Source organism: Ammospiza caudacuta, chromosome 7 (genome assembly GCF_027887145.1).
Source record: "Ammospiza caudacuta isolate bAmmCau1 chromosome 7, bAmmCau1.pri, whole genome shotgun sequence".
NCBI lineage: Eukaryota > Metazoa > Chordata > Aves > Passeriformes > Passerellidae > Ammospiza > Ammospiza caudacuta.
Window position 1 is genome coordinate 30,201,163 of NC_080599.1, and position 72,089 is coordinate 30,273,251.

General features: G+C 38.2%; 1 protein-coding gene across 1 annotated transcript; it reads right to left on the reverse strand.

Annotated features, from left to right (window-relative positions):
• Positions 1–15,240: 15,240 nt before the first annotated feature.
• Positions 15,241–44,601, reverse strand: PLPPR4 (phospholipid phosphatase related 4). The gene is made up of 7 exons (XM_058808925.1): positions 44,447–44,601; positions 31,281–31,466; positions 26,909–27,038; positions 25,064–25,259; positions 21,868–21,925; positions 20,437–20,610; positions 15,241–18,455 (listed from the first exon to the last, which is right to left on the reverse strand). Exons 1-7 carry the CDS (start codon positions 44,522–44,524, stop codon positions 17,118–17,120), a joined length of 2,160 nt encoding a protein of 719 aa, XP_058664908.1. The 5' UTR covers positions 44,525–44,601; the 3' UTR covers positions 15,241–17,117.
• Positions 44,602–72,089: the final 27,488 nt, after the last annotated feature.

The following is a 72,089-nucleotide window of genomic DNA, read 5'->3' on the forward strand; positions in this document are numbered from 1 at the left end:
CCACACCCATGCACACAGAGCATTTGCTAGTATTTGCAGAAGCCTCAAATTTTATTTTTAATTATAGACTAAAATATAGTAATGGGTTTTTTTTATTCTGATCAAAATCAGCATTCTGTATTAGCTAATGGATTCTAGTATGTATTAGATGTATCTGTTAATGAAAAATAAGGGTTCAGGACTTTTAGCTGGCCTAAATGTTGTGGATTTTCATCTTTCTGATATATCTAAATTGCCCTCTCCACTTTTTACTTATATTACTTATAACATTCTTTACATATATAGCTGGTGAAACTGTTGAAAGATAGCAGTGGCAAGTGAAATCATTGAAAGATTGGTGGCTTTTTAGGGCAGTATTTTTTTCCTAGAGAACTGAGATTAAAACCTTGGCTTTTAAGTGCCCAAGTACTCTCCTCTTCAACCTTGCTCCTAAGACTGGGCTTATCTTATTCATTCTGTTAATGCTCCTACTTCTTCTAAAAAGAAATGTTATTAAAATCACAATCAGAATTTTTATTCCCTTCACAGAGAGAATTTTGGAGTTGCTGCATCCATTGTGTTAAAGAGAGTGTTATACATCCCAAACACAATTATATTTTAGAATCAGATACTTTGTGACAACTAGATTGAAGACAGCACACCTTCTTAGTTTAGAAATTTTTTTTTTATTTTATTCGGATGATCCTGTGTCCTTTGGCTCATGCTGGAGGCCTCCTCTTAGTTCTTTTATGGGCAAAGAATCAGAGCAAAACCACTGTAGCTTAATGCTGATGTTGAATAGCTTGGCTGTTAATTACATGTACCTTTTCACAGTGACTTTGATGGAAATAATCAAGGTTCTTTAGACAGGCCAACCTCATAAAATATTACTTTAGGTCTGATCACTCCTGTGGTTATGGAGAATGAAAAACACACTTCAGGTTCACAAAAGCAGAAGAGAAAATGTCTGTTTTCTTGGAGTTCTTGCTTTTCAAATGAATTTGAGAAAAGTTGTGTACTGTAAAGAATTCTGTTTTAATTGGCTCTAAACATTAACAGTTTCTTAAAATTATGTTTCCTTCTCTGTAAGACATTTTAACAACACCAAATGATTTTAAAAAATAATAATTTTAGGCTCTGTCATTATAGATGGGTGGATGGATGACTATCTGTCATTGCCTGACAGGCACCTACTCTTACCGAGCTGTCAGCCTTGTGCTTTTAGATTATTGTTTGCAGGAGAGACTGCAGTTGTAAGTGAGCTCCTACTGTGGAAGGCTGAAGAGAAGGTATTAAAGATCTCTATCAGCAAACCTCAGGTTTCATATGACAGGGTACTAAATAACTGCATGCACAATGTACTGGACACAATTTTGAATGCTAATTTTTGGAGAGGAAATCAAAGTACTGAAAGTTTTGATGTTCCCACAGACTTTGTATCTGGTTTTCTAACATGTAATTTTTGCAGTCATTTGTGAAAATTTTATACAAAATCTGTGTTAGTGATGGTGGCTTTTGTGAAAGCCACAAAAGCCAGTTAAAGGACCTGTACAAAGTGTAGGAAAAAGGAGAAACACTTTCATAGCTGCTTAGAGTCTGTGTATTGTAATTATTATTACTTCCTCATTTTGGCAATACACGGAGCATAGAAAGTTATAATTGGATTTTTTAAAAATGTAAATCACCTTACAGCTGAATGTTGGTTATCAGCACCTACATCTTGGGCACTATGGTTTCTTGTCAACTGTATAAATTCTTAATTTTAGGTGACATGCTGTAGATTAATGACCACATGTGATTAACTCTCATGCTCTGACAAAGGAGAGTGGACAACAGACTACAGCAGTTCAAAATGCTGAAATCAGACCTGCACTTTCATTTTACAAGGTAAAAATCAACAGGGAGATGTGTCTAAATGATGTGCAATATTCTTCTGGTCCTGATTTTCCAGACATGCTGCTTTAACTGAAGCTACTCAGAGTTTTACTACAGATGGAAGAAAATTCTATCTATGAATCTTTTTCTGGTTTATGCCTGACTACCTCTGTATATCATTTCACAGTATCCTGTTTATACCTATATGTGGGCCCTAGCCTGTCCTTCATGGTTGAGAATTCCGTATTATGGAATCTATGTGAGCTTCTGGAAGTGCTTAAACAGCTTTATAAATTGCATTTCATGCATAAATTAGCCGTCTGGTCTGCCAAAGAAATATCTCACCTTACTGCATGTTTTATTTAGAACTAAACAGAATACGTGTTATTCTAACTGTAAAGGAGGAACACAAGCAATTACCCCAAGAAAATGATAAAAAAATTCTTCAGTGAACCTCCCCATCTCTTCCCCACCTGCAATATATTAAAATTGTTGTCTTGGGAGTTTTTTGTAATACATAATGTAGGTGACCAGCATGAGTTAAAATTTATTAAATATTTTGCAAAAAAAAAAACCTGTTTAGAATAGTGTTTTCTGAAGTTTTGAGTGAATTGAGTGTGACATTAACTGTTGGAAAGCTAGAAGAAATGTAATATACTGAAGAGAAAGAGACAGAATTCTTTACTCTCACATTATGGTGTGGGAATATTTTGCTAGGAAGTGGGAAGTCTAAATCATGGCTGGTTCCTTGTCTTGAATGACAACCAATCTGAAAACAGTGTTCTGGAAATTATGGTTCTGGCTCTTGTAATCAGCATTTCCAGCATAAGCAAGGTGTCAGGATATGAACCTAGTGGCCATAAAGATGGAATAGATGGACAGAGAAGTAAAAGTCCAGGACAGAAACCTTTTCAGCAGTTGTATGAGACTGATGTCTTACTTTGGTTTTTCTGCTATGTGGAGGACAAAGCAAATGTGATTTCAATCAATCCATTGTGAAAACACATAAAGTATTTTTATCGTTATCTAATTACAGTTCGAAACCATTTTAATCATAACTAAGATCAGTTAAAATATTATAAATGTTGAGTTTTATAGGTATAACAGCAGAAATTAATCCTATGACAGATGTGACTTTAAGGTACAAACCTATGATGAAAATTCTAAGTGTCTCATTAAATTGTTTCCATGTGCCATCAATTCTGAAACATCTTCAAAAAATTAAAAGGAAGAAGGAGGTCATAAATAACATTGGTGCAGGACATGTTATCCCACATTAAATCAGTATTCTGCACTGACAATAGCTAATAGTGATTATGTCAGCTAGAGCAAGGTAGAAGGTTACTAGAAGGTTACTTCTGTAAGAACATTAAATCAGCATATCTTTGTATGTTCTCTTTCTAACCTTTTATATTTGTTTGTTTTGTTTGTTTCCTTTTCTTTATACAAAGATATAGGCCTACAGGGTTGCTGCAAATATATTTGGAAATTCCTGCTTTTAGCAGTCTAAGTACTGGATCTGAGCAGCAGACTGGAGGATTTTGTGTTCATTACCTTCCCTACCTTCCCTCCAATTTTAAGGATCTGTGGGTAACCCCCAAACCCCATTTTCCTTTTCTGTCCCCTCCCCTTATTTCTAGGTTTACTTCTTTAGGAATGTTCATTAGAAAGGTTAAAGCTGAATCTGTAGGTCGTCCTACATTGTAGTTGGGATAAGGCCTGTGGTGGGCATGCACCACATCCTCCTGATGGTGAATTCACATGCATTCCCCCACAGTGCAGTCTGTTATTCTCTGTTATTAAGTGTAATTTTGTTGAAACATTGTCATGAACAATGAAGTTATTAGTTGGTTTATTTTAGAAGGATGTTTGGAACAAGTGACATGTGCTATAAATTTGTGATTAGGATACTTTCTCTTTGATATTTTCAGGCACATTAATGTTTTCCTAATAGAACTGAAGGGATTCCTGTAAAATCTATCAAATTTGGAAAAAATTCCCTAATAGGAAAATACTAGACAAGATTTAGAAAGCTTTGTTTTGTTTTTGTAGCAAAACTTGCCCTGTTTCTTCAATTAGTATAAGTTTTATATGTTAGCAATTATAGAAATTGACAGATTATATTTGCTTTTAATCTAGTTTATGCTTTGATCACTCTTTGCTTTTAAACAGTAACTGGTTGAAGAAATTTTCTTATAAATCCTTAATTTTTCAGGCTTCTTTTAACATTGTGTTGCTGCTTCAAATGAGTCATAAAAGTCAGTGTTTCAGTGTTTTGTGCTTCCCAACTTGCCTTTTAGAGGCTTTCTGCAGGAGAATCTGTAAACAAGGTCTCATGTGGAAATATAAAAGGGAAGCTAACATTAATATTTTGATGCAAACCTAAAGAGTCTGCATTTTTAGCCATTGGAAAACAAGCAGAAATATAATGTCTGCTTTGCTACTTTTCCTAGTTTCTCTCTTTTGGATGCCTTGCAATGGCACTTGGAAGTGGAAGTTATTGCAAGAGTAACAAGATTCATCAGATTTATCAAAAAATGTCTGTAGGAATTTGTGAATCTGGAACTGACATGGATGTGAAGAACAAAACCAGAAATATGGCTTTATGCCATACTTGTCTATGGAGAGGTGTGATGAGACATTTAAGGACAGCTGTTTTATGAAGCCTTAATGTATTCATAGTGGCAGCTGCAGTTTTCTTAGAAGAGAATAGCAAGAATGGATGAGCAGCAGAGCTGTATGCTTTGAAGAAGAAAGGTTTTATCCATGACCAAATTCTAGATGATAATAAATTGCATAAAAATGTAAGAAATTTGCAGAGTAAATGTTTTTGTGAGAATTCAAATCAGATACTTGTTAAAGTATCTGGTTTAGGTAATGACAGTCCTTTAACATGGCTGCACTACACCCAGTTTGCCACAAAGGTGTTGTTTGAGAGCCCTCTGAACCATGAAATGTCGAGCAATTGAGATTTTTCTTACATCATTGTATTGATATTTCTTCTTGGTCTTCCATATCCTGAAATATTTTTCTCCATCAAGCCATTCTAGCACTGATTCTTGTAGCACTTTGTTATTTTCCCTTTGAAGGTCCAGTCAGTCCTAATTACAAGATACACAAGCACACAGGATTATTTAAACTAAATTATTATCAAAGAACTTGAGGGATGTCAGGGAATCTGAATATGATACATTAGATGTGTGTGGAATGTAGCAGCCATAGCTGATGGCAAAGAAAAGAGTTTCATAGGCATTGTTTTACTGAGTTACAAGACTGAGAGTGCTGAGGAGTGGTGGTGAGTCCTGGATTTACAGGAATGTTGAGTTGTGTCTGTCTCTGGTAATAGCCAGCTGGTAATCACAATCACTGGGGGTGCTTTGTTGCCAGGCTTACATTGCAATCAAAGCATCCAGAAAAAACATGTTGGTACAATTGTAGGAGGGTACATTTTATTTGCTGGTTTTGTGTTGTGCTGTTGTTTGTGACTCAGAAATCCTTGGTGATACAATTATTTCAGTTTGCAGGTGGATGTGCAGCCATCTGTCTGTCCTGCCACCAGCCAGGTTGCTGCTACAGTGCTACCTAGAAAGCATTTTTCAGTGAGAAACCAATGCCTTTCTCAAACTGTCCAGTCTGACTTAGAAATCAGCTCTTTTTCCTCAGATTTTGTGAAAATACAAGAGATATTTTCATCATCAGGTGAGCTCCTTGGCAGAGGCAAAGCTACTCCAACTCTGACTGTACTTCTGCTTTGATCTCAGCCAGAAATCTGCTTTTATCAGGTTCAGTAAGCCCTCTTTTGCCACTATACTGCACTGTAGGATTTTAAAAAACCATTTGGAGAATAAAACCTGGGTATCATGGGATTTTCTCCTTTTTCTGATAAGGCACCATTCCAGAGTGGAATCTGGACAGCTGCTACCATTTGGCTTCGTTGACATATTCAGCAGCTGCACTTGCATTTAGGGTAATAAAAGTCTGCAAGATTCTTGAACATCATTTAAACTGAGCTCAGGTTTGAAATAAGGGAGATTATATATATAAAATAATACCTAAAAATAATAATAATAAATGAGTAACAAGAAAGATAGCAAACATGTGAACTCTAAACTACAACTGGGAATGTATGTATTTTGAATCAATTCTTCTTCGCTGACCATTGTTCTTCTAAGAAGTTTTTACAGAGAAATTAACTCAGTTCCTACTGAAGCGACAAATGAGCTGTTAATGGAATCATTCGAGCCAGAGGTTTGCTATTTTAGTCCTGATGCCATTCCAAGTGAACTTTTTAAGGTAAATGTTGCTATTCTGTGCTTACATCATGATAGTAGACTGCCTACTTCAACAAAATGCTTCAGAATAACTCTCAAGATTAATTCTGTTTATGTCTTATAAATAAAACATAGAAGTGTCACTGCTATACTCATTTACATGTCAAAAACCATCAAAACCAAAGGTGTGCATTTTCTTTTTTAAAATGCCTTGAAGATGGCATATTAACTTTCCTTGTGACAATGGCAGACCTTGGTGTCTGCCATCAAGGCCACTCTTTCTTTGGCTTCAGCATATAACTAAAAGGACAGAAGTCATTTGAAAGAAAGGTAGTGTGGTGGACCTATGTTGATCAGCTGAAATCTGAACCAAGAACCAAGAATGAGTAAAATGAATAGCCATTCAAAAATCACTGATTATCACCTACTTTGTAAGATTGTCCCATTTCAGAAAAAAAAAACCCCATTAATAATAATTTAGATAAAATAATGCTCAGCTGCCAGGTAGTTGCTTTGGTGAGAATTAATCTTTTGCTCTTTGGAAGGAGGAGGTAATGATTAAGATTTTTTAGTTGAGGAGCAATAATACAAACAGGGAGCCTTCCTGCCATCACTGGGTAAGAATGGATATTGTGGCAGAGATATATTATACCAATACCACTGTGAAGTTGTGGGTGAAGTGAGGAAATACACTCAAGTTTGGTGATAAAATTAACAAATGTAGGATGGAGATGTCAAGTCTGGAGTCATTGTACTTCTCTGTAAATAATTTAGTCCTGAAGTAATGTCTTCTGTCTGAAAATAGCTATTTGGCCATTTTATAGCAGTAGGCTAACATTTTCAGAAATAGAGAAGTTTGGAGTGGTAGGTGACTCTATGCTCCTTACAAATGCATATGTCTACTGAAATAGAGTATCTAGACTCTTAATGAAATGTACCTTGAATAATTTTCCACCTTTTAACTTTCTCTTGTAAGAGTTTAAAAACATAAGTTGGAAGAGTTGCTGACGTGATAGAACAAATGAAGTTTTAGTTATGTAAAGCTGACTCAAGTTACGAGCTCTTATGCTGAGGAAGGAATCATTGCAGTGCAGGCTGCAGACTCCTTCTGGCTGCTGGTGCTCAGTTGTTGTTTTGCACACACACACACATGCAGAGCCTTGCATGAGGACAATCAGACCATTGAAAAAACCATTCTAGGAATCTTATATTGGTTTTGGTTTAACCAGAGATAATATCAGAGTAAAGCTTTTGCTGTTGAAGGACTGTTTTACTGTTGATTTATTTTCTTCAGTGTAATTCGGTTCTGTTCTCATTTTATTTCAGTGGCTTTAGATCAGGCCGTATCACTAATTTCAGCTCCATTTAGTTTCCCTGGTAACATTTTATTTTTAGCATCATTATGTTTCAGAGATCTGTCATGGAGGGTTCATTTTAATTTTATTTTATATGTTTCATTTCATGGCAAAATGGTAAAGCCCCTAAACCCTAGTCTGTTCCACAAAATGTCTATAAATATAAAAAAAATGTGACCATCTTATGTGGTTAAAATTTTTATCACTTTGCAGCTACCTCCCTCCATGGATTCCATGGAAGATTTTCAGGATGCAGGTTGTTAGACATTCATGCATTTTTAAATCTTTTGAAAATCATTACCCCTTTCTGCACTAGAGATGTGTTATTCTGATTTTTCATATCTACAACCACAGCAGGCCCCAAACTCTCAGCAGCACAGTGATTATAAAATAATTGGTCTGGCTGAAAAGGAGGAATACTTCTCTCATTCCTCTTCAGCACTAGTCACCTCCTCTCTCTGCAAATTGTCTGGACAGAAGTAAAGAAGCTGTGGAGATTGTATCTGTTTCCACTTCTAGGTTCTGTTTAATGACATGTAGTTGTATAGTCACCCAAGTGCCTTGCCTAGAAATTTCTTCAATCTCTGTTAGGAATGTGACTGGCTGACATTCTTGGTTTGGAGTCTCCAGCAATGATTGTATAATGGGATTATAGTTGCAGGTGTCAGGGTTCTTTTTTCCTTTTTCCTTCAATATTACTCGCTTGTCCTTTTGACACAAAATGACTCTGACTTAAAGAACAAATGTAGCAGTTGGTAAGAAATTTTGTATACTCATTTAAGTAACTAATGTTTATTCCTCTTAACCCTGAGACACTGGCCAACCACCTTGACATAAAGCATTGCTTGAGAACTTAGACTGAATTTAGTGGGAATGAAAATAACTCTGCTAAAAATTAATTGAGTGAAAAATTATTAAAACCACACAAACAAACTACAACACCCTCAGTGCAATATCAATATGATGCATAGAGTTCAGTGATACTACTTCACTGGAAAAGAAAAAAATGTAAAGTAGTATTTTCAAACTGTCAGTGTTTTTTGTGGTAGTTTGGATTTAGAGTGCTATTAGCCCATTAACAGATCAAGGACTTCCTGATTATGTCTTTTACTCAAGCTGCATAGGAAAGATGATCTGTGAGAATTTATCTGCAGATAAATAATTATATATCCTCTTATAGAGGCTCCCATTTATAGTATTTGTCAAGCAAGTTCTCTCCTAGGGATGGATTATAATATGAGCATTTCATGGAGTGATGAAAATCTTCCCATACCTCAGGTTTTGTAATTCTCTTTTAGCTGAAATAATTTCCATAATAAGACAAAGGGTCTAAAAAGCTTTATCTGAATGTCCTGTGCCGTTCAGAAGATGCTTTGGCTACAAGCAGATGCCTCTATTTTCTGGCAATCCTGAAATCAGGGCTGTTCTAGAAATGAAAAAGAACCCAAAATTTTCATGGTTGCTAAGGAAAAGGGGAGAGAGAAATAATCCTTCTCTTCCTTAAAAGAATGGCCAATTCATGTCATAAAGTGTGACATTCTCAGTATTTTTAGCTCTGTATCTTCATCTGTCCAAACAGCCTTGACAATCTGATCTAAAATAGTCTGACAGGACTTAGATGTTAATTGGGCCAATAAGATCTCATCACTATCTCTTGAGAGATGAGGTAAAACAATGACAAAGTTGCCAGTTATGGCCTTTGGCTCATCCCAGCTGCCATACCTAAGGGTAGTGCTAATGGCAGTTGATGGATTCCTTTCTGCCAAATTTGCTTGTTTTCTTCACACAGACACATTTTTTCACCTCTTGCAGTGAGCAGGAGTGAAAGGCTTTTTAAAGAAGGAATTACTGGAGCTTGCATAGTCCAAAGGCTCATTAAAATTGCCTGTCAGTCAATTGAATTTGATAGGCAGGAAAGACAGATTGGTGAGAAATAGGGTTAGGACATTTGTGAGGTTCCAGCTAGAACATTTCTCATTTCACAGCTTTGAATTTTTACACTAAGGGGAGAGCTGAAATGCTGCTGCTTTTGTTTGTTGGTGTGGGTTAATAATTAGCCACTGCTTGATTTGATGGCTTTGTTATTGCTGATTATTTGATCTGTTTTGGAAGACATTCCTGTTTTGAATGCTAAGTGTGATGGTGTGGGAATTGGAAGTGTACACAGTGCCATAACTCATTGTCTTCCCCTCTTGTTCATATTCTGTCCATATTCTTGTCCATGCTGGTGAATCACTGACCCTGCTGCTCCTGCTCCTCCAGCTTTATCATTTCCCAGCCTCTTACAGCTAACAATTTTCAAAATCCAAAGCCTCATACAGGCCATTATGCTGGACCAAGGACAGACAGGGCTGCACTCAGCCAATTTGAATCCACATTCTACAACAAGAATTCTACACAATCATAATACAGATAGTGCAATGGGTTTATTACTGGCAGTTATCAAGTAATTCTGGCAATTTCAAGGGAATATTTCTTTCTATTTTTAAAAATTGTTTAGAAATTAATTTAATCTGCCTATCAATGTGTCCATGTGTAAGCCATATTTTGACATTATAATTGCTTATCTGGGCAGAGTTGTAAGTTGTAGCAACAGCTAGAAGATTTCCTGCTAGTTTTGAAACATACAAGGTTATTTAATCTTGACAGTTTACATTTCTTCAAGATTGATTTGGTTCCAGTGGACTTCAGATGCTGAAAAGACTGAGTGATTATGGTAGCTAAGACACAGAGTTCCAGAAATTTTTTACATTCACTGTGACAGCTAAAGTGTGGAGGGACAGAATTTAAGAAAATATAGTGCAGAAGGGAATCGCACACCTTAGGAGCTGCAGCTGTACTAATCACCAAAGATTAGGAACAGGCCAGCCCTTAATTGGCCACAGCTGTGTCCAATAAGAAGACGAGTGCTACAAAAGAGTGGGTTAGGTGGTTAAAAGGAGAGTTGGAGTTTGTTGGTTGTGCTGAGAAGAAGGAGTCAGTGCTGTGAGGCGCTGCACATGAGAACTCACTGAGAAGATATGGAACCTTTGCAATAAGATGGCAACACTAAAGGATCTTGTTTATTGTAACTGACTCTTCACTATCCCAAGAACCACTACATTTTAATTTTTTTTAAGGTGATGTACATCCCAGTTTGAAAAGAAACAATATGCAAATCTTCTGTCCTTTTGTCTCATCTTCTTAGTAAGCACTCGTTACTCTGATATATACTAAGAACTCTCAAGGAAATAAAACAAGGCCAACCTGAATGGAAGTGTTTTTTTCTTAAGACTTCTTTCAGGCACTTGGTAGTAGAGGACATAGATTTGAACTTTGTATTTAGTAGGGACAACATAATCAACTAGATGCTCAGTGAAACTTCTAAAAATACATATTTGGAAAGTATATGCTAAAAAGACATAAAGCACTTTCAGCACTTTATTGCTTAAGTGAGAGATCTGTGACGTTCATATGCAGAAGCTTCTGCTTTCGTAGGTTTCTCTATGGTATTGGCACCAGAGACATATAAATATTGCAAATATCTGAATTTCTGGATTCACAGTACCTCAATTCAATTGAATTTCCTCTTCTGGAAAAAGGATCTTTTCATTAATGCGGGATACAATTACTGCAGTTTGCATAAGGTCAATTCATACTTTTTAGTAGAAAGCAGCATTACTGTGCAAGCTGCTGCCACAGAGCACCATTACACAGTGAAAACCATGTAGGAGTGCATTTAAATGGAGCACTTTATTTTTGTCTCATGGAAGAGAGAAAATCTGAATAAATTTCCAACATACAATTTTTTTTTCCTATTTAGATTATAACATCACAATTCAACCAGGAACTGGCAGCACTCACTAAAGATTAATACAGTTGCAGGAGATTATGGCATCTACCGAATGTCATCCTTGTGCCCTAAATGTAATACACATAACAGATATTATATCTCTGCCTGTAATTTATTATACAACTACCTTGTTTTATGTAGTCCCATTTAAGAAGTGAGAATCAGGTGGACTCAGAATTCAATTTATCAGCAGTTTATCAGTGCTAAACTCTCTTTGGATAATCCAAAGCTCCATGTTGCTATAATTTATAAACAGAAATACATTTGCACTTTTCAAGAGAATTATGAATAATGAGATACTGACTACAGAGAAACACATTTCACCTGTTGTCATTATACATTTTTCTAAAAGTAAACTTTAAAATCCTGTTTCTGCAGTGATTTAGACAGCAGCTTATTCGTTAAAAATGTTCACCGATTCCACATAAAGCAGTTGCACTGTAGGTGAAACAGGCTGGTTAAGTCTGTACAAGGCTGGAGCAAGACTGGGTGTAATAGAAGATGGAACGGGCACTCTTGTAGTGGATGGTTCTGGCAGTTGGATTCCTTATGAAAAAGAAAGTATCATGAACTGGAATAGGAGAGATGGATTAGGAATATGGACTTTCAGCTTCATTTGTTAGCAAATAGGAACAAACACTGCAAAAGTAAAGCACTCTTTAACTACTGTAGGAGCAGGTCTGGAAAAGAAATGAATGATCAGGCGCTATAGCTTTTTTCATTTTTCTGAGAATGCAAAGCACTATGAACATCACATTAAAGCTTCTGAATTATATTTATTCCTTAATTTTTCAGTTTTTCATCTCCAGTTTTCCATTAGTTATTAAGTCCTGATAGAAACTATGCTAAGCCTGTGCAGCTACATTATGTTATAAAAATAACTGATCATCATTTATCTGTTTCAGGTTTTAAATTCTGATTGAACAAAGCAAGTTAGATGCAGTCTGTGGTACACTGCTGATCCATGGTTTTTCCTCAGTGTAGCAATGATGCAGCACATCTAGCAGCTACTTCTGTTTCTATGGCAGCAGATCTCTTGCTGTGTCTCTCTACACATTTTCCTTTATAACAACAGACTGTTTATGCAGTCTAACATGGCTTTATGGCATACAGATGATGCTGCCCAACTCACCAGCCTTGCTGAAACTCCACTCAGTGAGCTTCACTGGTGATATGCTCCTTCAGAGGTTCTGAAGTATTTTGGTTGTGTTAGCTGCATGTCAAGTGCTAGATTAGCTACTCTTGCTGTAATCTTCAAAAATTTTGATCTTGAATATCATAGAGTATCCATGTAGTTTCTGTATCACTTCACAGGTTAAGATATACATACTCTCACCAGTTCCTTTGGTCCCTCACTCTTCTCAATAAGAGCTCAGGACTTTGTAAACTGGGTACATTTTGTATCTTAATATGCAGCAAATTAATTGTGTTACAGTGTCCCAGTCTTCATTTATTTGAAGAATAACTGAAGAGGAATTAAGAAAGCACTGATTGTACTAATTAGCTGCCTACACTGCTTGATAAAAATCACATGCAAATTTAAAAAATATGATTTTATTCTTTCAGTGCTGCTTACTCTTCCCTTTTGTATAGCATCTTCAACTTGCACAAAGGCCTAGGCTCACTTGGGAAAGCTTCTCAGAGTCAGTTTGCTGTGCTGCCATGCATTGCATGCTACTCCCTGTGGTCCTTAATTAGGCCATTGGCAATGTCAGTGCATGTCTCAGCTACAGCTGTGTCTTCCACCCCAGGCACCTGGACCCTGCTATTGCTGTTTCAGGGTGTCTCAAGACAGGCGTGCAGACAGTCTTTGCTGTGTGCTTACCACACTACCTTGTTTGCCTTCTAGGTAAGACTGCTTGTCAGAGTGTGCTTTCATTGTTGCCAGCTAAGGGTGTATGACACCTGCTGACTCCTGCATCCTAACTTCTTCCACTGAGGAGAGCCTGTCCTCTCAGGTTTGCCTCTGACATCTGCCCTGTTCTCATTCACAAATCCAAGGCTGGCCTCACCATGTCTGGCAGCTCAACCCAAAACTAGCAAGGTGGCTTAGGGGCATTAGGGGCTTAGCAATGCAACAGGTGCTGCAGAATGATTGAGCAGGCACATCCTCACATGGCTTGAAGATCCCAATTCACTTGGAGTTTTTTTTGTAAAATGTTTTTAAGTTAGAGAAAAGATTGTTTGGACACTGTTTCTTATAAATTCTTACCACTGTGCAAGGTCTCAAGGTTTTTCACTAATGACCACTTTTACACATCATGAGATACCTAATGAAAAGTTAATTAATTCATTTGGGGGGAGTGAGACTCTGCTTCACCACAGAGATAAACAAGCATCAATGAGGAATTTTATCTTTATTTCATGATGTTAGCACAATAAACTCACACAGTAGCATTGATCTGTACTTATTTAACAAAATACATTTATAGCAATTTACAAATTATTTTCCATTTGAAAACATGGCATAACATTTTATTAAACACAATACTTTATATAGAGAATTCTCATTTAAAAACATATTTTATTTTTAAGTATTTTCTTTTCTCAGTAAAGCACAGCCTAACAAAGAAAATCGTGCCTGTTAGCAAGTAAGAAAATCAGAACACTAAGAAGATGTCACCTGTCGATTTATTTGATTAATTTTAAATTAAGGTACCAGTGGAATGTAAACAAAGAGTAATTTTACAAAAGGCTCCTTATCAAATATACATGCAGAGGTCTGAGTTCCAATGTATATATTATTACATTTCTGCTCTCTAACGTAATATAATTTGATAAGCCATTATTAAAAACAGTAGCCTTTGGCACTTTGAGTAAAAAAGAATATATCAATATTTATGTATAGAACATAATTTCAATGATTACACAAGAGCTTTAAAATCTTTTCTTAAGAAATAGGAAACTTTAGGAAAAATATCACACTGCACTTGAAATAGTGCAGTAAGTTTTAGAGTAATAAAAGCAACATATATGCCAATATATATCTGACTAAAACCAAGGAATAAAGAACAAACACTCCCACCAGGAATCCTGCTGTTTCCAAAACAGCTAAATTGCCAGAGGGACTGTTTTCTAATCTTTGCTTTATTGCCATTATTCTCCATTTCAATTTTCCTTTATTTCCAGGTTCATCTACTTACGTTCTTTTCCCCTGCACTTACAAACTAACAAATGATTGCATCTTATTTCCCTGCACTGATAGGCCAACAGTGTTTGTGTCTCACCCTTTCCTTTAAAGCTAATCCTACCTCCTTTACCCTGTACCTAGACTAAACTAAAGCCAAAGGGTTTTGTCCATGACAGTCCAAGTGTTTTTAATTCCTAGGAATCTTGTACAAAATTTCATATTAAATACCAAGGACTAAAGATACATCCTCTTGAAAAGAAAAAAACAAATCCTGACTTGTAAATACTAGCATCTGAGAACCTATTTCTAAAAAAATTACTTTTTTTCTCTTTTTCTCCCGGTATCTATGATTATTTTTCCCAGCTGATGTGCCTTAAAGTGTGTCTTCAACATACAGTGCCTTTAACATACACAATATGCTGCAACCCTACTGGGTAGCTTCTTACATGCAACCTGCAGAATAATTTCTCCCAATCATCCTAAGTGTGATGGGATCATCTTGTATCAATAACAGAAAGAGTGTGGTGATTTCCTTAAGGACTGACACTCTTCCACAGCACTGGGTGATGGGCAGGTGAGGGAAGCATAGCTTGGCACAGTTGGCTTGACAGCAAGCATTCAGCTAAGCCTGGAGCACCTGTAAAACTGGGAAGTACACATAAAGCTTTCAATTGACTCACAAACACCATCCTCATACTTGTGATATTACTTAGGTTTGGGGTTGGGTTTGGGATTTTGTTTTGGTTTGGAGGTCTTTTTTTTTGGGTTTTTGTTTTGTTGTTTGGTTTTATGTTGTTGGGTTTTTTTTTTTTTGGTTTTTTTAGTCTATGTTTGTGTTGTGCTGTTTATCTTCTTGAACAGGATGATTCTTCCTTCTACCTCCTACTTGCCTGGGGTAGGGTGGGCTTTTCCTTAGAGTTCTGGGGGGTAGGGTCTGTAGACAGGTTCTGACTATAGAGAATGTATCTTGTTCTCTGAGGCCCTAAATGAGAAGAGGCCTTAGACCAAAACACTTCTCTCACAAAGCCAGAGAATAGACCTGATCTTCTTCAGTGAGAGGATCTTCTTCAGTGAGAGGACTGCTAAGCCATTCCCTTCCCCTGCTAGCAGGGGAGCTGCCAGGTGTCTGAGAGTAGCTCTCTTTCAGGTAGAATTAGGAGAGAATGAAGAGCTGCAGTGGGTGAGCACTGCCCCTGGCTTCCTTCAGGGTTTAAGTCAGAGCCAAATGAAATGAGGCATTTCTTCTAGCAGGCCCATTCTGGGATATGCCAAGCTTATTCCCTTCAGAGATTATCCTTTGAACAATTTTTGGCAATGGAGATTTTTAGCAGGCAAGTTTTTTCATTATATCCAAAGCTCAGTTTACTAAAATAATTTATGTTTTCTCAGGTGAAGAGACCTTTTATATTCTTAAGTGGCAGTGGTAGGAAAAATACCATGCTTAAGAAGGCTCTGGAGGGTGTCTCAAGGGACGTGAACTGTAGTAGTGGCACAATGCAACACTTGTTCAGTGATTCTGCAATACCAAGGCATTCCATTCTTTAAAGCGAAGCACAAATCCCCTGTGTGATGGTGATTGGGGTGAAACTTGTGATTGTTCTTGTAGCATACTAAGCAAGTGAGGTGGATGACTGCTTCTAAGTGTGAGCTATGATATTAATTCCTGTCTCCTCGGAAGCTGGTCAGGAAAAGTTGCCATCTATTTTTATTTACTCATGGCTCACCTTTCACATTTGCACATCTTGCAGTTATTGGTGTCCTGCATTATCTGTTTAAAAACTAATAGAAAAATGGAAGGGTTGCTGAAGGACAGAATAAGAAGTTTAAAAATGTAAAATCTGAATCACTTGTAGTACTTGATAAGACCCCTTAAAAATGTAATTTAAAACAATTCTACAAGTTAGCCCACTAAGAAGCAGCCTCTTCATTAGTAGCACCTGTTCTTAAACAAAAGTTGAGCAGTAGCAGCAAAACTATTCAAAATAGATAGTAATTCCATTCTAATGGAAAGTCACCCACACATTTTTTTGTTGCAGTAGACATCTTAAAGAACTACACAAAACCTTTGCAACCTTTGAATGTGACAGATCCACTATAACAAAGCTGTAAATATTTCCTACGCTAAATGAATGCAGCCAGCATCATCATAGTATTAGCAATATTACTTGTAAAGTAACTGCACATCAATATGTCATGTTTGCAGAGTCTAATAATTATGCAATTTTTCAAAACATGTAAAGTTATCATCAGCACCACTCTGTATTAAAGATTTGGTGCAAATTCTGCAAAGGTGAATATATACCACTGATACAGCCTTTGCTGTGAAAAAGTCAGTCAATTTTGGACACAAATATAAAATAAAAAGTTGGCACATTCAGGAAATACAGTGTCTGTGTTTAAGACCGTTCTTTTAATTGACATCATCACCCTCAGATAAATGTTTTGAATCTGAAGAAACGAGTTGCATGAAAATGTTTCACATTAGTTCTGGCATTGTGCTTTTCCCCTCACCACATGCTTTTCACAGGCTCGTGCCCATTGCACATCAGCAATGCAGGGCTGCTGGTCAATAATTTGGCACATAAAGGTAAATGTCAGCTCAAAATAAAGGGAGCAGAACCTGTGTCAAGACATGTTTACTTTGTGGAGGCATGGACCAGCTGATATGTCTCCTGTCAGTCCTTGTACGCTCGTGTGGGGGATGTGCCTTTATAGAAGATGTTTCTGGTGTTCTCTGGACTGCTCCCTCTCTCAGGGATTAAAATGATGTTACCTTTTCTTCGAAGTGTTGAGTCCCGGCTAGAAGAAATGGACAGAGTCTCTGAGCCAATCTCACTTCCCTCCACTGGAGTGACTCTTATTGTAGTGATTCCATGATGGTGATGCTCAGTGTTATCTATGTTGCTTCTTTTCCTGTCACCTGACCCATAACTGTCTTTTAAGGAGTCACAGCTCTCAGAGTCTCTGTTAAGATCATTTAGCTCATATGTTTGACGAAGAGTGACTTTTTCAGGACCTTTCCATTTCCAAGACCCACTTCCTTCACCTTCTGATGGCATCTGAATTACAGGTCTGTTATTTTCTGGATGGGCCTCAACTCTAACAATGCTACTTGGCTCATGGTCTGTCAAGGTTTTGTATCTGATGGCTCCTGTACAGGTCACTGTGCTTCCCTCTGAACTCTTTGGACTGCCCTGAAGCACTCCTTGCTGCTTAGACATGGCTATTACTTGCATGATTCTTGGCTGGCTATTGCTCCTGCATGCAACACTCTTCTCAGCAGCTTTCAGCCATTTAGCTCTAGCTGAACTAGTTTTGGGTGATGTGTTCACGTTCTCCTGAGTCTCTTCAGGAATGTGTACTAGCTGGGATGAGCCAGGACGGGACTGAATAGAGACCCTTGGCCCGCCAGTAAGACCTGAGTTGTTACAACCTGGAACATTGCCAGGTTGGATTTTCAGGTATTGGCTAGTTGGGCCATGATGATCACCATTTACACCCACTCTGGAGGGTTCTGAGCTTGACCTCATTTCGATAGCCCTTGGTGGTGACTGGCCAGATTCAGTCTCTATCACTTGCAGGGACAACTTTCGACTTTCATTCTTGTTCTTCCACTGGGACAGCAGCTGTTTGGAACGGGCAGAATCCATTGATGCGTGTATTGTTGCATTGCGTCTTGCTGGATCTTCCAAGGATGGTGTGTTGACTCTTGGCAAAGTGTTGCTGAAAGTAACCATGTTCTCCTTTCCCATTGGGCTTCGTGGTGTTATTATTTCTACATCAGCATTTGCTCTCTTGAGATTGGTCAGAGAGCCTGAATCTCTGTGGTTTCTATTCAGGATACTTTCTGTACGGTGAGAGACAATGCCATCGCTGCTGCTGCCATTTTTACCTGGCAGGATTCTGTTGGCATCTTGACTGAGGTCTGTCAATGACCTTAGAGGTTCTCTGTGAAAATTTGGGTGAAACACATTCTCGTCACTTGGTAAGAAGTTCCCCACAGCATAGATGCCCTGATATTTGGACAGAAGCATCAACAGTCGGTTAAGAAAGTTAAAAAGGACATGTTTTAAGGTACTGTAATTGCATTCTTTAGCTTTTCTACAGAATTCAGTGACATAATTACTCTGGCTAAACTGACAGGTATGCAAGTAAGCATACTAGTTTATTTCCTCACTAGTATAGCCTTAGCCCAGACTCTGTCCTCAATCTGGTACCTCTAGGTACATGTGAACTAGTCTCACTAGGGCATATTATTCATGGCAATAAATAGTTGAGGTTAGGATTTAGCCTCCACAAGCTTTCTTCTTTTTATCAAGCAACAGATACAGATACAGAAATAATGTTTTGCTAGAAAAATAGTAAAATAGATGTTTGTAGTCTCTTAGGCAAAGCTATTTTACAACTATAGTACCATTTACCCTGATTTGCTGAATCTTGTTACAGCTTGAGTTGATCTCTGCCATCTGCAGATTCTTTTTACCGCACAATAACCATGTAATACAATATCTACATAATAGAAAAATTTATCAAATTTAAATCAATTGCTTTCCGAGCTGTGCAGAACTTTAATAAGATTTACTTCTAAAACATTTTCCTAATCAGTAGACTCAATGTAAAGTGCTGTTATTTTAAAAAGACTCCACTGAGGGTATTCTGTCAGAGGGTCAAATATCTAACTCAATCACTTGAGTTACTCGTTCTTTATACTCCTTTCAGAATTATTTGTAGTTTCACATTATTTCTCCTCCCCATCCTCCTATTGGTGTGTGGTTTTGAGGGCAGATTTACTGAGCACTGGGTATCCAGGAAAACATACTCTCTGCTCTATGATCTCACAAAATAAAGTATACTTGTTTGTATATTTCAAACCTGGGGACAGCAGCTCCGTTTAGGTAGATCTACAACAGAGAATCATTTGAAATAATATTCTTGAGAGAGTGCCTTTCTGCTCACAGTGCAGTCATAGAGGCTGACTTTAGTAGCTCATGGGGTTTCTGTTATTATTCTGACTGCTGTTTCTTCTGCCACTGTGAAAGCCATTTTTCCCTGGTCACCTTTGCAGACCTGCAGACCATCTGCAGGTATGTCAGCTTATGTTATCACAGGGAAAAGGGGGTCAGGAAATGAACTTATTTTAGTATTATAGTAAAATTCATCATTGACTTGTGGGGGGTAAAACCATCCCACTGCCTGTTAAGACTCTTCTGTTCACCTGCCTACACTCAAGCAGTGGTGTCAGCAGAAGCTCTGATTGCTCCCAGGCACCTGTGTTGCTCTCTGAGCAGCCAGGGCAGCAAATTCCTGCTGGAGACATACTGAGAGCAGCAAGCAAAAGCAAATACTTGATGAGCTTCCTACTGACAGGTATGACCTACATGCTTCCTTACAGGACCCTTCCAAGGTGCTCTATCCCTTTTGACACAGTACAAAGGAAAAGCACGGGAAAAACCTGATTTGACCATCCTTTTTCCCCTGCACGGTTTCCCTGAGAACTCCAAAGAATGACAAGTGTATTATATTGCTTTTAATTTCCTGCAAATTCAGCAATTCACTCAGATGAGTTGCTCATACTAATTCAATAATTTTTTGAGATCATAAAGCAGACACTGTCAATATCAACTCAGATCAGCAACAAATACCAATTAATCAAATATTTTTCTTGTGTTATGCTTTTAAGTGTGGATTAGAAATATGAGTATTTTTAAGTATTTAATAAAGCCCATAAAGTTAGAACCATTTCTGTATACAATGCCAGATGATTATATTCCACTTTATGCACTGTTATGGAACTTTACATTGAAATACTTGTTTGATTTTTCCTGTTTGCTTTTAAAGTCTTTATCCCTAATTCATAATTTTCAACACATATTGACTTTATTTATACTTATGGCATGTGAGCATGATGGTAAGTTTTCATAAAAATAACCAGTACTCTTATTCCAGCTTTATAAGTTTAATTTTTTTAAACTTAACCATGACCATTATATTTACCAAATAGAGAGCAATTCCTCCTCCTATGAGAAAGCCACAGTAAACATCAACTGGATGATTCTTATACTGGGTGATACGAGTCAGGCCACATATAATTCCACAGATGATAAAGGCAAAGACCAAGAGTGGTTTAAGAAGTTTTGAGGAGTCCGTTAATGTAGAATTGAAGTACATCTTGAAAAAGAAAGAAATAAAGAAGCAGTTGAAGAAACTTAAATATACCTAAGAGGATTCTAATGTTCAGTGTTTCTTTTATATATAGATCACTAGTACACATCAATATTACAAGTGATCCATTTAATTTTACTTTATAGCCCTGTTAAAATTTGCTCACTTTCTGCAGAAAGATCTGAAATCACAAGGAATAGATTTTCAGAAACATAGGCAGTGTTGCTAATTTACATCAATTAGGATAAGTATTTTATGCCTCAGTACTGTTCCCAATCAGCACCTAAATGTTCTATAAATGTGACTAAGGAGCCACCACTTGTGAAATACAGAAGCCAGATGTCGTGCCAGATGAACGCAGTAACCTGTTCCAACAAAAGCTGCCACCAGATGCTTTAGAGAGCCATTTCTCAACTGAGGACCATAATATCAGGGAGGTTACAAAAATTAAGTAGAGGTGGTTCATCAGTGTTATTCCCAATTCTGGTCTTTCTCTGGGCAGAATAAATACTGACAAGCCCTCAGTACATGCAGAATACTATTATCTAATGTCATTAACTGGTCATTACTGCTCTTTTCCTCTGACTTTTACAGCACAAGGTAGGTGATGGAATTACTTTTTAAACTTCAAGTAAATTGTCTATAGTACAGACATTGTGGGTCATACTGAAGAAATGTTACTGCTCAGAAGTGCAAAATCATCTGTGATTGCTGCAGCATGACCCACAATTCTCTGCTAGTGACTGATGGGTTTTATTCACTTTCTTTGCAGTAACACCTTGAAGGCCTCTGGGAGTGATTGTGCCATTTCATCCATGCTGCAAATCTCTGGAGGTGAAATCAAACTACATCACACCAATGTATTGCCCTTAATGCCTCAAGTTTAAAAGCAGCACAACAAAGAAAAGGCAGCATACATAACAGTTAATTTGCCTGGTAAGTTAAAGTATCACTCTGTGAGACAGATTAACACTGCATTTTGTATGAGAATAATATGAGGCATCAAACATACTTTAACACAACACTTTTGTTTTCTTCTTAAAAAAGAATATGAAGCAGTTGAATCTTTTCCTTATTCTTTAATAGCTACAATAAAATCAGCTCTATTAGTAGTTTTATTTTGCTTTCAGATTAGTAGGATAAAAACATCCATCCATCCATCCATCTAAGATATCCAGGCAACACATAATTTTACAATATACAGCAAATTACTTTCTGACTTTTGTCTTGTATAAATGAAACTGAACAGAGTTGGTTACTCACCGAAATGTACACTGCTGCAAAGGCTGCCAAGGTGGCATGTTGAGAAGGGAATGACTTTCTGCCAAGGAAGGACACTCAAATTATACTTCTCAGTTCAAATGCACAGTGCTAGTGCTCATTGAAAAAAACCACTGAGCAGCACAACCATCTTATACTTCCTAAGCAATATGTGATCTATTGGTAACATTTGTCATTGGGTGACATTTTTCTTGGAGAGAGGCAAACTACATCTTTGTTTGCTATGTCTATAGGTTTATTTAAAAAAAACAAACCAGCACTTTACATCATGACAGAACCTAATGGAGAACAACAGCACAGGGAGGGTATTTTAAGAATTACTGGGCCCCTTCTTGATGACCAGAGAAAGAGAATAAATGAAAACATGTCCAAACTCTTGAGACAGCAGACAATATCAGGTCTGCTCTTGATATTGCTGAGGGCCTTCTGCTCCCAGTGAATACCTGGAGACTTGAATGATGTGGACTGGACCATTTCAATTCTCTAAAAACAGCTAAAGAAAAGTGATGTGAATGCGAAGGAGGTTTTTACATAGTAGAGAGAGAAAAAAGCTGGGTTTGAATTCAGTAATTCCTATTCTGCGGTGGACATCTAGATCACAGAAGCCCTAAAAAAGTCTATGACTTCTGAGCTCTAGGAATGAGTCAGATAAAGTGAAGATTTCTCTCTTTATAATGGTATAGATATGTAATGTAACATGCCATGTCTTGGTGAAGACGAGCATGTCTACCTTGTAGTCACAACAGAAACTTTCACCTGAGAAAGCTCAGCTTGGGATAAATACTTCAACTATAATTTGGCTTCACAGATGGGGGTCTTGCCACCCTAACTGGGCTCCAGTACAGTCAATTTCCTAGCAACTCCTGAGTGAGCTAGTTTAAAATAGCAGAGACTGAAACACAGTTCTTTAACTTTAGACAGACATTTGTTCTGCAAAGCAGCAGAGTCTGCTTTCTAAATTTCTTTCCTATGCATTTTGCCTTGTCTGTTCTACATAATTAATTGGCAGTTAAAAATGTGCATGTAGTTCAGTGTGAACGCCACTCTGCTGACCTGAATTTGAGCCTATGGCTCCAGCAGATTCATGACTCTGGCCAAGATGAAATCTGAATGGCTCCTTTTGCATTTCTAAAGACAGACATAAATTCTCTTCATTTTATTTTATTTTTAAAGTCCCTGAACAAATCTTTCACAAACAGTGCTCCTGCAGAACAAGCTCAGGTTTGAGGACTGGGGAATAAAGACATGAAAAAAAAAATAAAGTAAATGTTTATAATAGCTAATCAACTCCTTTACCTTTTCAGGCTTTAATGAAATAGAAATCTATTTAGCATCTCTGTGGAGCTAATGTGTATATTTGAGTCCTATGAACGGTTCTAGCACTTAACCTTAATTTGATGGCATTTTAATAGTATAGAAGGTGTGTCACAATGGCACAGTCAATTTTCTCTTTATTCTCTTTTCTATTCACATGCTTTCAGGGCAAACAGACTAAATGCACTCTCAGTACTCTCTAATGGTGTCACTGCTTTTGTTCCTCTATTTGTTATCTTTTAACCTCAAATTAAAATAACTCCAGCTAAAAATATGTAGCCTTTTTGTATTGAAAAGATGAACAAAGGTTTCAAAGAAAACATGTCCTGAACTTGGATGACAATGTATCACTCTAAATGCTCATGCATGGGGATGTGTAGTGGGGGAACAACAATGAGAGTCCTACTGAGAGAGAGAGAGAGTCACACTGAGTCAGAACATCAGAGATGACAGAGGACAGAGACCTCACTAGAGAGCTGAACAAAAGTGATTGAAAAGGCTCTGTGAAGATAATAGAGGAAAAGATGGACAAAAGAAACCATTTGATATTTTGGGATGTTGCAGAAAAATGATTTGATGTAATCAGTTAGATAATTATGTGCTGCTCTCTATGCTTTTCATATAGCACTCCAGAGGCAAATTTCTGGAGCCAAAGTTTTTGGGAAGTACAAATCAAAAATGAAGGCCATTAGCAAACTCAGAACAAGTTCCTTCCATACTGAAATTATTGAAGTCAAATTAACCTCCTGTATTGTAGAAGTTATACCATAGTTTCTACATAGGTGACTGAAGGAAGTAGCAAGTGCTACTGAAGAACCAGTAGCACTTGCTCTGGTAAAGTTGAGACTGGCATAAGGAAATAACAAAATAATAAAGAAAAAATGCAATAAAATTGAATTAAGGAGAAATTGTGGGTGGTGCCAGAATATTAGAGATAGCCAAATGTATCCTCTATGATGGGAATAACTTTGAGATATCAATACATATGTTGTTTTTCTAGGGAAACAGAATCACCCAAAACCGGATTGCTTAGTCTTAATATGTTTCAACTAATTTCACTGGTTTCTTAGAAGTGATGGTATTTAAACTTAGGAGTGATTGGTGATTTTGGAATGTTGTTACAGGCAGTCAATTCAAAGCAGTAGACATCATATTTGAGATAATGAAATGAATGAGATGTAATTGTGACAATTTTTCTGCCTGCTCCTATGTAATCATGTCCTGATTTCCCTGGGACACCATGCAGTTGCAAGACACTGCTTGCAAGCATCAGGCTTCACTGGCAATATCCCAGTATCAGGAAATGGTTATGGGGAAAGCGAGAAAAAAACAGTTAGAAATACCATGCAAGAAAAGATTGGTTTGGGAGCACACAGCTTTGTATTACTGTGGTATTTCCTTTAAAAAAAGATATTTTTTCAATGCTGTTTATAAAAAAAATAATTAGAGAAAGAGAAAACAAACTTATCCAACAACTCCCAAACACCCAAGCTGTAATGCATGTTATACAGAGGTCTCAGACCAAACACTAGGGAGACTTCTTCCCCTGCCTGTTACAGGGAACTTTGTTCTTATACCACTTCAAAAGCAGTAGAAGCTATACCGAGTGACCAATTTATAGGAAATTGCCTCCTCTGAGGGGGCAGAACAGCTGCTTATGAATGTGCTTTGGAACATGACAAGGTCTTCCAAAGCCCACTGCTAGGCAAATAACTTTATGGAGAAAATTGAACATCACTAAAAAGACATTTATGCATTCACCTTTAAATCAGAGACTTTAACTAGATAGAAAAAAAAATCTTGAAACTGGGACAGAAAATAAAATGAATACTTTAAAATGTATACACTGAAGAGTAGAACCAACCTTCCAGCGTTGATAATATTGAGATCAGCTCCTGAGCAAATATCTTCCACAACATATGAATTCTCTGAGCAAGATACGTTTAAGGATGTATAGTTAGGCTTGCAAACAGTCAGGAAATATGGGGCCTGATATCCTGTTGATAGCTGTATAATATCAGTAACAAGAGCAGTTGCACAAAGACCAAATACATGAACACCTAGGAAAGAAATCAACAGAGCTTGTTAATTATATTGTATGCATTAATTAGGTTAATTAATAGTATAAACTACATTCAACAGAGCTCTGATGGCTTTTGTTATTAGATTTGAGGAAATTTAAATGCAGAATAAGAGAATTTAAATGCAGAACAAAAGCTTATTGCAAAAGAATATAAAAATTAGAATTGTTTATGCTTGTTTCCTTCTTGTTGATACTAAAATTTTGTTTTAATGCCCTGATGTCCTCCAACATCTTTTCATCAAAGAGTGCTACACTGGAGCTGTTTCAGTTTGGAAAGAATTTTTCTGAATTAACGAAAGAGTAGCCAGCTATTTGGGGAGAGCATATGTGCTCCAGTCCTTGGAGTTTCCCACTGGAAGAGAGGTTTCTAGGAGTATGGACAACTGCCCATTAGATCATTGCTCTGAAGACCTGTTCTCTGTTTGCTACCACATAATCACCAGCTGATGATAACGTTGGCTACCTTCACACCTCTGATGTTTCTTGAGTATTGTGTCCTTGTCACTAATCCAAATATTCAAGTCTATTTCAGAAGGGATCAATGCTTCAGACTGATTAATAATTCACAAGAGAATTGAAGTAATGTAATTGCTTTACTGAACATTTTCAACTGCTCTTCTCCTAAAGATTTATCTATAATTCCTTACTTTTATTCATAGAGATAAATTTACTTTTCATCCTAAAATTGAAAGAATGTTAAAGCCATTAAAATCAGAGTGGGAATTTGGGATGAAATTCATGTGTCTTTGTTTCCTTGGTGGTACCAAACAGGAGAAGTGGATGTGGGGTATGTTTACAGTCCTTGCTCATGGTGTAATCCACAAAGCCTCTGCTTTCTTCCTCACTGCTGCTCTTATGAAGCTTTACTGGTCATAGATTGCACAACCTCACTTGCCACTACTTCCCTGTTTGCCAGACTACCAAAACCCAGGGAACAGTTCTACCAGGTTTTCAGTCTGCTGTCCTGCTGGTCATCTTTGCCTAGGCTGCCTTCTCTAATGAAAGATTTCTGAAACAGAGGAAACCTTTTCTTTAGCCACTCATTGGGAGAGGAAAGTAACTGTAAGAAGGGGATCAAAGTCCAGTTGACTTTCAAAGTGGAGTTTTTTATAAATGACAATTAAAGTAAAATGAAAGAATTTGACATGTTCCTCCATCATTTAAGTTGCCAGATTCTAGCCCTTTTTGAGAGGCAGATAAACACATTCCAGAAAAAGAATGTCAAACCTACTGAGAGTTTCTGACAAGTTTTCACTGTCATGCTGAATACTGTGACAGTTGGGTTGAATCCTTATGATGCACTGAAGACAGGCAGGGGAAGCTATACACTGACATAATTAAAAAGCAGCCAGCTCAAGGTGGGCAGGGAAGGAAAAAATTACTCTTTTAGAAATACTGACAATAGTACAGGAGAGGAAAGGGGAAAAGGAAAGTGTAGATGCTGCATTACTGAGTATGGGGCTGCTCTGTTGCAGTCTGAGTTTCTTCCCGTGTTTTCTAGCAGAAGATCTGTGCTAGTGACAGCTCTGCACTGTTCTGAAAGGCTGTTTCGGAGAAGCAAACCTGCATGGTGAAAACTGAATGTATGGGGAAAGTTCTTTTTTGGGAGTAACAATTGAAACCCACCAACAAATCTGACAGCTCTTCTAAGAAAAGAATTGAAGTTGCATCCTCCTGCATTAATATTGGCCTCTGTTCCAATCCCATTTCTTCTTTTGGACAGGCAACAGTAGAGAATTCCTTCTCCTATCATTATCTGCAATGACAAAGGAGCCATTAAATTGAATGTAGCACTTACTCAGAAGATCCTGATTGAATTTAAAGGGCTGTAATATAACTGTAACAAAACCAATGTCATCCACTGACATGCACTCAACCTTCAAAGATTTATATCAATATGTAAACATAAAGTAATGCAACTTAGCCTGAATGAGGGCAGACAAGAAGATGGCCCTGAAATTAAATGCAAATGGCATACAGTATATAGTGCTCAGTGGTATCCAGGCCTTGATCTACAGCTGAAACTTGATGCTTCCACAATAAAAAAGCAGTAATTATAAAATATCACCTCTAAAATAATCCAGAGCCACTGCAATATCTTAGTGCTCCTGAAGTGGTTTTAGCATTCAGTCTTGGCCACAGGCCTAGCAATCCTGAGCAGCTTCTAATTATGTGACAGCTTGTTCTTCTGTATTTGTTTAATTTGGCTTGGGTTTTAACCTGATCCACAGCAGCAGAAAAAGTTCTGTCCTTATGATCCCTTGCAACAGACCAAGCAAAACAGATTATGACCAAAACCCTAGACAAGAGTTTCTAAAAGGAAGAATATAAATAAAAAATGGTGTCACTTGCTGGAAAATCCAGACACATTTATACATTTTCAGCCTCAGATTTTATTGTTTTCCTTGTTCAGTAGTGTGACTATTTTGAATTCTGTGCAGGATTTGTACAGAGTTCAGAGTAAGGGTTGGAATGAAATATTACAATTAATGAGGCAGCTCTCACCAGCAAAAGCAGTCATTTTGCCTATCCACAGCTGCATTGAATACTAATCCATGCCAAGGCATCTGAATTATGCTGAATCTGCTGTAATTGCTGGTGGTATTTGTCTATAGTAACTCCTCCACCCTAGGAAAGGGCAGGTAAAGTGGAAAAGCTTAGTCTAACTCTTTAGTAGTTTAAGTTTTAATAAATTGAAATTTCTTGACCAGGAAGATTGAAGTTGTGAAGGTTCTCCTACAACATGGAAAAACCAGCGGTAAAGGAATTCTAATTAGCTGAGAACTATGGCCACTATTATCTGTCTATATTTGATCAAGTTATTGCTGAAGCTTCCCAGAGAAACCAGTAGTATTCCAAACTTAAAACTCAGAAAAACTGTAATAGTTTTTAGCCAAGTTCTAGGGAATGGTCTGGTATAGGGAAAACACCAGACAGATGGATTAGCTCATGTGATAGAGCAAAAAAACAGCAAGGCCCATGTCAAGGAAAATTCAGAGGCTGGCATTTCCAGAGGAAAAAACTCCCAGAGCATAATGGGCAGTAGGAGTGAAACTGCCAGCAGTGAATTTCTCTCCTTGAGAACTGATTCCCCAAATCAATGTGATCTGATGTCCTAGTGATCTCTGTTGGAAATGACATTGTTATTTCTAAACAGGTTTTTAGTCAGTGGCTGATAAGAGTATGAACCTTCACTGATATGATTAAATAACTGGTCCTAACATTTCTGAATGGGTAACTAGAGAGAAAATCTATCAGAGGATCAGATTCAGAGTTCTTTGAAGCAAATTGAAATCATGCTGCAATCCAAGTGTATCTATGGTCCAGACATAAAATATCTATCTTGGTAATTTCTTCAAGTCCAGGTCAGGTGTTCCACACTGACGTTTCCTGCAGTTTTTGAATACATACACAAAATTTCATCTCTGTCACAAGCTATAAGACATATGTCAATAATACAGGTAGTTATTTTCTGTAAGCCTTCAGGGCTACAGAACAGACCTTTTAAAATGCATTTTCTACTTCCTAATAATGAGAAAAAAAACTCAAAGAGAAAAATGCAAAAATGCAAAGCCCCAAAGCCAAACACAAGCCTTGTGTAATAGTGGCTTGGGAAAAGAAGTCATAAAATGTTAGATCTTTTTTTTTTTTTTTGTATAAAAAACTACTCTAAAGTGAATAGATTTATACATGTTCTCCAGTCTTGGGAAAAGTATTATATCAACAAAAATAACATAGAAAAAATCCTATTCTAATATTTATATAAGGTTTTAAAGAGGGATTGACACTGAAATTTGCTTGTCTTGCTCCCCATGCACACTTTTTTTCCTTTTTTTTTTCTTATATATACACTGTTTGATAATATTTAAAATGTGGCTAATCACACCCTTATTTTATTGAGTCTTGATGACCTTCTGTCTCATACTGCAGTAAATCCCGAAGTGTGGACAGAGGCCAGGATATGCAACATTACTGGAGATCCTCAATTCCTCACACAGCTCATGCTTTCTTTTCTATCTTTTACAGGTTTTATAAAGTGTGTAATCAATTTAAATACTTATGAAAACTATCTTACAAAATGCTAAACTCTACAATATGACAATGGCACAACTGTAATCTATTTACACTGAGCTTCACTGGCCTATGTTTCCAAAGAAAAGTAAAGGATTGGACAGAAATGTCTCCTAGTTCCTTCATTCCAAAATTGTATCAAACAATACGAAGTCAATGCCTTTGGTGCAACTGAAGGAGGTTGTGTATTTTGCACTGTCACTGCTCAGCCTCTAACTAACACAGGCATCACATTCATGCTTACACCAACACAAAAGAAGTACATCTTCCTAAGGCTTGCAGCTTTTAGCCAGTTGTACTTTGAAGCTTTGGGATTTACTTTATCAAACTTTCTTTTTTATAGGCATGCTCAAGTATGGGTTTGAGTTCTTCACATGGTATACTTCTGATTAATTTTCTGTACTGCTGATAGAACGATTCAAGCAAGAATAACATTTTCTGTTGCAAAATTCCATGCAATGATGAAAGAATTGAATTATAATCAAAGCCGTTAACAAATAATATATAATTAAAGAGGCATATTTTATCCTGATTTAAGGTGTTTGATATTACCTAGGCTTAGCAGAAATTCTCTCAAGTGAAAGCCAGGTTTTCCCACCTACTTGGGCCCAAGTAAGCCTAGATACATTTCTTCTATAGGTGTTTCAGAAAAGTCCAGTTTGTTCTCAGCAGAAACACTTAAGATACCCAGCCAAACCCCTGTACTAATGTTTTGCTTTTATCATAGTATTTGGTACAAAAATCATTTGCACCAGAATCACTTAGAGTCTTAGCTCCCAATTCCAAAATGTACCATTTTTAGCCAGCTGGTTGTGCAAAATCCTCCAAAAATGGTTTCTAAAGCAACGGAAATCAAATGCAGTAAGAACTGTTCAGTTAAAAAAAAAAAGAGACAAATAAAGAAAGAACATTTTGGAAAGCAAAGAGAGAACAGCACTTGATAATTTTTATACAGGCGTCACATTTTATAGATTTTGTAGCTGTAAACTGGATAGTATAATAAAAAGAATTAACTGATTGAAGTTAAGGAAATTAAGAGGAGCTAGAAGCAGAGTTATATTTGCAGCTGGCCTTCGAGAAGTGTCTAACTGAGATGCATAGTCATTGCTGTCAGGGGGAAGAAGAGATCCTTTCAAAAGGTTGATCCTGTTCTTTAGGTGCAGAGAATCACCCACTCAAGGTGAATTTGTCTCTCCATTTGCCAGACAGGAGTGGTGCGAGAAATAAGGCTCCTATCTGAACTACTAAAATCAGACAAAATGAATTTATATATATAAAGACAATTTCTACTTTTCTTTTATATAAAATACTGACCCAGCTGCTCATTCTGACAGGATATTTCGGTTCTGTTGAAATCATCTCCTCCGTTTGGGTGAATGATTAAACCAGCCCACTTTTGCCTGCTCTTAATGACTAACTTATAATTTAGAGGTGTTTCAGTGCTTTTTTGGAAAATGTAATTGAGTTCACTGACAAGACTGATATACCTTCTCTCTGAATAAAGCTAGTTCTAACAAAAGTGGCAAGTTCAGGGCTGTGGAAGGCTTGCATTAAAAAAAAAAAAAGTCTTGCATTTTTGATGATTTTTGCTATATCTGAGATTATGGAGATGTCCTGTCTGTAAAAGTTCAAATATTTGTACAGCATAACAGAATGATTCAAGCAATTTTCATCCAACTGTAGATGCTGTTTCTTAACATTAAAGCCCACCATCAAGACAGTGAGAGTAGATGAAGTGCTACAGGCAATGTTATAAGGAATGTATCTCCTTTTGTTACAGAAGAATGAAACATGAATTTAAAATCCTAAGGAGACTAACCTGCATGACACTCTACAGCCTAACTGAAACCAAAGGAGTTATTTTCTTTATGCCAACTGAAACTCTGTTCAAAATCTTTATTAAGTGACATTAGCACTTCAAACTTACCGTAATTGATGGTCCAGCAAAAACCAGACTAAGCAACATCAAGAAGGGAACAGATTCTTGCGTAGGTTCAATGTATGGCATACTCAGACTCTTGTCATAGCAATTAAATCCAGAGTGAACTGGCTTGAAGACATCAGTAAGTTCAAGAAAATAGAGGCTAACAACAGAAGATGCCAGTATGGGCAACTAGAAGAGAAGAAAGCAACAAATTACTGTTTGGAAATGGAATAGCAATGCTTTTGCAAAGACAACATAGTCTGTTAATAAATCTCTTTGATGTTTGTTGTTTATAGCTCACTGCTCCTTGTCATGCCTCTTTTACTATCTCTAAATAATTAATTCTCTGGAGATATGGTACTGTTCAGTTGATATCAATAACCCTGCTGTCTACCAAGCTAGTCAAAACACCCAGCCCAATCTTTGGCACATATAATTTAGCCTTTTCATCTATGAATCATTAATAGAAAAACTTTGATTTAATTTTTTTTTAGGAAAGTATCAGGACTGCAGTCTCCCATATGGGGGCCTCAGTACTCTGCTGTTCATCAATCACCCTTTTTGGTCCTTTAGCAACTCTCTGTCATGTATGACAGTCTTCACATCAAAGTCATTTTGCATTAAGTTTCAAAGTAATAGTTAATGAAAACCAGTATCCAGTCCTTCCCTAGAATCTAAATATGTGATAATGCACATCTATTTCACAATTCTACCAAAAAAGCAATTAACTTTGGCAAGATTCAGTCTGTTTAGAACCTTGATGACTATAGTTTACAATTCTTTTATCCTCTAGCTATTTAGTTATCCAACCCGTTGCAATTACTTCCACTAATTTTTTAAGAGCAGAGTTGGCCCTTCTAGGAGCCCAAATTCACCACTGCTCACCATGAGCTCCTTAAAGCACAGGATCAACCACTAAATGTCTGTGGAAGGAAGTAATTTAACGGAAGATATAGCAAAAAGGCATTTTAAAGCTGTTGGTTTGTAAGTGAACAAAGAGAACAGCCTTGCTGCCCTGGCAGATGGGCATTCAGAGGTGACCAGCAGGATGTGATTATTCTCTGCATCCTCCTTAGTAAACACTCAGAAACACTTTTTGTTTATTGTTTTACAGAGTCCTTCACGAACAAGGCAATATTAGAACAACTTCCTGCTCTGCCACTGGGATGCAAGGAGTCTTTTTGGTGTCTGTACTGCAATGAAGGTACCTGTGGTTAACAGCACCTGAGATTAGGAGAAAAAGCAATTATCCTAAAAGAATTTTGAGCATACTTAAATTATATTATTTTTGCAATGCCCAGTTCAAATTTACAAATACAACTGATTGTTTAAAATCATTGTCATTCATCCCATTCTACAATGCAATATGAAAGCAGAGGTAAAATGGGACCCATATGCATTTGGAGAAAATTATGAATAAAATCTGCTCTACATGGCAGAGGGACAATGGTTTCTTGCATTAACATGCAATTTTCAGTTTTTAAAGCATTGCGCTTATAAAATCAGGCTCTTTGTGCATAAAATGTAATTCTGGGTGATTAAAGAAGGAGAGTTCCAGCTAAATTTAATCGAAACATCTTTTAATATGTTTTTTTTTTTTTTAAAAAGAACAGCTTATCTTTGATTTGCTGATTTGAAAAGGGTGAGTTTTGTCTTCAAAGTTTACAAGCAAAATCTGAAGAGGGTGGTGAATGGAAGAATGTTGCTTGTCTGATTATATCTGTGTTCACCTTGATTGCCTTGTAATATCACATAGTATAGAGGCTGTGATTGTGTACAAAGGGAAGAAATATGGATTGGCATTCTTAAGTACTGTGAGCATTACAGGAATAAGATCAGGCATCTAGGAAGTTTGCTTCAGTAAATAGTGTGCATATGTATGTATGTATGTATGTATGTGTATATATATATATGTAGAACCCAACCACATCCATATTTGCACTTACATACTATACCATACATACATATTATGTGCAGCATATAACATACATAATATGTAATACATATGATGTGAATACATAATGTATAACTATTGTATAATCTGACAGAAATATGTATATATGTATGGAGTAATTACATACAATGTCACTAAATTAAGTTCTGCTTCTTGCCTATCACAGGAAGAAGTCCAGTTCTTTAGCAGGATGTATTATACAATACATATATATATATATATATATATAAAATACATATAATCCTCACTTTGTTCTGAATGCAGCCTTATTGACCATAATGCAAACATTCATGATCTGTCAGCATGGGCTACCCTGCTTCCAGTCATTACACAGATGTGCAGGATGAAATAGGCCATCCCTGATATCTTCACACTCTGGGAATAATTTAGATTGTTGTGGAACTGGGTGCCCTTCTCTCAACACTTGCCTGCACAGAGACTCTGCTGATTGGCATAAGAGGCCTCTGGACCCAAAGGCTGCCACAGTGTACCCTGTCCTGGTGTGCAGAGTGCTTGCACTAACTCTGTGCTGTTCTTGCTAGGACATTGAAATTCTGCACAGCATTTGATCTCTCAACTTCCCTTTTGCACTACATTTAACTCTTGAAACATTTGCAACGTCCTTTATTAATAACTATTTGAAACTCATACTTAATGACTTAGTAAGGGTCCAGGTCCCATTGGGCAAAGCACCCTAAAACAGGACACAAACTTATTCCAGTGGGCTAAACCAAGCAGATTCCTATTGTCCCTTCTTTTGAGAAATTATGCCCTTTTATCAAGATGTCCCCAAATATTAATTTCCCCGAACAAAAACACAGAGCAGGCCCACTCATGGAACACCTTACATTCAGAGTTTCATCTTCAGTATTTTTCCATTTCTCCAATATCAGGAAGGGAAAGTCTCTCCTTGAACAATACTTTATGCATTAGCCACAAGGCAAACTCTACTTGGATCACAGTATTTTTAGACAGGCAACTGTTTTAAATGGCAGTATTCAACTATCAAAAATAGGCAATATTTGAAGTGGTATTTTATTGTGGAACACTAAAATAAAAGGTAGTGAATAACTTTTTCTTTAAACTACTGTATGTAAGCTGTGACTCTATTATTAATTTAAAAATCAAGGAATTTAGGGAATTGCATTTTACTGTCTTATGACTTCAGTACAGGACTCCTGTATTATTTCTGACTGTAATTATCTGTTCTGCTAAAGAAAATATATACTTCAAAAGGATTATGAACCTCTGACATAACTGCTTACAGTACTAATGATTAAGTCTGTAGTCAATTTGCTATATACAGTATGTCATATCCCAAAGAACATTTTTCTTCCCATCTCTTTAAAAATACAGATATAAAATATGTCTTCTACAAGTCTCACATTTATAAAAAGGAAAAGGCAAATGTTTCTAAAGTCTTCTAAACAGTATAACTGACTATTTAATATATGAATATTTATGGAGTGTTCTGCTTAAGGCAGCAGCATTTCTGTAATTATAGACTTCGGCGCCCAACACCTTGAAAATGTCAAATATAATTAGGTGGTAGAATGTGTATTGTTTTAATTACAAAATGGAATAGGAATTTTCCTGTGCCTAATTAGAATAATAAAACCCCCAACGTCAATTCTTGACTAATCCTGACTAATAAGTCTTTATACTCTTACTTCCTTGGATGGATAATGGAGAAAGATCCCTGTTTAGCTTTTAATTTAGACCTGTAAATTTAAAGTTTAACCCAAATGGTCAAACCTTGTTCAGCTTAGAGCCTTAAAGTCACAAGGATAATCAGCATAGCTATTGAAAAAGTTTGATTTGTAGTCTATTTATTTTTTAGAAAGAGGTTTTCTGTCTTTTGCCTCCTTGCTGTTTTCTTAAACTGTAAGCTAAAAGCCTTCATTAAACCCCAGAACTTTACTATTAATAATAATTAACATTATTAATATTTTAAAAGCTTTTACTGTATTGAGTGAGGAATAGTCCAAGCATCAGAAAAGATGTTCTCTGTTCCCAAGAGTTCAACAAGGATGCAAATACCCAGAGATGTTGTAAAGAGAAAACTTCCTGTATTACATAGTGCAGGACAAACCAAAGCAGCATTCAGCAGCACAACTTCTCTGAATTGATGGGGCATGTAACAAATCTTCCTTCTGGCCAAGAGCCACAGGGCAGCTATCACAATGATAGATCACAGAAGTCTGAATGAAGAGTGGAAGGTCAAGGCTTAGTAGGGAAGTCCTATTGGAGTGGATAGAACATGGCAATCCCTGGCTTCTATAAATTCTCTAAAATTGTATGCTGCTAGTTTTATATTTTACTCTCATATTCATCAGTACTTTTGTTAACAAAACAAAAAGTCCCTATTTATCTTCAGGAAAATAGCATCTTAAAATTCATGGCTTCGTGAGGATTCAGCTATGGAATGTCACGTACTCAGATGTCTGAACTTGTTTTGTAGGTTGCAGTTATGTGACTTGTGCTTTGCTAAATTGCACTGTCTGGGGGTTCTCTTTTACCATGAACACATACCCAGATCCCACGGCGATGTTGCCTGTATAAAAGGTAGGCAGAAAAGAGAGAAGCAGCATGGATGTAGCTTTCAGAGAGTCAATGCAAGCTAAAGATGGTATGACTAGACCAGCTGTTGAAAGAAAGGATTATGGAATGCCTGATACACTGTCTGGTATTTTGTATCTTGTAAATCATTTTTAGACTTGGATGGCCAGGAACTTCTCAGATTCTTAGCTTGTTCTGCAGCCCTTCCACAGCAAGTAAGAGGCTCCTGAGTATGGGAACTGCCTCCTGATGTTTCTCTTGTTTTCTGGGAATTGGAAATCTTTGCAAGCAATCAAGTAAATAAACAGGATTGCCTCAAAGAGATAATAAATGAATGCCCCTGGTTTCCCAGCATGAAAAAATATCAGCCAAGTCTTTCAGAGAAGGATGGTCTAATTAATAACTATGTTTAGTTCCCATGACAAGGCTGTGGATTGTGGAAGATTCTATTAAATTTATCATAAATGTCGATCCTTGTGCCAAGGAATTCATGGTCTAAATGACAAGGCACAACAGATGGAGACAAGAAAGAGGGCTGTAGTGGGTTGGAGGAGACAAGGTGCTCCTTAGCCAACTCCTAACAGCCAGCTCCTGCAGCTTTCAGCCACCCTGGCTGCTGTCCTGTGGTACCTTGCTGCCAGATTCACAATGGACAGGAGCAGAGAATGGAAAGAGGATAGAGGTTTCTCTTATCCTGACAGGGATGAATACTGAGCTCATTACTGTGATTGAACACCTTCCAGAATAGGTCAGTATTAAGAAATGGCATCAGCCAAATTCTGTCATTTTCTCATTTTTGAGAACCCATGACTCTCTGAAGAGAGAGCACTAAGCACGGGATGCCTATAGAGCAGGGGACTGGCTTGACAGAAAAGTGAGGTTTTTTGATTTATTTTTATGGTCTAAACTTAATTCTCAAATGTTGAAGGCTTATAAAAGAAGGCATTCTGTCTTTTCAGAAATTTAAGGCTTCCATCTGTACAAATGCTTTTTTGCTTTTCTGCCTGAACTTGACTTTCTGCTGCTCCTTGTCCCTTTTCTGGATGCAAATTTCCTGGCCCAAAGGTAGAAGGAATTAGTCTTTTCTCTAAACTACCTGTGCCTCACCCCTGTCTAATTTTTGTGGAAATAGTGTACAGATACATGATATAAAGGTCTTTCTTCTCATACACTTAATGCTATTTGATTTAATTTCAACTAAAAGTTGAATTTCAAATCCCAGATGTCTTTGAAATCTATTATAATTACCATTTTGGAAAATTAAGTTATATATATTTCCAGCATTGGTTTTAGAATTCAACTTAATTGTTTTGTGACTGCCAATTACAGACGAGCTTTGGAAATAAAACAGCTATCTTCATGTAACTTCAAATTATCCTTTTCTTTTACCAGTTCTTGAAAGAAAAGTCTCAGTATGTGTAAGACCTAAAACAGACCTGATATATCAGTGATAAAATTTCTACTTATTTCAGAAATCTCAATCATGCTGAATGCACAGTAACCCTAAAAGTGCTTTTTTCTTTTTATCTTTTTTTAATAAATATATGTGAAGAAGCAATTATACAGGGAGAAACAAACAAAATAAAAATTCTTCAACAAAAATATTTTTGGGGAGTCTATAAATCTATAAATATTTTACAAAATTTCTACATTATATATTTGTATATATTCTATTAAAGATATGTGTTTAAAGTAAATTTTCAGGCAGAAATTTAAAACACAAAACCACCAGTAATGCATTTCTTTTCAGTGTGACTTCAAACATAATTGATGACTCCTTATCTTAATTATTATTGTTTGATTACATCAATTATAATTAAAATAAATGAATAATTGTTATAATCAATTAATAACTATAGACAACGAGATTTAGGATATTACACATACTGTTGATTGCAAAATTTATGCTTCTGCTGCAATGTCATGGTAAATCAAGAAGAGCAGTACTTCAACAAAAGGCGGTTGTTTTCAGGCCTGTCACCAAATTTCAGCTAGAAGTTTCTTCAAAAAACCTATGTCTAAGGGACAAAGCTGCCAGTCCCTACACAATGCTACAATTTATTGTACTCTCTAAAGCATGCTGATTTCCCTACATACAAAAAAAAAAAAAATTAATCCTGTAGGTACCCTTCTCCAGTGGCTTCCTCCCGCCGTGCTGTTTAGCCACTTCTGAACTCCCTACAAACTAAACTTTTAAGTGACAGGACATCAGACAAGATACCATGTTTGTAATAGCTCAGTTCCTGGGCATGTTAAGGTTCCACAATATGCTGGCTTTTATTAACTTTGGCTTCACAGTAATAGATTTTTAACAACTATAAAAGAAGATCACAGATGGTAGAATTATAAAATTTTGGAAGAGGTAGTAATTTGGAAAAATGTATCTCCATTAATCTCTAACATATTCAGACCTTTTTTTGCTACTGGAAGTATTAGGTCAAGAGGATGTTGCTGGACTGAAAAGGAAGCAAGGCCTTCTTTCACTGAGAACTACTCAAACTCTACACTTGCCAAGTGTAGGAGGATGGAATATAAGAAAATAAAGATTGTGTAGAAAGTAATCTTACCCCTAAGGAGTTGCAGCTGGGCCAATTATCAAAGATTAGGAGCAGGCCTGACTTTAACAGGCCACAGCTGTAACCAATGAGAAGAAGATGCTATAGAAGAGTGGGGTGGCTGGGTGAGAAGGGAATGGGAGTCGGTTGGCTGCTTTGTGAAGAAGAAAGAGTCAGTGCTCTGAGGAGCTACCCACGAGAAACACCAAGAAGGTATGGAACTTTTGTGATAAGGAGACAACAGTATGGAAGCCCTGCAATGAGATGACAGCACCCAAGCACATAGCCAAAACCAGAAGGGACGTCTGCCTTCTGGCATTTGCATGTGTTTCCCAAAGACAGCCTTGGCAGCGTTGTGACACCTCCCTTTTCATTCCTCTTTTATGGGCATCTCCTGCTAAAACTGGTGTTGTTTAGGCTGTACAACTTTTCTACAAGCACAGAACTGACAGAGAGAATGCAACATTGATGACTTGGCCAATGAATTATACAGCTGTTCTGAATGCATAGCAGCCTCCTCAGGTCTTGGATAGCTCCCTAATATTTTGGGGATATTGGTCTGTAATGCAGCTTTATAAACATGTGACATCTCTCTTCTGAGAGTTAGCCACATGACTAGGTCAGCTCAATGAGCAGAGAACTAAGTGTATTTCTACTTCTCCTTCTCTCACACATGGTTGAATCTTTTGAAAGAAAAAGATGTGTTTGGAAAATACTATGCTTCTTTGACAGTAACAAAGGGATAATTTCATCTTCTGCCATTGGGGATCTTTGTTGGGTGCAGCCCCCAGTTAATTTAAGTTTAACAGAAAACCAATCTAGCTGTGCCTCCAAGGCACAGCATTACAGTTTAATTTTTACATTAGATCCAAACATCCTATTCTTAGGAAGAAAGATTTATTCCTACAGCCTATTCTCTCTCTTATTCCAAACACTGCACTCCACTAATCTTTTTTTTTTTTTGTCTTTTGCACTCACACCTATACATGACTTGTGGGTCATTGTAATTTAAATATTGTGGGTTGTGCATGGCTGAACAGCTGAAAAGCATTCCAGATGTGACTAAGAAGTGCTACTGAGTTTCAAATGATGTTTCAAGCCCAGCTTTCTCAGCGTATGTTAGAAAAAAAAAGGAAGTAAAGCACCTGTTACAGAGACACTGCAGCCATTCCCTTCATGCACTTATTTCAAGGGGTCTCGTGACCTCCTGAGTTCTGCAGCCTGCAGTTCTACAATGATAACAGATCTTTGTGCTTTCTGCTGGTGAGAATTACAGCTCCTTTGGGGAACAAGGAAAATAAGTGGTCTTCTACCATTGGAAGAAGTGTTTCCAAACTAAGACCTGGCTGAGCTCTGGAAATGCAGAAAAAGAAGCTGTATCCATATGCATTCATAATACAAAGTCTAGAAGACAACATAAGGAAGAAAATTCAACTGCACAAGGGACAGTGTCTAAAATATGTCCAATTTTAGTCCCTGGAAGTTACACAACCAGCAGATGAACGCTGTACTACAGCAACACAATTTAGCTGGAGAATAAATGCATTGAGTCATGCAGATTGACAACACCTTGGCCTTTTGCATTTCCACATATTAGGCACTGGATGAAGCAGTAATACCACTGAAGTCAAAGGCAAAATTTATGCAACTTCCATGAGAGCAGGATTTAAACCAGGAGCTTTTGAAATGGGAGAGCATGACTAAAGACAGTCTATTCCCTTCACTGAGAGAAATCTATCTGTCCTGACTCCAAAGTGTGACCACTCTGCCAGGAATAGAAACTACGTAACTCTGGAAATTTTTCAGATTGATATTAAAATTCAAGACATCAGTATTTTTTCTCTAAGTGAATACAATAATGGTATTCTCTGAATATGCTGAAAACAAAGTCAGTTAACGAAACCCAAAACTTATTCCAGGAATACTAATTTTCAAGATCTCCCAGAGGTATGTAGACTTTTTACCATGAAAAGTAATTCCCACTAGGCCAGAGGGACTATGAATTTTCAAAGAAATCTTTGTCTTTCTCAGCTATGCAAATGAAATTCCATAGATAACCCATAACAGTCTACAGAAACCTAAAATGCTTTAAGCACAATCAGGAATAAAAGAGGCCTAACTGCCTGATGGTGATGATGATTACCATGCCCTTCAGGTAAGTGTGCATAAGGCAGTCTAAAATTATTCAGCTCTCAGGAGTGTGTGCTAATCAGAGGTTCTGCTAAGCAGAACTATTACCAGGCCTTTAAAATAACCTCTACAATGTTCCCACAAGACATAGGATAAGTCATCAAGTTACTTTATTTTATGAATCATGAAATTTGATAACATGTAACTGAAAATGTGTTGAGATTTACTTCATAACGTTTATTTGCCTCTAATGCTTTTAGAGCATGACCCATCCACATTTTTTGGAAGCTGTCTCTTCATTTTCTTTCCATTTCTTTCCATTCAAAGCTCTACCTTGATTCTCCTTTTGCTTTCCTGTGTAAATGAAGAATACCTCTAATGATCTTAAGAGGAGCGTGTTCGTTTTATGTTTTAACTCTTTTGTTGGAAACACCTGCTGGTTTGAATTATCCACCAGTTCATAGAATATGAGTTGGAAGGGACACACAAGGACCACTGCAGTCCAGCTCCTGGCCCTGGACAGGACCATCCCCTAAAGTCACACCATGTGCTTGACGCCGTTGTCCAAACACTTCTTGAACTCTGTCACAGCTTGTGCTGTGACCACTGCCCTGAGGGGCTGTTCCAGTGCTCAACCACTCTCAGGGTGAAGAATCTTGGTGTAATATCCAACCTAGACCTCCCTTGACACAATTTCCTGTCTTTCTCTTGAGTCCCGTTGCTTGTCACCAGAGAGGAGAGATTGGTACCTGCTCCTCATCTTTTCCCTTGTGAGGAAGCTGTAGACAGCTGGGGTCTCATGTCAGTCTCCTTTTCTCCAGGTCAGCTGGCCTGCCTATATTCTGTGTAATCGTATTTTTATCTAAGCCTGATAGTCACTGCCACAAAACACATTTGTTTACTGGAGTATTCATAGCACATTCTTAAGGATCTTAACAGTTGAAACCCCTTAGTGTCAGAACTGTGTTTGCGTGTTGCTGTTTCTAAGTTCAGCATGCCTGCATTATATTGGTTGTTACATTTATTATTTAACTCATTTCAGTCTTTAAAATATATTTCACTTGTATAACATGAATACATCCCTTTCCTACCATGTTGAAAAAAATTTAACTTTCAACTCAACATCTTTTTTTTCTAAGTCTATGCTTTTGTTTAGCATCCAAGAGGAAAAAAACAAGCACATTTTTAGAAATGTATTTTATAAAAAATGTGGTTTTCCCTGGGCCTAGACCTCCTAAATAGGTCTTGCTGGAAAGTGGATGTCAGCAAGCCCTACTTTTCTTGTTTGAAGATGGAAACTTAATGGGCTATGGTTTTTTTTTTGTTGCAATTCAGAGTGGGAAGGCACTGTCTTCTATGAACAGGAGAGGAAAGACAGAAGTGGATGAGTGCCAAAAGAAAAAAAAAACACAAAAGAATTGACAGCATTCAAAGACAAGAGGTTGAAAGCCTGTTTCTTACCATCCATTTATTAAAGTAAAAGCTTTAAAATTCAGAAAGCCTTATTTAAAGTAGGTAAGTTTTGGGTCTAAGTAGTTGGCTGTTGTTGGATTACATTAGGACCTTACCTCCTGCTTACAAAGGAAATCCTTATTACATGGTAATGCCTGTCAACCACACTGGGTGACTCCTCTATCCCTTACACTTGCAAACTTCTCATTGCAATTAAATGATCGCTGAATAAATCCCTCTTTATGGAGTACAACTCAATCTGGTTCTGTTTGAGCCAATCACAACGGGAGATTTTAAGTCACGTCCTTTCCCTGATGCTGCTGAAGTGCTGGCAATTTGCTGTGCTCCAAAGCTTCAGAAAGGCATTCTCGTTAGTCTGATTAAAATTGGTGCGCATGCGTCAAACGCTGAGTGGGCGTTCACAGGGAACACAGGCTACATGCTCCTTTCAAAAATCACATGAATTGGTGTTACCCTTTCACCCAAGTGATTTGAATCCTCAGCTGAAAGGGGGAAATGGTTTCAAATCCTCATGCTATATAATTGGACAGGGCTAATAACTCACAAAAAAAGTTTCCTAATCAACGTTTAGGTTCGGATGTGTTGCAGTCAGTTTTTGCTCTTGATGCTGCTTTTACTTTTCAGTTCAAGAAAGGCTGTAAGTCTGCAGTTCAGTAATTAGAAATTACTCCTGGTGGGGAAGGGCTCACACAGGCTCTTGACTGCTCCTGTGACTGAATAACAAAGAAGTCCTAAAGGTTCATTAGAAGACCTTTCTGTTAATTGAAGGCTTTGACTCCCTCAGAGCAACTGGGTGTTGAAAAGATCTCTACCTGTTTTTAAATGAAGCTTGGAATCTTGCTGAGGGACCTAACAGTCTAGACCTGAGTGGAGAACTTGCCTGCCTCATGTGGGAGCTGTAAGCAGAGTTCAGTGTAGGTTCTTAGCTGCTCACAGAATCCTTTACCTTATTCCTTGTAACAGCTGCAGGGAGCTTCTAGAGAAAGTATATGCATGCAATCAGTATTACATAAGGCAACTCTTAAGAGCAGCAAGCATACACTTTGTGCTGTTGCTCTGCATTTCATCCCATGTTGCTGCAGGCCAAAGCACAGCACAAGTTCTGTTGTGTCTTGCAGGACCTCTACACCATTTCCAGCATTAGAGTCCTCCTCAGGCTGAGGTACAGCAACCTCCCTTCCTGTCTGCATTCCCAAAGCAGCAGAGAGCACAGAGTGGAGAACCCCTTACCTTTTCTTAGGGGCCTCTCCAAGCTTGACCTCTGCCTCCTGTGCAAAGCCAATATAAGATATATGGCACAGCAAGTGCCTTCCATCAAAGGGCTTTTCTTGAGCAGGCCTAATCACATGGATAGGATGAACTTGGTACATCCATATAACCAGACCCTGTTAAGCTTTCCAGTTGGTGCAGCTTAGGGTTAGCTGCTGACCGTATCCAGGTGCTTACAGAACAGAAACACACCACTGTTACCTAAAATTCCTTCTGAACCCAACCGCCTTCTACCTTCCAGAGAACCTCCAAAGCTCTTCAGGTGTATTTGAGAGAAAATAGATTTTGTTTTATATTTCACCCTATGTTTATATTTTCATATTTTTATATATCAATTATACTAGGTATGGTTAACTTACACCACATTTTACCATTAAGTTCTTCACATTATTTTCACAATCTGTTTCCTCAAAGGTACCTCAAAGTGCCTCAGGCTCTCTTCCCTGTGAGTAGGATCACATGAAACACTTTGCTCAACCCATAAAACCTTCCTCTTTCTGCTGTGCCATTAAACAAATCCATGTCACAACTGTTTCTTTAAGCTTAAACTGTGTCTACTCATGATCTTCCAGAAGTACCTAAGTGACTGTATCTTCCAGAGGCTAAGTGCCTCCAAGTGACATACCAAGCAGCCAGTGTCTCTGCAGCTCCACCTGCTACCAGCTGAGCAGCCATAGCAGGTTTTGCCCTAGAAGATGTGCTGAGAACCTTGTTCTGTTTTCCAAGCAGACATTTTTAGCTCTGATAGAGGAAACATACCCTTCGGGGGTCAGCAAAAATATATCAGTGATTACCAATTTAAGAACATTTCTATTTTTCTAAGCATTCCCTTAGGAACGTGATTTTTATTCTATCAAAGCAATGCAAGCGGCGTTTGCCTGGAAGCCAACCCTTCTTGAAACATGTCTTCCTCCCGAGAAGCTCCTGTGCACATAGTCCGATATATTTGAGAAACCCTTTCATGTTCTCAGTAATTCTTAGAAATAATTCCTGCTCCAAAAGGCTCGAAAGATGAGATTAATTTATCCCTGCTCCTTATGGGGAGCTTCGATGCTGATTCCGGCGCGACAAAGCATCACGTAAGGGTTTTGCATCAGACGGTGCGGAGAGAGCACCGAGGCGAGCCCGCTCCCCGCGGGCGCACCGCGTTCCCCGCGGATCGGCTCCGCGCCGCTCCCCGCGCCCGCCGCCAGCCCCCGGCCAGCCCGCTCGGCGTAGCGGCCACTCACCTCCACGAAGTAGAAGCAGGGCAGGAGAGTGACACTGTCCTTGGTCACTTTGCCCTTCTGCCGCTCCTTCGCGGACATGCTGGCGGGGCTGCGGGCGGCGGCGCCGCGGCCAAGCGCTGCCCCGGCCGCTCGCAGCCGCCCGCCCGCCGCGGCTCTCCTCCTCCTCCGCCGCCGCCGCCGCCGCCGTGCCGAGCGCTGCGCCGTGCGCGGGGCTGACGTCAGGAGCCGGCTCGGCGGGCGGGGGTCCCGGCCAGCTTAACTCCTTCGCGCCGGCCGGGCGGCACCGGGGAGCCCCGGGCGGTGCGCCCGCACCGCGGGGATGCTCTGGCTGCAGCGGGAGATTTGGGCGCGCACGTACGGGGTCGAGAGATCCCTGAGGGCATCAGGGTGTTCGGTGTGCTCCTTGGGGAGTCTGCGGCGTTTATCTTGTTTCTGGGAAATATTTTTTCTGAAACAGAGCAGTAGAACGTTCCAGGGAATAGCATTCCTATACAACCGATGTTCTTTTCTTGCAGGTGTACTCTTTTTGAAATCAAGACGTTAATGACAGCTCACCTCAGTCTTAGTGCCAGTCAGGGGGAGTAGTGTGACTGGGACTGAGCCAAACTGAGCTCTTCAACCCCATGTGCAATATTGAGGCATGTGATTTCTCTGATCTGTCAAGTATCTGGTGCAGTTCCTGCTACAGTCTTGAAGAGAAAAGAATTAACCCGAGCAATTGTTTCCATGGTGAAATGTGCTAAGATCCTATTTATGGCTCAAAGTTTGCAGCCTTTTCTCAGGCAAGATCCTGTTGATGTCAGTGAGAGGTACCCTGGATAAGGCCTTCAGGAATTCTCTGTGAAAGATAGCATTTACATTCTTTGTAGCACATTAATAAGGTCTGCAAAAGTTGTCTTGTGCCTATAAGCTCATTCCTGCATTATGATGTTCAGCTTTAATGTACAAGGAGAGAAGTGTGACTCAAGCAGTCATTGTTTATTTCCTGTCTTTCTCCTTTTGAGGGAAAATGGGAAATTACCTGCTGTTTTTGTTCAGATGGTTGTTAGTATTTTGGCTGCTATGGCAATGGAGGTGAAGATTCTCATCAGCCCCTTTTCTAGCTGTTCTCTTTCCATTTATCCAGAGTGGATATGCCAATCCATGCTCTGTACTGAGTAGACAAGCTTCATGAGAGGGTAAAATCAAAAATGTACTTCATGCCTGCAGGCAGGTGTGGAAGGCAAATCTGTAGTCTGACTCCAAATCATTGAAAAAGACTTTTCAGAGCTGCAGCACACGTTGCCATACCAACATATATTCTTGTCTTAACCCTGTTAGGAAAGATTTAAAGGGTTTCTGCTGGCTCAGGAGTCAGGGCAATTGTTGGTAGCCTTGTAAAAGGCAGGTCAGGGGCCTCTAGGTGGTGGAGATAGCCAGGGGGGTTACTGGGAACAGAAGATCTGAGAGCAGAGGAGATTTGTTCCTGTCTATCAGCACTGAATTCCAGGAAATTACTAAGAGTGCTGTGGGGGTGTCCAGTAGTGGTTCATACCCATCAGTACAAGTCTAGCCTTTAAATAGAAGTAGTCACTTTTTGTTAACTTTCCTGGTGGTTTATCCCAAGTAAAACAGCAAGAGTTGAGGAGCTGTTGTAAGATTTTGTGCTTGCCAAATAGGTTATTATTGAGGAGAGTGGGTAATGAGTGATACCACTTAAAAGCCTTTACTGTATCCGCCTCAATTGTTGTGAAATCATTAATCTGGCTTGAAAATAATCAGCATACTCTAATAAAAATTATTCAAGAGTACTTTTTCTGTTTCACACAAAATTGCTCTATTCTGGGAGAATCAGGAGGATCAGGTTCTTCTCTGGTAAAATGAACAAACAAGCTCACATTATGATGTAACTTTAGAAACTGGAAAAATTCCTCCTCTAAGTTATATTTTATCATTGGACTGCCTAAAGGCCTGCTAAGAGTGCATTTATGATAGGTACAGTGAAACAAAAGGTAGTAGCCAGCCTCTATTCTACAAACTCACTATAAATATGTTTCTGATGTGAAGGATACCATGCAAGCTGTGTGGCTGCTGTAAGGGCAGGAAGAGTTGTGCTAGTCCACTGTGTTTGATTCTGGTAGAGCTAGGAGTGGGGTTACATATGAGTTAGCTGAAGAGGTTGTTTTTTGTCAGTGACATAGCTTGCCACAGAATCACAGAACATGTTGAGTTGTAAGGGACCCACAAGGATCATCAAGACCAACTCCTGGCCCTAGACCATGTCCAAGAGTTACACCATGTGCCCAAGAGCATTGTCCAAATGCTTCTTGAACTCTGTCAGGTGCTGTGAGCACTTCTCTTGGTCAGTCAAACACTGAGAAGGATGAGCCTCCCTCCTGATATGCACAGTGACCCAGTTCCAGCCTTCATCTTTAACAGGCCCTTGACTAACAGTCCTCTGGCTAATTACCCTGTAGGGTTCCGTGTCCACCTGCTTCTCCACTACATTGGAGGCTCAAGACTCCCAAAAGTCTTGAGACTGTAGTGTCTCTGAAAATAACCTTGCTCATTCACTTGAATAGTCAGTAACCTGTCCACTTCTTCCTGTAGCTCCTTCACCTGGTGACACAGCTCCTCACCCACAGCACACCTTCTGCAAAAGAACTGTTTGTCATCCCCAGCCTCACAAAGAGGCATCAGGCACTGCTGGAAACCTGTGACCTGGACAGCTACATCTACTGTCAGCATGCTCTGGCACAGCTGGCTCAGTGACTCTTGCAGCTGCATGGGATTCTAGTCAAACAGAGAAGGAAAAGGCTCGTGAGTGCTTGCATCCCAGCGTGGGACAAGGTCTCTGTCTTGAACTCATCTAAAGGTGACATTGATGGGCAACCATGGGCATGTCTAGGGTTCCCACCCTTCTCTCTGGGCTTTCACTTAGGTCCTCACTTGGAACTCAGCTAGAACAATCACCTTCTCAGGAATAAGTAACCAAGGTACAGCTAAGGTGCCACTTCACCATTTCAGCCTTGGTGTGCTGCCAGCAGTGGATTCCTAGATGCCAATAGGGTTGACAATAAATTTACTAATAAATTGATACTGAATTAAACTCATTTCCCCAAGTCTAGTCTGTTTTGCCCAAGACAGTAACTAGTGAGTGATCTCTCTCTGTTCTTGTCTTGACCCATTAGCCTTTTCTCATATTTTCTGTCCTCTCTCAGGCTGAGGAGGGGAGTGATAGAGAGGCTTTGGTAGACACCTGGTGTTTGTCCAAGGGCAGTCCACCACAATGAGTGTCTCATCCATATGATCTTCTAAAGGAAATGTGTTGGTGGTAACTAATCCAGAAACACCTCTGGTCCATTTCAATCATGATAGTCTTACAAGAAAGTGTGGTGATGTGTGACTTATGAATGCATCTATGTGCTGGATAGTCATATTTACAGAGTCTGCACTATTCCTGACAGCTTTTCTACCCACCTTCAAGCAAACTCAGAGAAGTGTCATGGACCATTTAGCATAAAGCATAAAATTGTTTGTTTATGCTTTGCTTCAGCAAAACCAATCAAGTTCATAAAAAAATTTAAAGGAGTTGGGGAACTAAAAGATGAAATTCGTAGATATGGACTATAGGTCTCTTCTGACTCATCTAGAATGAGTTTTTGGGAGTGATTTATTTTTCCATCAACAAAAAGAAAACTCAGCAATCAGTAGGTGCCCCTGGTGACTGCAAGCTGATTTTTTAGAGCTCTGTTTGACCCAAGACCTTGGCCCCCTAAAGAAGCATTGTTGATGAAACTTCTTTAGGTGAAGAAAGCACCTTTCTTTGTGCTTCTCAGGCAGACAGTAGCTGCCACAGTTATTAGAAACCTGATTTGAAATTCTTTTCCAGTACAATCTAGTGTGTTGGCAAAGTTGCACTGCATTAAATGTGACTGCAGGTCATTGTCTCTTTGTCCAGGTCCTCTCTTCCCTCTGCAGCAGAGTCTGCCTTTGCTCCCAGGCTTTGGTATGTGCTGGACATGGGCAATGGCTGTGGTTTCACTGCTTCCATGGCAACAGAAAGCACACTGCAGAAGCAGGGACCGCTGTTACATCACTGAATAAACCCACTTGCAAAAGCAGTATGAAATAATGAGACAAAGATTTAGAGGAGCTGGTGAGTCTATGGCCTTGCAGATTACCTGGTCAGAGAGTGGCTCTGGGGGTTTGTAGCAAGCAGAAGTTTGGCCAGAGGCTGCAGCAGCAGCTGCCGTTACAGTTACCATTGCTTAGTAGCCTAAGGAAACCTGCTTTCTTCTGGTCACCACACAATTTCCCCACAGAAAGGCCACTTCTGAGGCTGTGTGCATGGATCAGGGTTAAATCATATTATATAGAAAGATTTTTTTTTTTCCTTTGGCCCACTGAATGCAGAATAGATGATGTGAACTCAACATATTAAAAGAGTAATCCTCTCTTGAGAAAGGGTGGCATATGGGAGCTGGGCTTTTCTGTGTGGAACTGACAGATGTTTTTTGTTCTGCTTTGCTTGACATATCAGAATTCAAAAATGCAGCAGTGTGTGTTTGTACATATATTCTTCTTTCCCTCCCCAAACTCCCAGTCCCTCAGGAAAATCTATTTGGGGGAATTCTTGTGTGTGTTGTATTCACATATATTCCATAGGTAAATCTGCCCTGTGCAAGTGAGGGGATATTGCTTGTTTTAGTCATTCATTTAAAAGATTGTTCTGGTCATAAAACAGATAAATTTTTATGAATATTTGATGAAGAGGTGTTCTAATATTTGGTGCAACTATCTCACTATAGTCTGTTATTTGGAGGAAAAATACTGCTGGCTCCCAGACAACATGGCAGCATCTTTTCCAGCATCTACAAGGTACCTTTCATATGAATCTGATAAATGCTATGAAAGGGAAAAATTACAGGATATGGCAAAATTTAATAGCTGAATGGTATCAAGGGCATGCCCTTAATTATCAACAGTTGCATTAGCTTTCTTCAAGTGCAGGATTTTTTTTCCTTGCTTTTTCATGTCAGGGCAAAATCTTCCCATTTGACCCATCTGTAGATCCCATGTTGGCAGCACATACCACTCTTGGATAGATGGCATGTGACAGCACTGGGAGATTCATAGTGGAACAAGTTCAAAACATACAAAAGAGACGCACAGGGCAGATGGGAGAGTTAAATTCTGCTTTGAAGTTGTAATTGCAACAAGCAATTGTTTCTCTGCTATGCCTAATAATCTCCTGTTGTTTGTAAAGCTCTGTATTCTAATGTCTTTTCCTTGGCTGCTAGATATAGGTCACAGCTTTAAAGTAGCAGATGACTCTGAATGATTCCTGGCTTTCCTGCTGCCTTTTACACTGTAGTGTTTGGTTTGAAAAATTAATTTTCCATCTTTTGCATGAGTCAAGCTAGAATCATTTTTCTGCATCTGTGGCTTTAAATACTATTTATGAACACATCTACATAGTATTTTGCAGACTTACATGCCTGTGCTTTCTGGCCTTAGGCAAGTTATGGGTTGCAAGGCATGTGGCTGCAGAAGTGTAATGCTGGACTGTGGTTTGTATAAACTGTTTCCCCTTAAGTGAGATTTAGCAACAGGCTGAGTGGTTATGTGGCTTTTTATTGAAGCTGTCTTGTGGCTGGCTGATGTCTTTGCTCACTATGGACTGTGCCCATTTCTATGCTAATGGTAGATTCTTACCCGCACACATCTGTATTTAAGATCTTAATTACTAGCATGAAGGCTTGAAAATGTCAGAATGTGAAAATCCCAGCCCATTTCTGGAATATCAATGCCCTTTAAAGCAACTTTGTGTAGATATCAGTAAAACAAATCTGGAATATTGTGCAGTGACCTGTCACAAATATTTTGCTTGAATCTGGGCAAGTTATCACCAGCTAATTAGATATCAGCCATTTAGTGCATGAGCTCAGGCAGAGACAGGTTGAGTAAGAAATATAGTCATGTAATTAACAGTAGAACCCATTTGTCTAAATGGAAATGCTGGAGTCCCAGTAGAGATTCTCTTTGCCCTGCAGTCTATATGAAATACCGTGTCTGAAAAGGACTGGTACACTTGTTTGACATTTTCAGGTCTACAATAACCTGTTGATATTTATTAGTCCATCCCTTTCTAACCACTGCACATATTTGCTTCCAACATAGTTTTGTCACATCCAAGACTCTGATGTCATGTTTTTTTTCAGCTTAAACAAACACCTTCTCAAAATAGAGTTTTTTATGAAAAATGCATGTTTCAAATTCCTTGACAATGGCAACTTGAGAATAGCATGCATGACTTTGAGAAGGAAATTTAGCAAGTGAATTGTAACAACACAAGATGGTCTTTTTCATAGGAGGTAGCGGAAAAATATCTACAGTACTAAAAGTTTTATTTTTCAGAGTCCTCTTAGATGCTCCAAAGAGACAAAAATCTTTTATTTTTACAATATTGAAGTCCAGTATTAACTTCCATATGAGTACATCAATTGTTTTGAAAGTCTGTAATCATAGTGCTGTTCATTGTCAAGGACACAAATGAGGTAGCCTCACAACTGAAGAAAACTCCTGCCCCACACTATTAAATATTAATTTTCACTATTTATACTGTATAGCAGCAGAAAACTCTGACTGAACTAACAGAAAGGAAAAAACCATGAAATACTTATTTCATTATTTGTATAACATTTTCCTTGAAAAAAAATCAACATCATCAGGCATCATCAGAAAAACTCATTGTCAGTCAATGTTGAATAAATGCAGAAACAGCATGGTGCAGGAATCAGTCTATCATTCTTAGAATAAAAGTGAATAAAAACCAGATTTATGAATAAGTTGAGTAGAAATACCTGGATTATAAAAAAATAGTTGAATATTCCCAGCAACAGTGTTCTTTATAAAATTAGCACTTGGGCAAAAATATAATAGGTTATACAATGATTTTGTGCTTTGGTTCTGTAGTGTGAGAGTGAAGAGCTGTCAGGTGGCTTTCAGCCTCTTTGTGATCGTGCTTAGAAGGCTGTTAAAATCAACCATTGCTGAATTAAATTTGGAAAAGTCTGTTAAAAATGGAAATGTAGATGTGAACAGTCAACAAGCATTCACCACAGAAGTATCTTGCTAAAGTTCAGAGTTGTGATGGCAACTGTAATAATAAGATATCATGTAAGGGGATGATTTTCCTGGTGCAGTTCTTCATCTCTCCTGACTGGAATACCTCAAACACCTTCAAGCCGTTATGAATTCTCACTGAGTTTTGAAAATTGTAACTATTAGGTGTAACTTGCAGAAAAAAAATTAAGATGTGTGGAAGATATATGATGATTTTGCAACAGTGCAAGCAGAAGTGGATGCTTGAGCTGTGTGCAGGTCATGGCATAGTGTGGCAGTAAGTTCTTGTTTTGTGTAGCTGCTCCAGTAAACACAAACAGTAGGATAAAAAAGAATGGGGAAAAGCAGGGAACAAGATATATATGATGGCTTAATGACTGCTTTTAGCACTGGCTTTCCCTGGGTGGTTGCTCCTGAATTCGACACATTTGACACTATAGAAAGAAAATAGTATAAAATCTTGGGAAATTAGGGCACAGAGTGTTACCTAAGATAAACCAAAGTAGCTCAAGTGTACTTTGACTTTGTTGCCTGAACAACAGGCTATGGAAGCATTCAGGAGCACAAATATTATAGTAAGCATAACTCCTGCAGGCCTCTACCTTGTGGACTGGCTGGTGGAGAATTCTCCTGCTGGCCTTATATTTCTGCATTATGTCCCTCAGCCTAGTGAAATGCCTCTGAGAGATCTGACATTTTTATGGCTTCTGAATTATCAGTGTAAGAATCCCCCAAGTGAGGGACTAAAGCTTTGCTCATATAACTTAGAGGAATTAGTTTTTTATCATTAATTTTGTAGATGTACAGAGGAGAGAAGCTGTGTAGCCAAATTCAGTAAAATTCAGCTGCCATTTCCAGGGAGTTCCACCCTGAGGGGATGCTCTATGAAGAAGATGGTGAGATCTACAAAAGGAGACAAGCTCCTTTTCATTGCTGTGGGAGTAAATGGCTTTTATGGGCAGACAAGCAGCTGTAAGTTAGCTGAGGGGCAAGGAGCAGTGCATTGCCTGAGGCTACAGATCATTGTAGGCTAAGGGAGCCCTTAGTGATTTGCTTTGGTAAAAACTGTATTGAGCTAAAACTGTAACTTCATCCAAACACTTGCAAGTCCATGAAAAATAAGTCATTCCTTCCTGGAGATATTACTTTAAAAGGCCTACACCATTTTACATACTAGGATTTCAAATTGCAGCTTAATTAGAGACCAGAAATTCATTACAATCTCTTTTCCTATTGTGGACAAAGGGATGTCACTCTGACCATTTTTCAACAGTACCCCTGAATTGCACTGAAATAGAATTATTGATAGCTTTCATCTAACTCAAATTAAAAAGCAAACCGTTGAATTTTCAAAGACCCAAAACCTTACAAAAATGTAATTAATTCCAAATTAATACAAACAACAGTGTAGCTTTATTCATCTTTCCCTGGAGTTCATTTATGTTGATTGAAGGATTTATATTTTTGGAGTTTAAATGTCTTTGATAGCAGAATATCAATGTAAGTACTTATTTGGTAGAATGTAATTTTCATGTGTTTTTTATTACTATTATTTGCCTTCCTGCTCTGGTAGAATGCTTTCCAGATACAAATTCTAGTGATAAATTGGGAATTGTGACCAGTGACAAATTACATGTCTAAACCCAAGGAAAATAAATGAAGGAGGTACTATTTTTGTAACTGCTTAATACTCAATTTTACCATTCTTTGAATGGGGTCATCTGTCTCTCTAATGGCAGTAGTTTATTTCAACTATTTTTTCTACATTTTTACTGCTTTGGTAACACAAAAGTTTTACATTTTGTTGTAAAATTCTACATTTAATTGATAATAATTAAATAAGAGTGTGGGAATAGTTCCTTTCATTCACATTGGAAATTAGTTCAGGGAGTCTGATCTGCTGTTAAAAGATTGTAATGTTGTAAATTTCACTATAGTACAAGTAGGGCAAAGTAATCCACAAAACTTTGTTGTTTATGTGCATGCAACTAGATGAATATGCAGATGAACCCTGTCACCATCTTTGTTACAAGAGGAAAATTGTTTATGACTCCTGGATATCATCAGCTAGGTTATTTATAGCACAAAAGCAAAATTAAGCAATGAAGGCCCCTATCATCTAAATTAAACAGGTTAAAGTGCTACATTTTAAATCGCTCTGATGTCAAAATTGTGGTCATTGTTAAGAGGATGGAAAGTATTAACATTTTCCCAGGACTTAAAGCGTATCTATTAATCTGTTAATGGATTGGTGGCCGGAATAATAAGTATTGATTTGTCTTGGGATATAGATGTGAGGTTTGGAGATTTGATGTGATGTTGCAGAAGCAGGTATTACTGCCCATAATATGGATTACGTATTTCAGTAATTCAGCTCTTGCCACACAATTTTGTATGTTTGCATTTTATTTTATGTTCTCTAGTTTCTTGTGCATCTCTTGTTCATATCTATTTCACATATTTTCCCCATTTTCCTTGCCATTTCACCATCCCAGTTCTATCAGTCAATTTTCTATAAACCTTTTCTTTTCTTCTACCTCAGTATCTTGTTTGCTTCCTCCTCTACAGTTTCTTACTTCTCTTGCCTCCTTCCCATCCTCCCTTCCTTATCATTTTCCGTCATCCAGCTCTTCCAGTCTTCCATTTTAATGTTTTCACCCTCTTCTGTTTACCTTTGGCATATCTGTTTCCAAACTCCCTGTACCTTTCTCCATAGTGCTCCAATTTTTTCTTTTTCCCTATCATCCTGTCTCCTGTGTACTGGCAGCCAACCAGCTCTGCTTAGGGCAGAAGTTATTTGAGACAGAAAGCAGAAACCAGGAGACTGAGCCTGGAAGTGAAGAGCAATATGACACCCTTCTCTTTACTTGGGCCCATGCCCTGTGCTTACCATACTCCTCAAAATATTACCTGTACCCTGGTCGCTGCTGTCCAGTGGCACTGTCCCCTGTTCACTGGCAGAAGTGATGCTAAGGAGCTGTCCAAGGTATGGCTGGCAGTCCCATCTGTCTTGTTCCATTCTGTTCTGTCCTGTCCTTCTGTCTACTTGTCCTTCAGCATTTTAGCACAGAGCTTTTCAAGAAGGTGACTGAAGATGTATCCAGGAAGCCTCTCTTTCTCTCATCCTAGTAACTCCACTGCTGTCTATGGGGTGGTATCTCTCATCTGTGCCCAGCTAATAGAGTCCAGGATAGCAATCCCAGGGTGCTGGAGTCAGTAGGATGTTGCAGTGCAGGCAGCTCAAGCACCACTTTAGCTGGGTAACATAAGGAACACAGTGGAAAGCTGTATCTCCTATTGCAAAGTTTGGCAGAAGAAACATGCAGTTTATGCATGGAGATGGAATTCCAAACAGATCACCAGTGTCCTGCTTCCCTAATCCCTTGCCTAGTTAGATTTCTCAGATATGAAGATACGTTGTTCTACATCAAATTCCTACCATCAGATTTGATTGTTTTTAAGTGCTGGGAAAATGCATTTGAAATGTGCTTCTGTGCATTGCTATCAGTATTGTGAACTTTTCCATTCTGTTGACCCAACCTTTCATTTAGAATATATGTAATGGATATCTGGTGTATCAAAGATGTGATGAGAGATATTGACAGGTTCAGGGGATCAGCCTTCACCTCTCCTTGTTCAAAACAATTATTTGTTTTCATGGGCATTCTCAATTAAGTGATCTCAATTCTTGCCTGAAATATTTTCATCCTCTGTTTGATGAAGTAACTTCTCTACACAGAGGACTAGGTAAATTTTGTCTGGTTTTAGTTTGCTTAATTTGTACACTTGAGAATTCCTTGTGTGTATTTAGTTTGTTCCTCAAGAGGTTCAGTTTCCCGCTCATTTATGTGACTCCAGGAGTGATATACCCAAAACCTAGAAAAATAGGATTATAAACTCACCTTCTACAAAGAGGAATGGTGGCATTGGCACAGAATATAAAAAGTTGCTGTTTCTGTCATTAAGTTTTTTCTACACTTTTTTTTGACTCTTATAAGTTCTCTGTGCTGAGGTTTATGCCTCTGTAAAATGGAGATAATATCCTTTGCAGTGTTAGGAGATGTATGACCGTTATGTAAATTATAATTAATTCAGAACTGTGAGGCCATTAGAAGAAAGTCTGTTGTTATTGTGAGTTACTGTAACTCTAAAGCTACTCATTTGGGCACAATTTCTACCAACATTGCCCAAGTCCTCTTCCCAGAGGAGCTAAGGGACTCCTCTACTGTCCCTAGAATTTTTAGGATCTCGTGTGGTAATGTGAGGTTCAGCTCCTCCTCTGTCTTATCTCTTCCAGTCACACTGTCACTGAATGACAACACAGCAATTCTTAGCTCCTGCTGTGTCTCCAGAAGATTTTCCAAATAATAGATGAAGTTCTAGGAAACAGTGAACCTGAGGTTGTGACTTTCAATGGGTATTTTCCATGGCTAGTGTTTCTTTTAATGCAATGACACATTTTTAATGACACAATGGGATGATTTTTCATGCAGAAATTTCACAAAACAAGAAATAGGAGTTGTTATTATTAGCATTGTTCTATGAATTATCTCACAGATTTCCCCTTTAAATGTAGCACATAAGATTATTGTATTTATGTAATAATTTGTCATTTTTTTACTAACTTAAATTCTCAAGTTATTTTTTCCTCAATATATTCCAAATCTCTAAAGAGTCTTTTAAAATGATAAATAGGAAAGGTAAGAAATAAGGGTTGACAAAGCAATGGTGAGATTTTTTTATATGGATCAGCTATTTTTCCAATTTTTTCCTGTTATGAAAATAGAGTGAACCAGTAGTGTTAGCAATGTAGTGATCAAATGTCTTGGATATCAGTTCTGAGTAAGATCAGCTTTTTCATTTTGGAAAACTTGAATATGGGAGAAATGGAAGCTGATTTTTTAGCAGTGGTATAAAAATAATTATAGTCACTTGTGATTTATAAAAAACTGTTCCTAAAACCACCTCTGGCATGTAAGATGAGAATTTTGCCAGGATAAGTGTAGTATTCCTCTGTGGGTTTTTACTTCAGGAGTTGTGTGGACTCTAGGGAGAGAGGACAATCCCCACATGGCTCTGTAGATGAAAGTTGCATTGATTTAAAGCTCACCCTTGCTACCACAAGATCTATAGATAATAGGTTACTTCATAATAAAAAGAAGAAGAGAGAGCCTCTTTCTGAGTTATTTGCTGCTAGTTAATCCACCCCAAGAAAGAAGAATTTCAATAAGATACAGAGGTGAAGATTACACCTGATATAATGGGACATGCATTAATATTGCATTAAATGCAAAAATTAAAAGGAAATATTCATAGCTGTTCCTCACCTTTGACCTTTTCTACCTACTCCATGTCCTGGGAGTGAACTGCTACTTTAAGTGCTATTTTTATCTGGAATGGATTTTTCAGCAATCAGTATGTCAGGAAAAGATCATTTCCTTCAAGAGTTTTCTCTGTAAAAATTGTTGAAAACCAGCAGCAGTCATTTCCCCTCACTTCCAGTCACGAGTGCTTAACCTCAGATGAAAGAGTCCTGCTGAGGTCTTTGCACAATGAATCCTCACCTGCAATTAGATGCTGCAGATGGCATTAGTTACTCACTCACACTTGATAACATCAATGGCTTCAAAGGACATGGACCTGCCCCATCCATGTGTGTGCTGTGCTGGTTTGTGAGAGAGCTGTTGATGAAAACTGGGCCTAAGCAACCTGTTCTGTACGAGTGCAGCCAGGGTGTGTGTGGACATGTTGGTTATTGCTCAGTTCAGATGGTAGGAGTTTCACTGCAATGCCTAAGGGAAACCTTTGCATCTTCAGTTAGTAATTCTGCCCTCAATCTTTTCATGCAATTATGCTCTATTTAGTGCCTGGGACACTAATGGTATTTAGTAAAACAGCCACAATCCCTTCAAAATATGGTGCTTAGTAAGGGATGGTGCTGAACAAGAGCCTTCTTGAGTCCTTCTTTCTTTCTTTCTGCTTAAAAATATCAACAAAAATGTGTGTTTGGTTCCTTCATGTTTTCTTAGGAGATGCAAAGAAGTAAAGGAAATAATTTTGTGACTATTGTTAATGGAAAGTGCTTAGTATTTCAATACAGGTAGTCTACCATGTAAAACCTGACTATTTTATGATCACTTTTTAGATTAGTACTGTATTACACTTAAAATGAAAAAATCTGAGCCCAGTTGAAGGTGATGACTTCAGTCAAACTGTATTTTAAAGTATTTCATGAGGAACTGCACTCCTTTGTTTTTATAAAGAAACAGCTTACTGAAATAAATTCATGGTTCCTTTCTAGGCTGAAAAAAAGAGTAAATGGGAAAAAAAAGTTAAATCATACATCCATAAAGCTCACATTTATTTGATATACATTCAGGACAGATTTGTGTAGAATTGCTTGAGATTTTTTTAAGATGTCTTGACTCTTCCTTTCTGAAATTTGGATTCAGCTTTCAAAGTATTAAACTTTGCTGTAATGATATTGATATTTCCTGCCCCACTAATATTGCTTACATCACTTCAGTACCATATAATGTTGGATCATTACTGTAAAACATATATTTTTAAGCAGAAAGAAAGAAAGAAGGACTCAAGAAGGCATAGCCAGGAGAAAATGACTGTCTGTCTTCTTGAATGAAGGGAAATGTTATCACAGATCAGACTACACATGCATAATGTATGTATTTTTCCTCCTATGTTCTCTCAATCAAGCCTGATTATGAGGGGAAACTAAAAAAATGATGGACAACTGGCAACTGCTAGACTATCTTGGTTTAGAATTCCTTGATTATTATTGAATGAATTAGTTATGCCATCCGGGGTAGAACAGCTGCATTCTGAACCAGAAAATAGCCTGATTCTGCCTTCATTTTTATTTTAAGTCAGTGAAAATAGCACATGACTGAAGTCAATGCATCTAATGAATCTTTCAAAATACCTTCCTGGCAGAAACTACTCAAAACATAGCCACCTTGTGAGCAAAAACCACTAGAACCAAATATTGCTTCCTGGTGTTTCAGAGCAGCTCCTTTCATTTCCAGTAGGACTTAGGAACATAGCCTAGTGCTTTGTTTTTATGTCTCTTCAGACTATACATTACAGAAAGAAAAGATTACTAGTTCAGCAAATTTGTAGAGCTCCACCGAGTAAAGGAGCTGACTTAGTATGGTTATAATACATAAGAACATTTGGAACATTTTATAAAAACAGAATACTCATTCCCTTACAATATGTGTTTTAGTATTTACTGTATATTTTAGGTAATATTAATTTAAAAATCTGAAATAGGCAAAGGACCCTATAAGGTCATATTTCTCTGAATGTCCTGTATGTTTGCCCCAAACATGAGATCTGGGAAAACTGGGACAGTTGCTCTGAAGATGGAGCATCAAAAGGAATATTTACTTTGAAATACATAAAGTTGTCTTGATCTTCTTCTGTCAGGATTTTCCTTCTCCTACTTGAAAAGGCAAGACTATCTTGCAAAATTCTCAGGGATATGTGTTGTGATGAAAATACCTAAGGTAGCCTGGAGAGTAACGGCATTTTATCATTTATATAAAGCCTAATAATGCTGGAAAGAAAACTGGTCATTATGAAGTGTTTGATGGTCAATTGGTATTTTTTTAATGCTGTCAGCCCAGCAGTGCAGTGATCCATGTTTAATGAAAGTAGCTGTGTAAGGAAAAAGGACTCCTGCTAAAGCTGTATTGAATATTTGTCACAGAAGAAAAGAGGGGTCATTTTTCTACCTCCCCAGTGAGATGGGTATTGCAAAGTTCTTGGATGTCTCACAAGCACAGTTCTGTTCTCCCATTCTTTGTCCAACAGTACTCTCCCATAGTGCTGTATTCTTCCATTCCACAGGGAAGCCACAGATATCTGGGCCAGATATTTGGGCACAAATTAATTTTGCCCAAGTTTAGGTGCTCAGTGCCCAAGTTTCCCACATACTCAATGGAAGGAGTGGGTGTGTTCTGTGATACAGAGGCATGTCCAGAGATCAATTCAGGTTTTAGGAGGACCTAATCTACTCCCTGATTGTAGTTCACAGTTCTGTTGACTTTTGACTTTTCTATCATCAAGTTATATAGTTGGAAGCCCTCACTTGAGGTATTTCAGTTAAATAACTAAATTTGGATAAACCCAGGCCTTGGTATGTATTTTATCCCCCAGGTTATGCCAGGGAAAATCTGTCTCTTAGAGTGTCAGGATTAATTTGAAAAGAATGCATCCCACATATACAGCACTGAACTAAGATCCACTGAGTGTTGCAGTCTTTAGAATGTATCTTCAATTAATGTCATGTCAAATTATGTTTGTGGTGGAAACACAGGAAATATGAAATCACAAGCTTGTATTTCACTGAGTAGAGTCCTCCTTGTTACAGCAGCCTGTGTTTTATAAAGGTTTATCTGCCCTGCAATTGTGAAAGCACACCAGGCAGCCCTGACTTCATGGCTCTTTGCCCCACCATAACTGCTGCATTCAGCTCAGTGCAGAGACCTTCTTCTTCCTTGCTCCAAAATGGACCCTTTTGTTGCCCACAGATTTCACAGGGATAAAAGATGTGATAAATCTCTGGGGTTAAACTTCTTGTCCTTTCTGGGTAAGACCTGGTCATTTTCACTGCACTCCCAGGTACGGACTGTATTGTATGATGCAGTTTGAGTGCAGAGCAACATTTGCTCTGAAATATCTAATGAACTGTTACATTTATTTCTATGTAATAGGATAATGGACCCCTTAAAAATTACTGACTTGGACCTGCTAGTTTTCTACTCCAAAAGGAGAAGAAAAATTTGACTCCCATTACCACAGAAACAAAGCTAACCAAAGAGGAAAATCTGCATGGTATGGCACTGTGTGTTTTTAGCACCTCTCATCCTTAGCTCTAAAATGCTAATTTTCCATTTCAAATTGCTAGTGATGTAATTAAAATAGACATTTTTATTAGGATTACATACTCCTTCTTTTTACAGTGCTATGATATTTTAATATATTTTAGTCTTAACTCCTAAATGTGCTAATGTACTACTTTGTGAAAAGCTGTTATGGCTATATTAACTCAAAGTCTCATTTGTGCATGCAAATATAAATACAAATAAACAGAAATATAAAATAAGCATAAATATATTATCAATATAAATATCAATATAAATAAATATAGATGTATATGCTGTTTTCATGGCCTATTTCAGATATCTCTATTAACAAAAACCAGTCAGAGAAGAATAGCGCGACATGTTTCAAGAATGGTAAAAAATCTTCCTGCTTTAGTTTAAATAGATTTCTTGAAATAAATTGAACTTTCAGCCAAAGATTGAGGAACCCTTGTTTATAGAAATACGCAAAAATTCCAACATTCCCTTTAATTCACTTTTGCTTCAATGCTGCATTTACTTTGTTCTAATCTTTCAAATTCAGCAGGAAAATAAATATACAAAATCTGTCCTGTGTGTAGTCCAAAGAGAAGGGATGGCAACCACCTCAGGCATTGCAGGGATATGTTCCATGGATGCTGCCTAGGGAGAGCCTGCTGTTTGTAGCCTGCTCAGAATTGTGCCTGCAGTTACAGTTGTGATATTGGGGCATCTTCTGCCTACAAATGGCTCTTCACAGCACACACAGCACTCTGCACCAGTGGTCTGTCACATTACAGGGGACATTAGAGCAATTCTCTTTCCCTTTGGATTTTTTACCTTCTGAAGAAATCATTTGCTACATGTGTCACTGAGCATCATGAGGAGTAAAATCTCCCTATTTTGGACAATATCTCTGCTAGAGAGAATCTTCATCTTCAGGGTACGAGTCATAAATTGAGAGTTTCTCAGTGTGATTTCAACCTTGCTGAATGTGTATTGAAGATTGGAGGCTTGTTTATGCAATAAATACTGAAGAATAAAAATATTTAGAATATCCACTATCTCATATGCAAAATTCTCTAAATTTGCATAAAGCTGAACATGTTTATTTTTCAAGTGGACAATCTCATAGAGAAACAGCATAAAGATCTTAAAGAAAAGCAAATATATGTGAAATTCAGTGGGAGTATCATTGCTCTTCTAGAGTAAATACTACAAAACTGTACAAAATGTCTTAGTATACACTAAATTCAATGACATTTCCTCATGGGGGATCAATATATCATCAGAGTCCTTGGGATCTTCTTTACAGTTAAAACTACAGACAGCTTTCAGTTCAGATGAAGTGATGTCAGCCACTGCCGCATCTTAGCTGTGCACACTGCATGTGAAGGTTGCCCACCTCTGTACTTCACACTCCTTTGTAACTTTGCCCAATTTCCTGTGTATCAATCCATATTCATATTGATGCACTTGCAATTAGCCTGCTTATTGTAGCCCTGAGAATGAACACGTTATTGTATAAGGGGAAGTGAGGGAAAGGATGTACATTTGTCCTCTATTGCACAATTAGCCTCTACTGTACAATTTAGGACCCGAAAACAATCAATGGGTGTGCCACTAACTGGATAAACAGACAGTACTGAGCACAAAGAAACCTTGCTCATTTTTTAATATCTAAAAATGACTAATAAAAAAGAAATAATTATTGCTTGTATTGCCCTCTAGGGAACATATATTGCTGGGCATGATATAAAGTGTGGAGTATAGGCTGAATATGCTTGTGAAGAGGGTTTAATTTAGAATTCAGATGATCTACTTGCAGTGGCACACTTCAGAAGCAACTGTGCTGCAATGAAGGGAGTAATCCCAGCACACACTCAAAATCAGGCCAGCCAGATTGCTTCTGTATTTCATGTTAGGCTCAATTAAGTAGCTGTTTCAAATATTTTTAAGGTGATGTTATCAGCAACAACAAAGATAGTACTGCTCTTCAGTACTAAGGCTCATTTTTGTCTGCATTTGGCTCCTTCATTGTTTTTCTATAGCCTAGAAAGCACTCAGTAAAGGAGAAGATGGAAGCAGAGACTGACATCCAGGCATGTTTTTTAAGAGCATCTTTAATAAGAGAGAGAACAAGTATTTCACTCTGTTCACTCAAGCAGAACAAGTTATGATATGTTGCTAATGCAGAGTGCATGGACACATGAACCCAAGCATGCTTCCTGCCCTTCTGTCTGCTCTTATCTGTGTGGTGGATTTTGCACAGAAACAAAAAGCACATGAGCCATTTTATTCCAGACTCTGTAGTTCCTCGTGCAGAAGCATCACAGATCTTTTTTTTTTTTTTTTTTTTTTTTTTTTTTTTTTTTTTTCTGCTAGGAAAAAGATGATCTCCATACAATTGTATGAAGGAAAAACATGCAGCTTATTTATTCTTTCAAGTCCACAAATAGCTTAACCCTGGAGTGCAGCCCGGTTTGTGCTGGCCGAGCGGTGTCCCCGGGCCGTGTTGGGCTGCGGGGCTGGAGCCCTCTGCCGAGCGCGGCGCTGCCTGTCCTGTCCGGGTCAGTTCCCCTCCTCCTCCTTCTCCTCACGCCTTTCCACGGTGCAAGAACGTGCCAGCAGTGTTTTTATCCAGCTTCCCCGCTGTTGCTCAGGGGCTGAGGTCGAGGCTGAGCAAAGGGAGCCCGGACAGAGCTGCCCGAGGCGCGGGGGGCCCAGGCTGGGGCTGGGGGCGAGCATGGGTGGGGAGCATTGCCTGGGACACAACAAGGGTGACACCAAGGCCCACGTCCACCTCGAGCCCTGGCAGTCAAACAGGAATTCTGCTATGGGAGGTAGAAATCTGCAGTCTTTTGAGCATAATTGATTAATAAAAATCAATCACCAGTGATTTGCATTGCTCCTTACTTAGCTGTGAGGGACTGTCAGTCATGTATGCATAATCCTGTTTCAGTTGGCACCAACAATTCCTGCTGGGATTTTCCACTGCATCGACACAGTGCATTCAGAAGTGACTATACATCAAAATTCTCAGTCAAAAAACAGACTCAAATATTTGGCTTTTTTTTTTCTTTTCATTTTCCCAGTAAGTTCCTATAATGTAGAAGCAGTCACATGATATTAGAGCTTTTCATGCTTATCCCATTATTCCTCTTGCTCCTGGCAGCAGCTGTGTGTGGGCAGACGGTCACCGAGAGCAGCCTCTCGCCTGCTGCTCATCGTCCTGACTCTCCCCAGGCCAGTGCTCTGCCACGCTCTGCCTTTACCTTTCATTGCCTTTTTAAAGTACTTTGGGCACCTTATTTTCCTACAACACAAGCATTTAATTTCATTAAAAGCATGTAAGGTAGTTTGTTTACATGAATGCCTAATGCATATGGATACTTCCTAAAGACTCTTGTTACTTTGTCCTAGGTTCTATAACGTTGATTTAACAGGCATAACAAGTAACTGATGTTGCTAAGGATGGCAATAATTTTTAATATTTTTAATCACCTAAAATTATCTATCCTCTGGAAGAAATGAACCAGAGATTGAAATATGCAGTGAAACATTTTTTAATGCATTGGGGAATTGAATATATTATAAGAACTCAAATAGATGAAGTGCTGATTAGTATTTAGGAAGACTAATTATAGCTAAAGATTGCTCTGCAGAGCAGAGGTTGATATGCAGCCTTGCTGTGTCTTCAAAAATCTTAGAGTGCAGGACATACAACAGACTACCTTTTTAAATCCGGTACATGTGTATTTATACAGCTTAAAAAACACTTTTTGTATGCAGTGAGTGAGGAATTGGTATGTAAATAAGTAGCCAAAGCATCACACAACTATAGCAAAACTGGATACAACTTCTCTGGAAAAATGGAGTCTGATTTCTAAGGATGTTCATCTAACAGGATGAAACTGTGCAAAGCTTGCAGGATGTAAACAGGAATGTTTCTGCTGATTTCAAGGGCTTTGTGAGTGGGGAATAAAGTGTACCAGAAGGGAATATATGGGGTGTTTTAAAAAAAATTCTGTATTTTTATAGTTTTTTCAAGTAGTTTTTTCTGCTAATATGCAGTTCCAAACTTACAAATGATTTTTGGATTTTGAGAGAAGATGCTTTCTGCAGTAGAGCTGTTCAATTCTATATATGATGCTTTTTCATGCTGAACTTTACATATATTTGCATGCACTATAGCACCAAGAATGTCTAAGCCTTGGGGCATAAGTAGATCAACTACTCAGAATAGGAAGAAGTTTTTCCTTCTACAAAACAATACATTATTGGAGTTAAATGTTTTCTGGAGCAACAGTGGTTGTTCAGAAAAGTTATAAAGCTAGATAGGTCTTTAATAATTTCATACATAGTTCTAAATTGCTATTGACAGCTAAAATGGAAAGAAATGTTGCAAATGTTGATCCCCAAAATAGTTTCTTCCTTTACACAAAATGTTCCACTGAAGACAGTTGGATAAATCTCTGAAGTATTACGATTTGGTTCAGAATCTTAGTTTTATAAAAATGTAGGATACTAAATAATTGTTCAGTAATATTTATCAGTAAAAGATGGTAAAGCATATTTCATTTTCCAGCCACCAAAAATTCCCTTTCATAAAGCCTTTTTCTCTGAAAATAGAAAAGGAAACAGCAAATCCAGTAAGTGCCTCAGTGGCCAAAGCACTTCTGCTGAAGTCCCTGGTTTATATTGATATAGTGCTAGATGGCTGCAATGCCCTTCTGCCTAACACAGTCCCTCCCTCACTCCAAGCCAGATAGCCAGCATGGGATCCAATGAGACAGTTTAAAAAGGAGGAGCTTAAACAGCCAATAAAGTGACCAAAAATCAGCCAAATGGACATACTCCTTCTGGTGAGGATTTTATTTTTGTCTTGTTAGTAGGATAACCAAACCAGATGTATCATTTCCAGAGTTCTAGAATATAATGCTTCCCAGATTGCAGCAGGTGAAGTGAGAATTTTATTTGTGTCTCAGGTGAATGTTAAAACAACTACCTTCCTGTCTTTCTGCACATTAAGACCAAAATTCCAATTGATTTCAACAACAAAAGCAAGGTCATTAGTCCTTTCTTTCTAAGAATGACAAAAAGAAATTAAAAACTGCCCTTATCAAGAACCATTAACTTCTCTTCCAGAACCTTTCAAATATCACAATTCAAGTTGTCCTTCAATTGTCAGTGCCAGATTTCAGTGTGAAGTAGTCATTGACTGTTCTATTATTACTACTGCTGCCAACCTTGATAAAATTCTATTCATAATACACTTTTTAAAAGATGTTCAGTAAGATGTTAATTTGTCTTTCCATCTATCTCTTCTACTGTTTTTGTTGCAATAGCATCTGGATCTCAGGAACAGACACTATACTAATGCTATTTAAAACAAAACTAGAAAATAATTCTGACTGTCTGTGGCAGTGGGGTGCATTTGCACTCTTTTGTATTATGTGGCATTTAGCATTTATTCATTTTGTTTAGGGAAGTTAACTAGAAACCAAGTAGAAAAAAACTATGGGTATAGCCATGATCCATCTTCAGTAGCTAAACTGAAGATGGATCATGGCTATACCCATAGTTTTCAACTCAGTGTGTGTGAAATTATGAGCTGTATGCTTAATTGTGTAGATGTCATTTTAAGCTGCATCCCTCTTTGCCCACAGAGTGGTTCTCCCAGAGTATGCTAAAGCTTTCAGTGGTTCATTCAAATGCATAGATGTCATTGCACAATTTCAAGTACTGCCATTGTCCCAGTAGTCTTTGTTAGATGCCTACAAGCCTTGTATTTTCTAGAGAGTGACTTGAGGTAAGAACAGTTACATGGACATTTTCTGATCTCACAACAAAGACTCAGCATGCAGTTGTGGTGATCACATGATTTTGGCACTACTCACTAGAACTGCTTTTACTGATTTGCCCCCCTAGATCCTGCTTCATCCACAGTAGCCCTCCTTATTTCTTTAGCATCTGTCACATCTTTAACTGTGAAATGTCATTTTACTTTATTTACATTTATGTCCCTTTTCAGGTGGCCAAGTTCTTTTTGATGCTAGTATCCTCATCACAACTGCTATTTCAACAAACTTTCCCTCTAGAGGTTCTTTTCCTGTACGCAAATACTTTTCAGGTGTTGCCTACTGTTGGGGTTTTTTAAACTACTTTATCTTAAAAGTCAGATTTTAGCAGCTGTGTCACTGACTCACTTATGATACTACTTAATATTATCTTCTGTGCTTGCTTAAAATCCCTTCCTTAAAATGTCTCTCATCAGAAAAAAGTCCTCTATTGACTGACCAACTAACCTAAACCCTGCCTTCTAAGATTACACATTGAGTCACCTTGCAGTTTATTTAATACCATATTTCATGTATGTTCCTTCTCCTGGGTCTGGAAGAATTCCATTAAAGACAGAGAAGGCAGTCTTTCCTGGCTGGTAGCTCTTTGATCCTGTTCTTGATGAAACTTTGCAGAGACATTTATCAGCATGAAGTAGGATTAATGATTGCTTCTTTTCTCCCATGATAACTTTTTGTAGCTCAGGACAAGTATTCTTTGCTCCTGCCACACCATCTTTGCTTTCCTCCAGATTGGCTTTGCTGACTTGCTCATAGACCCTTCAATGAAAATCCTCAATCATTCACACATACCTAGTTTTCATGCTGTAAAGCTGCTTCTCCCTTTATCCTCTCTCTGCTATTTCTTTATTCCTAATTTTTGTCCTTTTCCTGTCACTTTTATGATTTTCTGTATAAAGCAATTCAATGTCCTCATGACCCTGCTTATTTTCATTGCCCCTTGCTCTTATGGAGCAAGCTGCTCTTTGCTTCTTGCTGTGCCTGCCAGTTTCTGCTTTTTATTTCTGCACCTTGATAGCACAGTGAGCTGTCTTTCCTCTATCTTGTGTTCATTGCATGAATGGCTCCTTTTCTTTTCCATGTCTCTGTGTTCCAGATCATCATTTTCTTCAGGCATCTACAGTTCTTGAATCTTCCATGATGTGTTGTCATTTTTCCTCCTTCATGTCCTTAAATCCCCTTTAAATACTTGATTTTATGTACCCATGGCAACAGCCACTTCAGATCCTGTGACCAAAGCAAGCACTGAATTAATTCTGCAGTGCTTTTCTTGTTTACCACATCACATAAAAATGGGAGAGCTGATTTTTCTTATCTGATGACTCAACTCTCCAGTAGAACTGATGTTTAAGCCCTTTTCTTCAGAGCTGAGTGAACAACTCCCAAAGAACAAGTAATTCAGTGAAAGTAACCTTTTTTTTCCTTTTTTCTAGTTACCATGAAACAGAATCTATTGAAGTTTTACAAAGAGTAAATACTGGATGGTTATTTAGGCTGTTGAGCTAAGGAATATTCTTCCACAAACCATTAGAGAAAAAAGTCAGTGACGGGCACCGCATACGCGGTATAGTGAGGGAGGAAATAGGATAGACCAACTTGGTTAGCAGCCATCTGTCACTCCCACAGACACTGCCTCTCATGAATGAGGGACTGAACACATGCGAAACAATGCAGTAGGTTCAATCTGAGGGGATGGCTTTGCAAATCCTTGGCAAATGCTAGTAGGAAGCTGCAAGCATCCCTCAGTCATAAGGACAGAGGGATAAGCTTATCACAGCACACTGAAGGATAGAGAGCACTGGCTAACGTTAGAGCTGCACAGCTGTTACACACATCATGTGCACGTTATCAATGGGAAAATCAGCAGTGAAATGCAGAATTGGCTGTGATACCCAGAAGGATGTTTGATTAAGCAAGGCTGTAGGTGTAGACAGAGTTGATTGAACTTGTGAGATAACATTCAGGTGTGGTTTCTCATGGCAATAGTACTAGAAAGAACCTGCTTATCTGATTATACAGATTTTGAAGACTAGTTCTTTTAGCAGAGGACTCTCCAGTAAATAAGATCCATCTTGACCATCTGTTGCCAGATGGAAGTGTTCTACTTCTGAATCACTGGCTGCAGTGACATATTTAGACAATGAATCTCTCATGGTTAGATACAAAGTGCAAACACATACTGAGGTTCTATTTTCTGTTTACTTGGCCTAAAGTTATAGTATGGCTATGTACTCATGTGAACATGCTTTTAGATAGTTGGTAGAAAATCCAGAAGTCCACACCCACCCTTAGTGATGTATCACAGTTGCTTGAATAAAAAGTACATAATTTATCACCAAAAAATATAAAGACTATTTCACTTTTATTTTGATATCTTTAAATTTGTTTGAGGAGTCTGAATGATTCAGAATATGTGATGGCCAGTGTAGGCAGTGTTTTGGTGTTCAGGCAGGCCCAGAACACAGCTCAACTCATATACCTTCACTTACTGGTCTGTACTTAAACCTCCCCAGTGAAAACAAAATTGTGTTCTTCCCTTTTTTTCTCGAACTTATTTTCTGTGATTTTTTAATTTGTTTTTTGGTGGTTTTTTTTGGTTTATTTTTAGTGAACAAAGAGTAGGAACTGGGAAGTTTACAATTATGCAGTAAAATTTTAAATTATTGCTGTTTTAATGAAGTATAAAGATGATTATCATGGTTAAGTTCTTTGAAGCTTAATTGTGACTTTTTGTACACATTATTATGCACAAATTAGGTTTTATGCAGAAGTTGAGAACCATCAGTGAATTTTATTACAGCAGAAATAACGCCAGGTTTTAGTCTTAAATTAGCTGAGTCTATTTGGCCTGAAGGAAATAGAATGGAAAAGTAGAATCTGAAGAAATAGCATACAGAGATTTATACTTGCCAGCCTCCATCAAGTTCTTCTAAATGGGAAAAAATTGATAAATTATTATGTAGCAGTGTCATAGAGACTCTCATGCTGCTGACATTGTGCACCACTTTGATCTTGAAAAAGAAGAATGATAACTGCTCCCATCTGCAGTAGTATCACATCTTGTTGTCAATACAAAATTTGTTTAGATAATCACATGAGGAAAGAACTTAATGTATTTTAGGACATAGTTGAAAGAAAAACAACAGCTAAAGACTGGGAAGAAAACCATTACAGTGTATTCATCGCAGCTCCCCAAAAACCACCATCAGAAATTCTGCAGATCAGCAGTTCAAGACAACTGGAGATCAGCAATTCTTAAGTACAAATTGCTTTTGATATACATGTGATTGTGGTGACTCTATGCTTCTTTGTACTTTTGCTGAACACTAGTGGAATTGAATTTTTCTGAAAAAAATATTCGGAAATAGTGAGTTTCACAGGTTGACATATGAGCTAACTTTTAATTAATACAAGGTGGAATTTATCCTTGCAACAAAACCAGTAATGTGTGATATTTATGCCTACTCATAACTAATCAACATTACCCAAAATTTTAATATTTGGCAATTAAGAGATTGAAAAAATTAGGACAGAAATTTCAATACTGAGTAAATTTAGGGAAACCACAATATGGCCTCACTCTGCTAGTTTTGTTCTAATAATACTGTTGATGAGACACAGAAAAAGTGCATTAATCAACTGATAAGTTTTGTCAGCAGCTGTCTGACATCTGATTCCAGATGATGACAGGCAGGTCAATGTCCATTACTGACAGTGGGCCAGCTCAACATCCACTGTTGGAGAGTGGCTGTGACTGATTAGTCCTGGGGTGGAGATTAGGAATGCCCAAACTGGAAAGAACAGAGAAAGTGTGCCTGGCCAGAAGGCACTTCAGTGACTCTAAACACTCAGCTGGGCATTGAGTGAGGCAGTGAACTGCGAGACAGAAGACTCTTATCAAATGTAGGTACAACCATGGATACATCCATCAAGCCTGACTCACCCACCGCCTCCACAGCACTCCAGCCGTGCCTGTGAGGAACTCTTGGCAGCAGTAATTCTAGTGTCATCAGTGTGTAATTAAAACAAATACCTTGAAATTTGCATGTTTCATTTGTGAACTATTTGTTCAGAGCTTTTAGGATTGAAGACTTGGTTCCATTGGGTTTAAAACCCAACATAAATACCCACCAGCATGGCTGGTGTCATTCATACCTCCCTGGCCATTGCTAATGCACAGAGAACTGCAGCTGATTTGGCCTTGCTTTGTAAATACTCTCCTGACTGGAGAGAAAGCTGCAGATTAAGACATAACATTCCATGTATTTGAATATTTTGATTCTAAATCAGAGAGCAAAATGAAGACAAAAAGCCATTCCAAGATCTATATTATTCCAGACAGTTACACTGCACTAGCTATTCTAGTGAATTTCTGCAGAGATTCCCATAGTCAGCTGCCTGTGTGGGAAGGTGTCTGTGTAGATGCCTTCTGAGTGGCAAGGGCTTCCTGTTATTATGGTAGAGAGTTGCTTTCACATCCGTGGTGGATGGGATTTTATCTCACCAGAATTTTGCTCTTTCACTCCAGTGGGCTCTTTTTTTATGTACAAAGCTATAGGATTAAGATTTGCCTCAGTTTCACAACTGGAGTAATTTTGTGGAATTCTTTTATTGGTTAATCCCACATGAATTTTCCTCTTGCAAAACAAGTGCATTCTTCCCTCATCTTAACAGAAAAATGACCTTGTTATTTCTGATACTGCAGCTTGTTGGGCAAAACTTAATCCTGTCGCTACAAACATAAACCCATGAATCCTCTTCTTGCTGATAACACTTTTTACTGTCTGAACTCCTGTGGGAGCTTTTGATTTGGTGTTTGACAGGCTTCCAGGTCCTTCTCATGTTAATCTTCTGATAATGAGTAATCTAAGAAAGAGAGGGATATAGTTTCTCTCATTCCTAGCTTTCACCTTTCATGGTAATAAGATTGTCACTCTATGCTGTTACCACTGTTTTGCAGTTTTTTAAAAACTAATTTTATTTAATTTCAAGAGAGGAGAGCTCTCAGTATCATCACAAATGATACAGCCATCAGAAGGTCAGCAAAGAATGAAGAAACAAAACATTTGTGCAACATATGTGGAAGTCACTGGGGAAAATACTCTGTTGGTATATATTGCACTACTTCCAATCTGCTGGTGACATTTTCCCCCATATTTCATTTATCCTTGACATAGATGTTGCTGTGTGTTGGCAATCACTGACAGCCTGACAGATGTTACAGGGACCTTGTTGCCTGTGTGTTAATACACTTGTGAGGTGGAAGGTTATTTCAAGGAAGTGGCAAAGAGAGTAAATGCCCTGGGCTTCAGAGGGAAAGAGCATCTGAGTTCATTACTAAGGTTCACCAGTCAGTGGCACTCATGAATTTTCAGGTAGCAAAAGCAGCCAAGTGTCATTCCCTGCTCTAATCAGGGTGATTTGCAACTGTTCTCTCTCATGTGTCTCTCAGCTGACAGCAACCTATTCTTGCACATTTTGTATATCATAGATATACACACTTTCACACTTTTGAAAATACATTAAATACTGACTCTATCTGTATGATCTTCATCCAAGTTATCTTAAATACTAATTCTCCCCCAGCATCTTTACCATCAGTATGTGCTATGTTCCTTCTGTTTCTTTTTCCTGTTATGTATAAGCTCTCTCTCCTATTGGAGAGAAATGCCTCTCACGTGTTTCTCTGGCAGATCTAAAGCCTGAAGGGATCATCATTCTTAAGTTTTCATTTTACAGTATTTTTTGTAAGAGAAAAACAATTTGGAAATGTCACATATTTGGCTGAGAACAAACTCCCTAACATTTACA

Bases quoted from the DNA above. Each gene is read 5' to 3' on its own strand.
- PLPPR4 (XM_058808925.1), bottom strand. From the start codon at position 44,524: ATGTCCGCGAAGGAGCGGCAGAAGGGCAAAGTGACCAAGGACAGTGTC. The intron at 27,039-31,280 runs GTAAGTTTGAAG...TTGTCATTGCAG, and splicing joins TTGCTGGACCATCAATTACG to ATAATGATAGGAGAAGGAAT. The intron at 25,260-26,908 runs GTGGGTTTCAAT...TTTCTTTCCTAG, and splicing joins AAGAGCTGTCAGATTTGTTG to GTGTTCATGTATTTGGTCTT.